The sequence below is a fragment of the Ictalurus punctatus genome, chromosome 11 (genome assembly GCF_001660625.3).
Source record: "Ictalurus punctatus breed USDA103 chromosome 11, Coco_2.0, whole genome shotgun sequence".
Taxonomy (NCBI): Eukaryota; Metazoa; Chordata; class Actinopteri; order Siluriformes; family Ictaluridae; genus Ictalurus; species Ictalurus punctatus.
This window is the reverse complement of record NC_030426.2, coordinates 11,651,267-11,723,355: the sequence shown is the minus strand read 5'-3', so window position 1 is coordinate 11,723,355 and position 72,089 is coordinate 11,651,267. Positions and strand designations below refer to the sequence as shown.

General features: G+C 37.8%; 3 protein-coding genes across 7 annotated transcripts in view; 1 reads left to right on the top strand and 2 right to left on the bottom strand.

Moving 5' to 3' along the window:
- The window catches only part of vstm2l (V-set and transmembrane domain containing 2 like), a 15,970-nt gene extending 10,914 nt beyond the window's left edge, over positions 1-5,056 (top strand). Inside the window, exon 4 of the mRNA XM_017479234.3 lies at positions 3,617-5,056. Coding sequence (XP_017334723.1) covers positions 3,617-4,192 — 576 coding nt within the window. The 3' untranslated portion in view covers positions 4,193-5,056. The remainder of the gene's footprint in view (positions 1-3,616) is intronic.
- A 6,896-nt stretch (positions 5,057-11,952) lies between these two features.
- On the bottom strand, positions 11,953-25,132 carry tgm2b (transglutaminase 2b). 2 transcript variants are annotated; one of them, XM_017479922.3, is made up of 13 exons: positions 24,981-25,132; positions 22,050-22,229; positions 19,549-19,767; positions 19,199-19,317; positions 18,087-18,215; positions 17,790-17,970; positions 17,364-17,499; positions 16,414-16,517; positions 16,010-16,249; positions 15,610-15,885; positions 15,250-15,410; positions 14,290-14,426; positions 11,953-12,992 (listed from the first exon to the last, which is right to left on the bottom strand). In XM_017479922.3, the coding sequence occupies exons 1-13, from the start codon at positions 24,982-24,984 to the stop codon at positions 12,842-12,844; spliced, it is 2,037 nt and encodes a 678-aa protein (XP_017335411.1). In that variant the 5' UTR covers positions 24,985-25,132; the 3' UTR covers positions 11,953-12,841. The 2 variants fall into 2 exon arrangements, with proteins under 2 accessions (XP_017335411.1, XP_053539685.1); XM_053683710.1 differs by lacking the exons at positions 22,050-22,229; positions 24,981-25,132 and having other exon boundaries at positions 19,549-19,777.
- A 10,126-nt stretch (positions 25,133-35,258) lies between these two features.
- quo (quattro) lies at positions 35,259-68,859 on the bottom strand. Of its 4 annotated transcripts, none has more exons than XM_053683587.1 (23): positions 68,603-68,859; positions 54,709-54,906; positions 52,311-54,234; positions 48,780-48,956; positions 47,788-47,911; positions 45,478-45,571; positions 44,648-44,734; positions 44,318-44,434; positions 43,140-43,238; positions 42,890-43,038; positions 42,511-42,649; positions 42,246-42,368; positions 41,755-41,949; positions 40,615-41,627; positions 39,937-40,186; positions 39,695-39,784; positions 38,691-38,921; positions 37,939-38,109; positions 37,590-37,767; positions 36,660-36,776; positions 36,245-36,508; positions 35,890-36,104; positions 35,259-35,811 (listed from the first exon to the last, which is right to left on the bottom strand). In XM_053683587.1, the coding sequence occupies exons 1-23, from the start codon at positions 68,603-68,605 to the stop codon at positions 35,776-35,778; spliced, it is 5,994 nt and encodes a 1,997-aa protein (XP_053539562.1). In that variant the 5' UTR covers positions 68,606-68,859; the 3' UTR covers positions 35,259-35,775. The 4 variants fall into 4 exon arrangements, with proteins under 4 accessions (XP_053539562.1, XP_053539561.1, XP_017335407.2 ...); XM_053683586.1 differs by having other exon boundaries at positions 35,259-35,789; positions 38,691-38,918; positions 68,603-68,858; XM_017479918.3 differs by having other exon boundaries at positions 35,259-35,789; positions 68,603-68,857.
- Positions 68,860-72,089: the final 3,230 nt, after the last annotated feature.

The following is a 72,089-nucleotide window of genomic DNA, read 5'->3' as shown; positions in this document are numbered from 1 at the left end:
TCTATGTTATACAAGAGTACTCTAGTATTATTTAGTAAAATAAATAAAATAAACAACACATGTAAAGTGATACTCTAACCCATATGTTAAACATATAAGGGAAATCCTATAGTTCTATTTAAACACTATTTTTAAAACCTATAAAAACTTTTTATGTAGTGGTTTTGTGAAAAACACTATTAAGAATGATAAATTTACAATAATAAACTTGCACGTAATTGTAAAAGTGCACCCACAGTTAATCCTCCCCTGAAGAGAATAGCAGCAAGGAGCCCCTTCTTGTAATGTCTAATAAAGTTTTAACAATGCTTCATACACTTGTAAGGGATCTTGGTTGACTCTTTGATTTGCATCAAGCTCATCATTTCAAGCTCATTTTAATTCTTAAGTATATGCATGTGAACTGTGTAATTCAGACCACAGGTTTTCAACAGGGTTCAAATTTGGTTACTGAGGTAGACATTGGCAAACCCTGAATTTGTGTTCCATTTCACTATTGATTTTGATGTGTTTGAGGTTGTTCATTTTTTCCATCTACTGCCAAATCTTAGCCTCCTGGCAAAAGCAACCAGGTTTTGGGAAAAAATATCCTGCTATTTACAGAATTTGTGATGCAATCAGAAACAGTCCAAAAACAGTCCAAATGCATCAGGGATGTATCACCATATTTTGCACTTGGGTTCTTGGGACCTTTCCTTCTATGGAGACCCCACTTCATCAGATTTCAGCATTTTTATATTAATTTGTCCAACCTTTCAAAACATCTCATTGTTGTGGATGTTGGCTATATGCTTACATATAGAAAATGCAGAAATCTGACATGTCTCAGTGAATCAGATGAAGCGATATGCACCCATCCGACAGTTCAAAAAACTAAATGTAAAGAAAACTGCTGGCCCTGACTCAGGGAACCATCTTGTCCTCCATTTTTTTTACAGACATGTTCAGTTGGTCACAAGAGCTGAATACTGTTCCACCATGCTTCAAGACATCATCTCAGCTCCCCAAAAATCAAAGATAACTGGCCTTAATGATTACAGACCAGTAGCCTACTTTGTTTGTCTGGATTTACTGCAATTTGCCTACAGAAGCAACAGATCTGTACACGATGCAGTTAATATCAGGCTTCACTTTGTATTAAAACACTTAGACTCTCCAAAGACATATGCCAAGATCGTCTTTGTAGATTTCTCCCCGGCCTTCAGTAACACCGTCCCTGAGCTCTTACAAGAGAAACTCGTCACTCTGCAAGTACCTGGCTCCATCTGAATATGGATCACAAAGTTCCTTTCTAACAGGAAGCAGTTTGTGAGAATCTGCGAGAACATTTCTGAACCTCAGTCACTCAGCACTAGAACACCATAAGGTCTTATATTCGCTCTACACAAATGACTGTGTTTCTGGTGATGCATCTATGAATTTGACCAAATTTACAGATAACATTACTGTGATTGGTCTCATTACCAACGGTGATGAGACAGTACCACTAGGAGGTTAATCAACTAGCCTTCTGGTGTAGCCAGCTACACTCAACGTCAAGCTCAACACTCTTAAAACCACAGAGGTGCACATCTACTTCAGGAAACACACATCTTCCCCCTCCCCATTCATCCTTAATAATTCTTCACTGAACACTGTCACTTCGTTCAAGTTTCTGGGAGCTACAATCACATGAGATCTCAAATGGAACATGCATGCATCATCCATCAACAAGAAAGCTCCGCAAAGGATGCATTTCTTATGGCAGTTGGCCATAGTTACATCTACCCCCAGTCTAGAATGGTGCAATTCTATACTGCCAATAGAAAGCATCCTTACATCTGCCATCACTTACTGGTTTGGTGCCGCCTCTTCGAGAGAAAAGAGGAAGCTGCAGTGCACTATAAAGACTGCTGAGAAAATCAACGGCAGCAGTCTGTCCACACTTGAGGACCTGTGCATTACTAGGACAAAGACGCGAGCAGGAAAAATCATCAATGACACCTTCCACCCTGCTAATTACCTATTCCAAAAACTACCATCTGGAAAGCAGATCTTTCCACTTGCAATTTCTGTTATTAACTACAGTTCTGACCTGCCATTATCAAGCAATTATGCACTAAAACTTTACTTGCATCAAACTACTACTACTACTACTACTAATAATAATAATAATAATAATAATAATAATAATAATAATAATAATAAAATAGTAATAATAAATATACTAATAATAATAATAAAATAAAATAGTCATATTTATTATTTATTACATATATTATTTATTAATTTTGTAATTACTGTATATTATGACTATTATTTCTTATGTCACAAATGTTCCACTCAGTTTAATGCATTCTGAACTGCATCCAACTGCTATTTCTACCTCCACTGTAATGTAAATTACAACTGAACCTACCATTTCTGATTAAGGTGTAATATTTGTATATTAAGATGGTAATTGTGTTTTGCTGTGTGTGTTGAATGTATTGTGTTGTGACCAAACACCAAGAAAAATTCCTAATACATGTAAATGTATATGGCAAAAATTATTCTGATGTTCAGCCCAACTCCTTTGTTGTTGAAAGCTCTTTAGTTTTCCCAATTGTAATGAACAAGAAAGGGTATGGTCAAAGGCAATAATTAAATTCCTGGTGACTGACTGAATTTTTTATTTATTTTTTAATTTTATTTTTATTTTTATTTTTTTAAAGTAGCATGTCAGTATATTTATTTTGAATATTCTTTAGGAGTCCCAGTATCCTATTTACACTATATGGCCAAAAGTTTGTGGCCACTTGACCATCACACCCATATGTGGGCCTTCCCCAAAATTTTGTATAGGATTGCTTGTTTGCTGTAGTATTACAGTTTCCAGTACAGTATTACTGGAACTAAGGCCCAAACATGTTCCAGCATGACAGTGCTCCTGTGCACAAATTGAGCTCTATGAAGACATGGTTTGCCAAGTTTGTAGTGGAATAACTCAAGTGGCCTGAACAGAGATCTGACTTCAACCCCTCCGAGCACCTTTGGGATGAACTGGAACGCCGACTGCACCCCAGGCCTCCTCACCTGGCATCAGTGCCTGGCCTCCCTAATGCTCTTATGGCTGAATGTGCACAAATTCACAGAGCCACACTCAAATCTAGTGGAAATCTTTCCCAGAAGAGTGGAGGATATTATAATGGCAAAGGGGGACTACATCTGATGTGGGATATTCAACACTCACATATGGGTGTGATGGTCAGGTTTCCAAAAACATTTGGCCGTACATTTGTAGTGTATACACCACATATATTTTTGATAAAGTATATTTTGTTAGAAGGAATGTAAATAGATTCTTTAACTGTTGGAATGGAAAATTTAAAATATATATATACAAATACCTTTGCCCAATTTGTTGAGGGGTGCCAATGACTACATAGGCTGTATCTTAACAGTGACAGCTGACCAACTCTAAAGTGGAAACTAAATTAACATAATTCATTTGTTCTTTGTTTTTAGGTTTTAACCACCCTGTTTTGTCTACTTTTGATTTTAAAAACCTCATTTTAAATTTAGATGGGTTTAAGGATAAATTATTTTAAAAGCCTCTTTCAAGGTTTTAATAGTCTTTGTTTATATTTCTGTAAAGGTGGTGAAAGTGGCTGGCAGCAACATCTCTCACCGGCTTCGCCTGTCAAACGTTAAACCTTCAGACGAAGGCATGTATGAGTGTAGAGTGATCGACTTCAGCAACAACCGCATACAACACCACAGAGTGCGAGCTTACTTGCAGGTAAAACCACCAGGCCCTGACTCACAGCTCCACCAAGAGGAAATCCTGCACAGTGAAGAGAAGAATCTTCACCATGGAAAACATCATTTGCACAAGGAGGACCGTCAGGTCAGAGCGAGAGATAAGCACAACAGAGACCAAGAGCTGCAACATGGAGACTATATGCTTCGTCAGATTGATCATCACAAGAGTCATCATAGGCTTCAGGCAAATGAAGGAGGGAAGAAGGACTCATCTACTCTACATCACGGAGATCATATCCTAAGGGAGCATCAACATCACCATGAAGGGAAAAACCATCAGGTGAACAAACACATACAGGCAAGCAAGAAGAGGGAAACAAAAAGTCACCAATCAGATGTGAAAGGGCATAAAGAACATGCTGCAGAATTACATTCCCATGACTGTTCTACCAATGACTGTGTGCTGTAGAGCAGTGCAGAGAAAAACAGGCATACAAAAAGAGAAAATATGAAAAAGACTTTTCTATTTGTTGCGAGAGACTGAGCAACTAGGTAGAACAGGATGAAGGGAAAGTCAGTGAAAGGTGTGCATGTAAAAGAATCATCATAAGAATGTTCATTAATTTCAAAGAGAAATGTTGGAGTCTATTTTGTACCAAAGTGTTAAACCAGCAGAAATTATCTGCAAGAAAAACATTAACTATTAAAATACAAACAATAAGAATACAATAAGACTAAATCACTGAAATAAGATTAATTTAATTACAGTGTTTCAAAAGTTTTTTCATGGGGGGTTGTAGAAGAAGGAAAAAGGTTTAAGTACTTCTTAGCAGACTAGAATTTACTAGAGTGATCTGGCAAAATATTTAAAAAGCACCAATTAATCATTAATCATCAATTATCAGTTACTTTTGCAGTAGCCTATATAGAAAAAAGACATAAGTATATGCTTTTGAATTCTTTATTCTGACTGGTCAGAAGGTGTTCAGGAATAACACACTACAGATTATTATGTGAAAATAATACACGCCGGGGTGGTGTGATACAAGTGGATTACTGAAGTGAATTATTTTCATATATTAAACCACTGAGTGTGTGTGTGTGTGTGTGTGTGTGTGTGTGTGTGTGTATCCACGTATAACACAGCAGTTTGCCAGCAATTACTAATTTATTTTATTAATTAATTTAAGGTATTAACAAACAGTGTAATTTATTAATGAACAACACATTGCAATTTTTAATGGCTTATAGTTAGATTAATGTTGTGGAACGTCCATGAGACAAATTAGTTCCTCAACCCATTGTTCATGTTAGAGCTGGAATTATTGTGCTGTGAAGTTTTTATATATATATATATATATATATATATATATATATATATATATATATATATATATATATATATATATATATATATATATATATATATATATATATATAAAACTAATGCATGCCTTCTGACCAATCAGTTTCAAGAATTCAACCATGCTTTGGTATCATTTTTTATCAGCAGTTACAGCAGATCACTGTCTTGTGTTTCACAGCATTAAATTTAACTATGAACAGTTAAAGAGCATTACATGTCATTCATTAGTGCATTAAAAAGTATCATTTAAATTGTTCGAGTTGTAGTAAAATACGTGTAAAAATTTGTAAAAAGTTAGTAAAAATTTGTAATAAAACACGTGCTTATATGGGACGTTTCACGCCTGACTGTATCGCACCCCCCAGCGCGAAACTTATCTTCCTAAAACAGCGTGCTGTGTTGTGTTTTTTTCCATTTGAACTATACACCGAGCTAAAAATTACCATAGAAATGATTATTATTATTAATTACCACATATATGTGCATCCGTAGACAAGGCAATAGCTAAGAAAATAGAAGTTAATTTACATATATTCATTTAGCAGACGCTTTTATCCAAAGCGACTTACAAATGAGGAACAGTTAACAGTGCTTATACATTCACTGAGCACTTGTACACCTAATCATTCATGCAATTATTTAATCAGCCAATCATGTGGCAGCAGTTCTGTGCATAAAATCATGCCGGTACAGCCCAGCAGCTTCGGGTAATGTTCACATCAACCATCAGAATGGGAGAAACCTTGGTATGATTGTTGGTGCCACACGGGCACTGAAACTGCTGAAAAAACTGCTGAAAAAAACATCAGGTGAGTGACAGAGAGGTCAGAGGGAAATGGCCAGGATAAAGTAGCTCAAATAATCACTTTAAAACTGTGGTGAGCAGAAAAGCATCTCAGAACACATAAAAACATCAAACCTTGAGCTACAACAGTGGAAGATCAGGTTCCACTCCTGACAGCCAAGAACACAAATCTCAGGCTACAGAGGATCACCAAAACTTGACAATTAAAGATTGGAAAAAGACCAGGTGAATTTTTTTTTTCTAGTCTTCAACTATCCTCTTTTAGTGAGTCTCGTAGTCACGGATTCCTGTTCTTGGTTGACAGGAACTCTTAATCTGTATCTGCCTGATTGTATAGAGTACATTGTGCTACTGCCATATGATTGGCTGATTAGATAATTACATTAATCAGTAGGTGTACGGGTGTTCCTAATAAAGTGTCCGGTGAGTGTATAACCATATTACACTAACTGTTAGCTAAAATTGGTGTTTTAGTTTATAGTGGCTAGCTATCTGGAGCACCAAATGGTTGGTGAGGTATCTTTTGCTGAAAATATTGGTAAATATTGGTTGAAATGTTGTAATAAGAAAACAGGTTGTAATAACAATTTGATTTCATCAAATTAGTTGATTTATATTTTTATTGTTCTATATACACACTTGGGCTTCATCTGATCAGTTCAAATCACTGAACGGTGCATAGATATGAGTCAGTGATCTTATTATTTGTATTTGCCACATCTAAAGAGGAATAAATCTCATACTTTTGTTCGATACTTTTGGTACATAATCTAACAGAACTAGACACACTGTATCAATGTGTACTGCATATTACTTAACAATATCTCAGTTTATTTACATTGCCAAGGTTTTGTTTCTCAGTGCATTTTCTTCAAACATGCCTGTTTTTGTCATGTTAGCCTAGCTGATTTGTCCATGGGCTGCATTCTGCTGGTAGACATTTTTATTTATTTATTTATTTTTTTCCTGTACCTCTCTGCTGTGCTTCCTGTTCAGAATGCTCACAATTCAGACTGTGCACAATTCATACAGTATAGTTTTGGATATTTTTGAATGGCTGTTTATGCCTTGAAATTCAACCAAATTTCCAAACTAGGTTTTACCTTTTTTGTGTCAATGTTTGCTGCTTTCATGTTGTATGAAAGAAAAATGAATTCTTTGCTATGTGTCTTAAGTTGAATTTGTTCTGCCTTGATGTTTTGTATTACATGAACATACAAACTTAGTACATTTCGAAATACCTTAATACCTTTGTGTGTTAATGTAGAAGGACAAAAAAGTATAATATTAAACAAGTCATTTAAAACTTACAAAGAATCTTTGCAAAGATGATTTGTACAGTACAAATGTTGTACAGTACTACCCTTGAAAACCATCAAAAGTGTGTGTGTGTGTGTGTGTGTGTGTGTGTGTGTGTGTGTGTGTGTGTGTGTGCATGATTGCAATCTAAAGCTTGAGCTTCAGTGCCTCCTTCGGTTAAGCTAGAATAATGCTTTTAGTCTTACATGAAGGAATAGCTAACATGAGGGAAATTTAGTTTAATTGTAGGATTCAGTTAGTATTCCTGCTGTTAATTAACACTCCCTATTATATTTCAATGAGTTATTTGCTGTATTAATTACAATGATTCATTTCCAAAAAATAAATTTCTTCATTTGCATATGCTCCATTGGCTCACCCTTGTATCCAAAGCAGCTTACATGTAAGACGGGGTAAAATTGAGCAGTTGAGGGTTAAAGATCTTGCTCAAGGACTCCAGAGTAGCAGCTTGGCAATTCTAGGATTTGAACTCACAACCTACTGATCATAAGTGGAAAAAAACTGAAATTAAAATAACTATAATCAAATATGCACATTTCACAATGTATTATACTGCACTATAATAATTACATTATTGAAACAATGTAATAATGACATTATTGTCTTTAAGGCATATTTTTAGAGAAGAGAATTTTCCAGAATAGTTTAATTGCTCTGCTATGTATTTGTTATTGGACGTCATTTGTGTCATTTCATTGTGTCATTGTCCTTATGCTTATGTCACTTCCTGTCACATAAATCCCTTGGATATGTGTACTTCCCTTAATATTCCTGTAGATGTCACATGTTACCTTTTCCTGTTTCATTTCATTCTAATGATCTCTTTTTAACTCCCTGTTCTCCCTTGGTAATCTTGGGATGTCGTTTGTAAAATAAAATGTGTAAGAAAACTGGTCATATTTTATTACAAAAAAACTAATTTAGCAAGATTTACATAAAATAAGCATTATTGCATTTTTTTTCTTGCAATTTTATTTTATTCAAAATACGGTGCTCGAATAGTGCACAACACAACGAAATTGAACCCTTTGATGCATAGTGGTCACTACAGTGGACAGCTATTCAAAAGCCATGTTCTGGCTATTGCAAGGATTTCAATAGAATAACTGTATAACAGACTAGAGTGGACACTAATTCTTCGTTTGAACGCATGCAGTCCACTGGAGTGGACACGTCAATAATTTTTTGAAAAATGTATGCAAAAGTAAAATGAAGGTAAAAGTATTATTTATTCCTAAAGAAGGGTAAAAACACAGAGGGAAAAAAAAAATCCTTGATCAGGATTTCACAATTCAAGCATGAAAAGGTTAAAAAGCTGCCCCCTAGTGGTCGGAAGTATTTCCGTTGTATCGTTAACTTGTGTTTGCTTTTGAAATCTTGTTTTGTGTTGTGCGCTACTGGACCACCATACTTAAAAATAATATTAAAATAATTTTATTTAAATGTTTTATCTAAATCTTCAATTTAAATCTAAATGTAGATGTTAAATATACATATAAATGTTTAATATAACTTACACAGAGAATCTCTCTTTTTATATATATATAAATATATAGGTCTTATGACCTTCCCCTAGAAAGTCTTGTGTCCAATTTGTAAATGAAGCATGTTCCCATTTTAAATGGTACTTTTTCTGAATGTGTAAGAACTCTTCAGCAGACACCTATAACTTACACCATTTAAATATGAAGTGATACAGATTTCAATTTCCCTTAGTCATTCAACAACATTGGGTAGATTAGCTAATAAAATAAATGAAGTGAGACAAAAGTGTGTTGAATTTCATACATAAAGTAATGCCTATAAAAATAGCTACATTTCTGAAAATATCCACTGTTTGGGCAATTTAATGCATTTAAAAAAGATTAGCTGTAATGAACTTGCCTGGAAGTGGATGCAAGTGTATTTTGCCCCACCTACAGGAAGCTTATTAAAGAGGCAAAATTTGTTCAAGGATCAAGATTTGGTTGGAGATTTGCAGAAGATTGTATAGTAGCAAAAGTAAAGCTTTTTTTTTTTTTTTTTTTTTTTTTTTTTCATTTTTGCAACAAACACTCAAGTTGGATTTGTTGTAAAAAGAAGGACGGTTATAAAGAAAGAAGCTAATCTCCACTGTAAAGTGCAGGTGATCTGTGATGTTATGGGTCTGTTTTTCCTCAAAGGGCCCTTGAAACCCTGTTAGGATACATGGCAACACATGACTTCATGGCTTTTTATTACCCAGAGAGTGGGGCCAATTTTGTATTCTTGAACTCCAGGCCAAGATGCTACATTAGGGTTGTGGTTGAACCTCTAGAAGGACAATAATCCAAACCATAAATCCAAATCCAGACAAAAAAAATCCAGTCCAGTCCCCTGTCCTAAACCTCAGTGAAATCTTGTGGGGTGAGCTGAAGAAGAGTCTACTGTCCCCTGGAGCATTTGGAGTCTCAGATTTCTTGATCTGTATTCTCCAATCTCATCAAGCATTATAGGAATTACTCTTATGTTGGCAAAAAAGACAAGTACTAAATCCAACGGTGCTAATAATTGTGATGTGGTTTTGTTAAAGTTTGTGATTAAGCTAATTAACTGCAAAACATTTTACACAAATCTCTAGCAAGGGTGCCAATAATTCTGGAGCTGACGGTACGTACTTTTCATGAGGCAAATATAGCATGCTACATACTGCTTAATTAAACATTATTGGCAAATACAATAAAGAAATTAAATGTTTTTCGTACCCATATAGTCAGATATCAGTCCCTTTGTCTATTTTTCCAGGTTTCAAAAGCAGCAGCTGAAATTCCAACGAGCTTAAGCTTCTTCACCTCATGATAAGGCAGACAAAAAGGTTCAAGCTAAATGCAGCTAAAAGAATGAACACTTGATCAGACTTGCACAGTTGTTTTTTGTTGTTTTTTTTGTTGTTGTTTTTTTTGCATTACTGAGGTTTAAATATGGTTCCGTCTCTGACATCCAACCAGCTTATCCAAAGATCCCTTTGTCCTGCATGGTTTATTGCAAATCTGACAGCTTTAAAATGGCAAAAGGAGAAGAAGAATCTTGAAAGCTATGAGAAATAATGGATTATCCTTCCATTTAAACTAGCTTCCTACACAGTGAGAACTACAAACCAAAGCAGCTTAAGACTTAAAAACAACTTTTTTGAAACCATTGCTTTCGCTATTGCAGAATTTGTCACCATCCTTTGCAGAAAGCTTTCACCCCTAATTTACATTAAAATCTACAATGGATTACGTTTGCCTGTAAATACCCAAAACATGTGTAGACCTACCTGTTTAGGTCCATCAACATGGAAGGCCCAATATGCACTGAGAAAGCCAACTTTTTAATTTTATTTCCCTTTCAGTTAGATTATAAAATTAGTCTCTGTTGCTCTATGGGCTGTTTCCGTGGACACAATCTACCACTAGGCAAAGTTGCCCATAAGACTTTACTAAAAGTAAGTCTTATCACTACTTAGTTTTTAGGAACAACAAAAATGTTGTACCAACAGATAATATTTTGTCTTATCATTGAACTGTTATGACATTTCCAATCATTTCTCCAATAGCTAATAAGTAAATTCAACAAGTAAGGGTGGACTGACAAAGTTTTAAGAAAGTATACTTAAGTGAAAATATAGCTAATGTTTCAAAATCTTGTTTGATTAGAAGTGGAAAGATCCATCAAAATAATGTACTCAAGTGAAAGTAAACAAGTTGCTACTTCTAATTGTACTCAAAAATTATGAACTAAGTGGTATTTAACGGATAAAATTAACTTAGTCATGTTTCCATATAAACACGAACTTTTTTTTGTTTTTTTTGTTTTAAAACAACTATGCCAGTTTGCTCAAAAACATCACTGAATCTGTGTTGGGTTGCAAAATTTACCATTAGCTAGAATTTGAGTTGCTGTATTATGTTAGCTGCTGGAATCAATGGTAGTCTTACCTGGCATTAGCAAAGAAAACCTGGCTAACTTAGTTAAATATGGGCAGTTAATGTTAGCAAATTTGCCAAACTTACCTCAACATACTTTTTCAAATTAAATGGGGTTCATACCTTTTAGGGGGGCAAATGAGATGCCTCATTTTAAACAAGTCTTTGCTTTCTCCAGCATACTGAAACATTTTACTGAGGTAGTGTCAGGAATGCTCATGCTCAAGTTTCACACTGTAGTCCAGTGGCTTATCCATCTTTAAATGCACATGCTAACTATAGCACTAACTACATTGTGGAGCATGAGAAAGACATGCACCGTAACAACTGCCATACTTATTCAGGTTTGTTTTTTTTCAACTTGATTGGATGCTACAGTACATTGAAATGCTCAGATGCTAAACCCATTCAAATAATGTGTAGCATGCAGTCACTGACAAGAGAAGAACAGACCTTAAAAATTTTGTAATGAAGGCCTAAATAAAAATGTAGGGAATAAAAAGTATTTTTTTCCCCATGGAAATGTTATTAAGTAAGTGTATTTAATTAAGAGTTCTAAAATTTCAGTAATACTCAAGTAATTGTATAAATACACCAAAATAATTATAGAAATGAAGTTCAATTACTCTAGTATTTTCCACCCTTGTCAACAAGTATTTTGAGAAAATCTGTTTGTTTAGTCTGGAGAACACCCGATGAATGATAGGCAGAGGTATGCTTGTGTCTTCATGGTGTACTGTTTGAAAAATAATTTATGCAATGTATGTAATTAAATTTAAGGTGAAAAGCAATAAACTGTAATTAAAAGCACATTTCTCAGTGATAGAAGACTTTAATGGAGAGTACCTGCTTCACAGAAAAATGCATGCATTAAACAGTACTATAAAAGGTGCACACTATCTGAGGTCTAAGCATCTTTATTTAAAAATTTGCATATACTGTTTATACCATATAAATTTTATATATACTAACCCTAACCTTATTATCTTTTATATATACTGTTCGACTGTCATTTTGCCACTGGGCTTCCTTATATAAACCTACCCACTTTCACAGTCAGGAACAATGAGAGCTTCAAGCATAATGCTGAATCTAAAGCTGTAGAATAAGGCATTTAGGTATATGATGTTTATATAATGCAACATGTTTATATAATCATTGCAGTGTAGACTAATGAAAAAGATTCTATAAAAGATATATAGGCCATATGTGTTAGCCAAGTAGGACACAAAAAGACATATGGGGAATCTGGAGAATTTTCTCAGCCTTCACTGTTCAACCTGCTTTATACTCCAAAGTATGTAGATAAGGCACTTGTGTAAGAATAATTAAGAAACAAAAAGCCTTGCTTAAATATTAACCATTCATAGCAGTGACAGAGATTTGTGTCAGGCACAAGGACTGATTTATAACAGTAAACTGCAACAACAACATTTTTAAAGACTTCCAAAACATCCATTATTTCCCCAAGTATTTAAAATTCTGCAAATTATGTAATTCAAATTAAAACAGGAGGTGATTTAAATGCTGGTTAAAATGAAAATGTATCTTAGCTTGATACAGCTGATGAAATGCTTTTGGTGCAAACTTTTTTTTCCAAACACAAAGTGCCCAGAAATGACACATTTGGCTTGTAACATTCTTGATCTACAATGTGTGCCATTTTCATTTGGTTTTGGTTGTTGGAGTGATCAAATGCCTTTATTTGCCAATAATAACATTCCTGAACCCTTTTACGGGACCAAGTTTGTCGCTGTTAAAATCCACCAGCAGTTTGCGCAAGCCATAATGGGTAGGTGTGAAGTAGATTTTGATCTTGGCTTCTTGTCCAGGTTCAATACTGGTTGAAACACTGAAAAATAAATAAATAAATTTAAGAACTAATTAGACATCACACTCAAGTCCCATCACAACTGATTACACCATCAATTTAAATGCTATTGAAATGTTAACTGCTATTGAGCAGTTAAGGAATAATATACTCTAAGGAAGCAGAGTAATATCCTAGAAAAGATATTCCAGTGCATCCAATGCATTTTATCAGCTGTTGAGGCAAAGTGTTTCTTAAGCTGTAGGACGTGAAACTAGTAGATATTCAGCAAACAAAAAAAAAAATAAAGCATAACATTTAAATATATACCAGGGGTGTCCAATCTTATCTGGAAAATGCCAGTGTGGGTGCAGGTTTTCATTCCAACCAAGCAGAAGCCACACTTGAGTCTATTGAAAGCCAAACTCAATCGATTAAACATGTGGAATCAAGTGTGACTCCTGCACCCACACTGGCCTTTTGCAGATAAGATTGGAAACCCTTATATTCAGTATATTCTCTGATTGAAACTATAACTGTTAGATATTGTGCAGTTTTGTATAAGTGAACAGTTATATGACACTGTTTACCAAACAGAACCTTCAACAATCTAGGGTTAATTTCCTGCCCAGAGATAAACATCTGCCATCAAGTGTTTGATGTACCAGGAGACCAGCATGTGGCCAACATGCATCACATTATAAGATCTTTAGTTCTTTGTACTGCAGCAGTTTCTTGATCCACTCACTAAGCATTTATATTTCTGTACTTTACAGTATCATGAGTCTTGTAGTATGTAGCAAGTCATTTTGGATTGTAGGCTACTCTGCACATCATTTTTCTTAGCAAATGTCAGCTGCATACATTTTCTTGTCTATTATTTAGTCCCACATCATCCATCACTGAACTAGATTAACAGATTAACAGTAAATCAAATATTTGTAAGATTACTGAACAAATGTGGCTGGGCCAGATTTTAATATTGGCAAGCAAACCTTAAACTAGTATGGTCTAAGGGAAAAATCTGTGCTGTCTGCTTTGTCTGCAGCCAGCCATGCTTTATTAAAACCAAGTGTTTTGTGGTAAAACTAGCCTAATTATTTTAGTGTAATATATATTCAGAGTGTTTAAGTGATTTTGCATGCTTTTACATACCACTTTATCTGAGTAGTTATTTCTAGTCTGGTTATGGAAAAAATACACAAGGCTTCATATTTTATAAACCACTGGGTTATTGTGTTGCATGTTTTAATACCTCAAATTGCAGCTCATGTGTGAAATTATCCATGCACATACACAAAGTCATTAATGTAGACAATGTCTGCTTAATGTTACACACCTCTCAGTAATGGTCTTGCCTCCAGTGAGATTGGCTCCCTCAATGCTGAAGCAGCATGCACTTAAAGGCTCTGGCAGAGTGTTCCGCACAGTGAGTTCTGCAGCCAGCTTACGGTTCTCTTTGGGTTCTCCCAGGATCTAAGGCACATCATCATACACATAATATGACAAGTGTTTAGTATGAGTTATTGTAATTTACTAGTTATATACCACAGGGCTGTTGAATTCTTAAATCTGATTACTGTTATTCAAACCACACGTTTAAATTATTATTATTATTATTATTATTATTATTATTATTATTATTATTATTATTACTACTACTACTACTACTACTACTATTATATTATAATTTTTCTAAAATATTTTTATAATATATTATAATATGATTATTTGAAATACATTTTTGTTTCTTTAGTAACAGTTAATTCACATTGACATGGACTGCGCTACATAATCTAAGTCAAGTAACAAACATTTAATATAATGTTATTATTTAATAAAGAAAAAAACCTTATGTTTGATTTGTTGAGGATTTTTATAAGGAGATGTTTATTTATCATCGGCATTATGTGGCAGCTCAATCATAAAATTGCTGTGTTGTTTTAAGGAGAATAATACAGGATCTTACAACTAAATAGTGGTCATGCTGTTAGATTTATATATATGTGTCACATGTTGTATAATCTTGCACTTATACCTAGTAACATTCCTATAAAGGCTTGTATTCTGATTTTTGCATTGTGGTAGTATTTTAGGTAGAGTTTTATTCCTCTTATACAACAGCAATTTGTCAGCGATTACAATCTTTTATTTATTACTGAGTGACACATTATACTTTTGAACAATTTGTGGTTAGATTTAATGTTGGGCTATCTTTTGTGTTACAGCAGATGTAAACAGTTGTAGCCAGCCTCTTGTTTTTCTTTCATGAGAAGCTGTCATGGTAGCATGCCTGTACCTTTATCCCGATCTCTGGGTTTTCAAGGACAATAGTGCGCATAGCCAGAATGCCTTCTCTGGTGCTGTAGTCTATCAGTAGAGCACCCAGGCGGATCAAGTTGTCCTGGGTTATTGCATTGCAGTATTTACTGTAGTTCAGCCTCAGTTGGACCTTCCGCTCTAGAAAACACACATATACACATATACACACGTCAATTGCGTACAGTGACAAACCATCACCTCCATACCACATACAAGTACATACGTCATCTAGACAAATGCAACACTTTCCTTTGTGCAGGTGCACACAGACACATACACACACACACACACACACACACACACACACACACACACACACACACACACAAACACATACCTCCTCCAGGTTGTAACTCAACATTGAGCAGGTCTTTGAAGCCACATTCCTGCCCAATAGTTCCATCATAAGACATGGCACGGGAAGCGAACACCAGACGACACTTCTTTAACACTGATGTCTGGTTGGTAACCAAGGCAAAGACATCAAAGTCACAGCCCTTCCTCAAATCTGTACCGATCTTAATGGTGACATGGAGGCCGGAGTTGTTTGGCTCTTTCAAAAGTTTGCTTTGATGATTGGCTTTTTTAAATGCCTCTCGTTCCTCAGCAGTGCCTGTGTCAGAAATTTAAGTAATTCTGGGGTTTAATGTTGGTGTTCACTTTCCTACCTGATTGTGCAATTTGTGGTAGAAGTGTGAGTGATGCGCACCAGGGGATGGGGTGGATATATACATTACCTTCTGGGTACTTGTAAAGGTGTGTAATGTCCTCTCGCTTGTCACTTCCAACACTCTTAGTGCTGATTTTCTGGCCAACCTCAGTAGTACTGATGATCTTTCTTGTGCTGCCGTCTTTGTACTTTAAGAAGGTCTCCACATCTGCATTTACCTCCGAGAACACAAACGGAGCATCATACTTAAAAAGGAGTTCTCCTTCCTTTATGGATTTCACTGAGACTGGTCCACAGCAGAACACCCCTAATGGAGTGGGAAGGAAATGGATGGGATTTTACTCCATTTGTTACAATGCAATGTATTGAATTTTTAAATCTTATAATATATATAATAATATAGTCTGCTTAATATATTGTGTATATAATATGGTCTATAAAATAGATATGAAATGAAAATAGTGTCCATACCCTCGCTCTTCTCCTGGGGTGTAGGGTCACTGGCCTGCCAGCCATCAAAGCCTGCTTTCAGATCAGGACGAGCCATCCAGCTCTCCAGCCAACAATGATAGTTCCTACAAGAAAAAAAACTCATTGTATTCAAAAACACCCACTTTACATTTACATTTACTCATTTAGCAGAGCCATTTGTCCAGAGCAAGTTATAATCCAAAAGTATTACCTTAAACATCTTTACACTTTACATATTACTGTGTGTACTAGACTGTTTTACAGTTACAGTAAAATTGTAAACTTGACCAGAGTCTTGTACACTGAAAGTCATGTCAGATGTAACTGACCTCATTCATGAGCAAATTTGGTTTGAATAAATGCAAAAGACACTGTTTTTAATACATAAACATTTATAAACACAGCACAAATAGAATGATCTGTTCATTAAATATACCGCCCTTTTCTATAAATAGCTGCTTAGTCACTGCTGCCCAAAAGTCTAAGCTTCTTTAATAGGTAGGCTTGTGAGTAATTCAAGGGAAGGACACAGGTTTATTCATATGAATAGGACTATTCTCAAGCAGACACATTTGCATTTATGGATGTCAGCAGATGAATAATCCTAAAGCCTACACAAATAATTCATCTTTGACAATAGGGGAGAAAATTGAGAAAATTCTAAATTCAGCTGATTACTTATACCAAGCACTCAGCACACACTGCCCCCATACCAGTTACATAACAATTACACTGGCTCCAGTTTCAAAGCAAATCAAGTTTAAACTTCAAGCTATTTCATGGCACTCCCATACTTATACTGATGAGAACAACAACAACAACAATAATACATAAATTAACAATAAATGTAAAAAAAAAAAAAAAACCAACAACACATACATATGTATTACAATGCTGACATAAATGATGTGGGGTTGACTAATACAGAAGCAGAAGTGATCTATTATTACCAGATCATGTCTCTTGTGGTGTTCAGCAGCTTGCCATTTTCATCCACATAGCGTTCAATCACCAGGTTGCTGTTGGTGTCATGGGCTGAGAGGTAGTTAGTCACCACTCTGCAGGGGATACCCAATGCTCGAGACACTGAGGACAAATGCCCAAGATACTTGTCTTATTAATTCATGCAGACAAGTGAAATCAATTACCAATGCTTTTCATGTACTATAATTGACACCTTTTTAATTATTCTCCCATAACAGCTATGCTGTAATGCACATTGTAATGCCAAATTGAATGAAGTCAGTCCATTCTAAGGCTTATCTAACAGCAATATATATATATATATATATATATATATATATATATATATATATATATATATATATATATATATATATATATATATGGGAGAAAAAATCTTCTTTTTTTTTCACCAGTGCAGGCAACTGCAGCAAACACCCAGCACTGGCCGTAGCGGACAGGCAGGCAAGAAGTGGAGTTCCAAGTCTTGAGAATCTCCACGCTCCCTCTCCATGACATAGGACTGATTCCACCGTCAAACGTTTGCTTCCAGCAGCCTTCCAATACCCCATTATCTCGGTCATTACTGTTCACCTGCGAGTGTGTATTTGTGTGTGAGTGTGGATAAATATAGACATTGCAGAATGTCTTCAAAAGTTATTGATTAGTACATAGCATAAGGCGCAAAGTTGTAGAATTGTAATTCTCACCATAGCACTTAGCACTCGAGAGACATAAATAGGGTTTCTGCGACCAGAACAATCTTTCCCAGGGTTCCTCTGGTATTTCGGGTTCACATCCAGAATTCTTAGACACACATCCAGAATGCCTTCTTCAAACTAAGAATTACAGAAAAAATATAGCCAGTATTATTACCTACTTAGGAAGGGTTGTTACAGCAATAGCAATGTTACAACTGTGCCAACATTCATCGTCTGATCTGTTTGCTTACTAAACATTTTATAAATCCCATGAGGTTTCCATCATGCAAACATTTGTTTTTTTCACATTAACACTAATTGTATCATGCAAGCCCTGACCATAACTCAGGCCTTGTATGGAGTTGCAGATTGCTACATACTGTATACAGGCAGCTGATAAATTAAAGGAAAAACAGGTGGCTGATCAGTACCTATGGGATATTTTGAACCAATATATTAGACAGTGAACTCCATTATTATCAATCAAACACCAGGGAATATCTTTTGCAAGAATGCAGTTCATCCCTCCAGTACATGTCTAGAGAATTATATAATTTGCAAAGATATGGTGGCTTGTGGTGGTCCAACACCTTCCTAAGACTGTTTATACTGTCTTTTCCTTCCATTTGTATGTACCATACAAACGCACATGTGTGCTTTGTATTACACTGGCCATACGTTCTAACCTCAGTTTCATGTACTGTTTCTTGATTAATTCATTTTAAAGCAGTAACTACTTTATTATGTTGAAGGTCACTCGCGCACACGCACACGCAAACGCACACGCACACACACAAGCATTTTTTTGGAGGTGGGAGGAAACATGCACCAATGAAAGCAGACATGGTGAGAACATGAGAAATATGTGGGCTCAAGATCAAAGCTCGGCCCCTGGAGCGGTGATACAGCACTGCCTTACTATTAATTATTCTTATCAGTGTTGGCGCCCCTAAAAAGTTCCTGTACCATTATGTGCTTTCTCTGTAGTCTCTAAATCATCTGTCTTTTTAAGGAAGTAGAGTGAGAGTTATTTTTGGATTATGTCCAACATTTGGGGTATATGTAGAAGGAGGTGATAGATATTAATGTGTGTGCATATGGGTGTGGGTGTATTTCAGCACCTGGCCAAAGTACCATGCTGAAGGGATGAGATATTTGGCATCACCCCTGTAGATGATCCCATCCTGAGCCAAAACATATTCTTCCAAGTTCTCCTCATTGTTCATGTACACCGCATCTCCTGTTCAGCAAATAACCCAAACACACCATCTTTTATGAGCCTGGTGGAAACATCAGCTAGCTTTAATAGACACTGAACATATAATATACTGTATGTTATTATGTGTGCTTAGGGGTTTGTGTGTGGCCTGCTGATATATAATATAAATTGATGCTGCTTTTGTGTCGTGTTTGTACAGAAGAATAACAAATTCAAGGCTTAGGGTTGTGTCTGTGCTAGACTTTTACTCACGGGGGCACCAGGGGTTGAACAACAGTATGAATTTAAACTGAATCCTGCCATCCAGAGTCACAGTGTAGTGGCCGATTGGTGCATCAGGGGCAGAACAGATGGACAAGGCGACAATGTCCCCAGGGGGACTGGTTACTGCAGCGCTCCACTGTGTATCATCAATATCATCACTCAGACCAAAAACAGCCTTGGTACCATACTGCTCCACAGGTTCTGGCCCTTTAGACATTCATACAAAGAAATGCAGAATCATTGATATGAAGATCAACACTATCAAGGACTCACAAAACTAACAAAAAATAAACCAGTATATTCAGAATTGCAAATCATTGCCAGATTCTGTACCTAATCACTAATGATTTTGAAGGAATCTTCTACTAAAAATAGAACAAAAGCAGTGCTAAGCCAGGGCAGATTTTCTTTAAAAATCCAAAATGTCCCTATAATTCCTATAAGTAGGAGTGTGTGCTATACTAAATGCATAGAAACAAGACACTGAGAGTCTCTGGGAACGCAGGATGTGTGACCCACGCCTTAGAAGAAAGTCTATTGAAAACACACACACACACACACACACACACACACACACACACACACACACACACACACACACAGTGTAATGTCTGTAACTGGGAAATGTTCCAAGAGATTGTTCCTTTTAAGTGTTGGAGCAGGAGAGGATCGCAGTTTCTTTTGTATATACATATAGGATATTCTTTTCATATAATGTCATGATGCTGTTCTAGCTTGTGAGGTTGTTGTGAAGTGAGATTTAATAGTTCTATGTAAATCAGTGAAATATACAAATTCAGCTGCTTTAATCAGGATTAGGACAAAAGTTTAGCTAGAGAACGTCATCTTTCATGGCTGCTCATGATTTTATGATCATGAGCAGCCATGAAAGATGACGTTCTCTAGCTAAACCCAAGAAACCAAACATCGAGTCAGGTGTGAGCAATCCTAGAATAACTAAGAGATTTAAGCATAACAGTCAATCCCACTGCATACATCATACTGGTGGCAGAGTATAAAAACCATATATTTCGCATTGATCTACAGGAAATATGCCTTCACCATGTATGTTGTTCTTCACTGATAATGCAGTTATCGCTGACCAGATGTTTTCCCATTGTTTCCTGTGTTGCAGCCGTTGAGTGTCTTCATTACTCCACAGAAGTTACTGGAGGTTTCTGTTATAACTGTTATACTGTTATAACCTCTTAGTCAATCTGATTAATATGAATTTCATTGCCTCTCTGTATTCTTCTAGTCTAGTTTAGTCTATATAAATAAATAATTTTAATTGCATCTGACTCATTTGTAATCTATACTCACTGTAGCAAAGGGAAACAAAATACCCTAACATTAGGAGGAGAAAATGTTCCCAACACTTTCACCACTTTTACCCACCTATTTCCTCTTATTAGGGAAATCTCCCTCCATGAACTGTGACATGTTTGCACCCTTTTGTAAAGCAAATGCAGGCTATCTAAATTATACAGAAACTAATTATACAGAAAATTATAATAAATTTATAACAAGCACTCTTGGCCATTCAACTTCACAACTTCACAGAACCCACATTTTAAATTTCTGAAGTAGGAAAACTTCCTCTCTTTTTTTAACAATAAAGCCCTGGGGTGCACATTTCCAATCCTGGAAGGCTGGAGTTCAGCATAGTTTTTTTTTTTTTATTTCCCTGCTACTGGAGATTCACTGATGAATTGGTTGAACTGTCTTCAAGCAGAGACTCCAGGACTGGAGTTGGTCACCTCTGGTTAATATATTACATACACAGTAAAAGGTAGTATAATAGGTTACACCAGGACTGTCATTATGTCCACAAAGGGCAAAAGTGGCTGCAGGTTTTCATTCCAACCAAGCAGAAAGCAGTTGATTTCCCTTTTAAGTTGTTTGAAGACTGAGAACAAATGAGTAAAGTGGGATCAGGTCGGGGTTTTGCTTGGTTTGAATGAAACTTTGTAGCCACACTGGTCTTCATGGATAAACTGGACGTCCAGAATTAATCTATTATATATTATAATATAGCTTATCTCAGACTATGAAAGTAATTAAAAAGTCACACACAGACACAAAATACATGCTTTTCTTTCTATGTGAATTTATAAATACTTCTTGCATGTGTAGACATATTCTCCTGTTAATTCTTCTGTTTCTGTTTTTTAGATTAGGTGTATTTTTTCCCTTCTATCTTCTGCCTGGTATCTTTAGGTCTATCTCACATTGTCACTGGCAACACTTGAATCATTTATACAAAGTTGAGCTTGGGGAATAAAGCCAAAGATTGTGTTTGTACATTAGTTTTATACAGTGGCCTTATTTAGTCTCTATTCAGTATTTGATTTAAACAAGGTAACATGTCATGTCAGTGCTTAAAACAAACAGTCTCCAATCCAATCTCCCTACAGTAGTAATAAGTAACAAACAACCCACATGACAAAATCCCACTCACTGGTCTAGCATCATTTAGGAAATAGTACCTGTCTCTGCTGTGATGTGGAGCTGATGGACTCCAGGCTCGTAGGAGCCAGAGCGAAGGTTGAGCTTGATGGTGAATGGCTGTCCTCTCCTCACTATCAGGCGATCGGTGCCATTCAGCTCTGTGCGGTGGGTTGTGTTATTGAACTCACATTCAAGGTCCCAAGTGCCAATGTCAAGAGCTGAAGAGTTGGCGATGAACAAGGAAGAATTAATGAAAAGTGAAGATGGGGGTGAGGGTGGGGGCAGTCTGGTGGCCAGAAATATGAACTTACTAATCTACTGCAATAAAACAAATCTTAAAATCCTTGTTCACTAAATCCGCAATATATGAAGAACATGTATTATACTCGACAAATGTACAAACCAGATTGTGAGCTTGCTGTTCGGATAGTGTGCTGTTCATTTTCAACACTTCATAGATTCAGTTTCTTGACCTGTGCTTGAATCATATCTCACATAGTTTAACAGCATATGTAATGACAATAGAGTTTTAGTGCAGAGAGAACTGATAGAAGAAGTATTGGGTAGTATGTTAATTCTGCCATTCCTTCTCAAAGGAACAGAGAAGTGAAAAGACAATTGAGTCACAGAAGACTTTCCCTTTCCTGCTTCCTGATATCCAGTTTTGTTCCAATGACTGTAGAGGGGAAAATATATGAACTCAAGGTCAGGCAAAAAAAAAAGGGATGGCTGTGTCTTCATTAAAACACTTGTTCTTTAATTGAATATATTTGTTTTTAGTTGAAAATTCATTTATAACAAGTGTTTCATTGTTTATTTTAGAAAATATCTGCAGCAGTCTATCAATCAACCTCATTATGTGTGTTTTTAAGAAAGTAGTATGCACACAGACATTCCAAGAATATTTAAGCCCATTAAATATCCTGTGTACACTCTGTCTTCTACCATTAGGTTATAAAGCAGTAAAATTGCCTTATTAGGATTCACATCTGTATGTCTTTAAACCAATCAGGCCTGGCTGAAAGTACAAACACATTGTGTTGTTCGATGTTTTCTGCCAATGAAAAGTCATATTCATTAAATATCGGTATAGATTAGCACATTACCAATGTGTGCATGTCAGTTGTCGCTCATCATCCTATAGGTTACAGGAATAGACAAACACAGAAATGCTAGCCTGAAAAACATTGTGTCAGTGTGGACAAATCTGAGGTAAAACAGAGGTGTATTCATGTGTCATCTAGCCTACGGCAACACATTCATGCGTGCACACACACACACACACACACACACACACACACACACACACACACACAGAGAGAGAGAGAGAGACAGACAGACAGACAGACAGACAGACGTCAAGTGATTTCGTGAATGAATGTGATATTCAGGGGTCTATTAGGATAATGATTTTTTTAATTCCTATGAGGGGGGAAAACAAAGTTACCTCTAAAGACCATCATTTTCTGCTTTTGGAAAAGTTTTTACAAACAAGCATTGCTGTAGTTTTCCATTTGTATGTAGGTATGAGTAGAGAATGGGACTCTGGTCATACATTTTACTCCCACCACCAAGGTCATGAGTGCTTTTTTTAACCATGGGCAACACAATAATATCTAATTATGACACATTAAAAAAGAGTCAGTTGCATAACTTAATTTAGCCATATGGTGGATATATGAATTAACATACTGAAGCTCTTTGCTTTAGTCTACATGTTGAAAACAGCTTGCATTGTGAAGCTAAAGGCACTGGGTGATGCAACAGAGGGGCGTTTCTGGTCCTTAGTACACCAAATTGAGCCCATGAAGTCCTTGGTAAATTAGTTGTATAATGTGTGTTAAAAGAGGTTAAATGCTAAACTCTGTAGTATTGTGGCTTATCGGCACTGTAGCATAACACCCCTGAAAAAAAGCCTGTTGACTTGTACAATCTGCTGTTTAACATGCTGTGTCATAATTTAGGGTGAAAGCTTACTAGTCAGTCCTCCCAAATTGCTTTCATTGGCTTTTCAGATGGTTTTCTGCAGGGATCAAATCCTGCTATAGGACTTTTCATTCATTCTTTGTATGGAAAAAATCATGAATCTATGTTCAACAGAGGTAAACATATTTTACATTTAACCATAAAGTCTATAATATCCAACATTGGTGCTTTCATTTAGTTACTTGCAGTCATGGCCACCCCATTAATTTGAATGTTGTGCAATCACTCCCTGACTTTAACATCACTTGAAAGCACATGCTGCCAACAAAGTTACACAGTTCTTGATACAGGAGGTGAGGTTTATTACTTACAGTGTCATATTTTTATTACTAAAATCATATGTTTCATATGATTATAACTAAAACAAAATGCAAGAACTCCAAATCACAGATTTGTGTGTGTGTGTGTGTGTATATATATATATATATATATATATATATATATATATATATATATATATATATATATATACATACAGTTTAAGGTTGGCAAATAGCCTACATCTTACACGTTACTCCTACTGCAGCGTTCATTTATAGCAGAACTATGCGCATAAGGCATGGTGCGCTCTGCTCAAAGCAGTGTTTGGATGTTCCTATTAAAAGCTCCAGGTTCTCCTGGGAACTATCAGCGGAGGAAATTCCTTTGCAGCAGAGGCTAAAACATGGTTGTGCAGAGCCTGAATGCGAATTTCCCTGCGCAAAGACGCTCGATAGATAATTACCAGGTTAATTGGAGTCTTATGCAGGAAAATGACTAAATTGTGCTGGACTCAGGCATTCCAGCGGCATGGAGCACGCTTGCTCTAAAACTGATGTTCATAGAACCTTTAAACATAGGTTTGAGGTGAAATTAATAATAAAAATGAATTTAAGCTTAACATGAATGTATTCTAATTGCAAACGAGCAGAGTCTAATTAGTTATGCCATATTCTGTACAAAAATAAATTGTTGCCTTCCAAAAGACTCAAAAGTAAACTCACCCATGTTTGCGTGTCTGCGGTGTGAATGTGCGGGATGAGTCTGAGCCTCTCTCTCACTGCTGCACTGTGCGCTGTTTATGCCCGAGGTGCAGGGCGGCACTTATAAAGTGAGTCCTGCAACGTCACTAAAACTCCTAATGTGTGTGTGTGTGGGGGGGTGTGTGTGTGTGTGTTGGGAGGTGAATTCTTAGCTGCAGGCCATATATTTAGGACAGTGCATTTCATATATACATTCTATTCTATTTTATTCTACAAGGTGTCCCAAAAGTCTCCATACATACACCGGGGACTGTGTTGGCCAGCATCATGTTGGTTGTACCTTCGTCAGTGCATGTTCGTGGACGTACATGAATCGGTTGGTCCGCAACACGTCCAGTCTTTTGGAATTTGTTAATAAGTTTGGCAACAATGCAGTGTGTGATGTGTTTGCCATGCTTCCTGTTAAAGTACATCGCAACCTTACAACAGCTTCATGATCCAGCCGTGAGAATGATTTCAATACGTTCTTTTGTCAAAGGACTTCTTAAAGGCTATCTGAAAAAAATTAATATAATACAAACTAAGGAGAATAATTTTGGACGACATTTTGCTAAAAAAAAAAAATAAAAAAAAAAAGTGTTAATTTCCTCTATGTCTGGAGACTGTATTCTGTTTTATTATATTTTATTCCTTTAACTGAACACAATACGGTTAGAAAAGCAAAAGGGTTCTCTGCTACCTAAAGGTGATCTATTTGGAGCACTTTCTGATAGGGAAACGCTCATTTGGGGTTCTGAGTGCTCTCAACTGAGGGTTGGAAGAATCATTACAGTTTCCCTCAGGGGGACAACCAAAGAATCCTTAAGGGTTTTATGATTAAACTTTTTTCCCCCCTAACAGTGCTAATGTCAGATTCTAATATATGTGCTAAATAAATAATAAGCGTAGGACCATCCTTATCTTCAGAACAGCTGCAGTTCTTGTAATCGTCTAGTACAAGTCATATCCTGTGTGTAAATTCTGGGCCATTTATCACATGGAAATCTATCCAGGAAATTTCAGTGTAATGATTAGGTGTTTGTGCTATTTGGTCCAGTTACTTACAGATGAATATGTGTATTCCTCAGAACTCCAGAAGACCACACTGAAGTAATTACTGAAGAATGATGTTTAGGGGGAAAAAAACACTCGTGGATTTTTTTTTTTTTTTTTTTAGCAGTTTATGCATAGTCTTTAAGCCTTTCATTCATAGTGGTCACTACAGTGGACAGCTATTCAAAAGCCATTTTCTGGCTATTGCAAGGATTTCAATAGAATAACTGCATAACAGTCTAGAGTGGACACTAATTCTTCGTTTGAACGCATGCAGTCCACTGGAGTGGACGCTTCAATAAATTTTTGAAAAATGAATGTAAAAGAAAAATGAAGGTAAAAGTATTATTTATTCCTAAAGAATAAATTTTTTTTTTTATGTCTAAAGAAGAGTAAAAACACAGAGAAAAAAATCCTTGATCAGGATTTCATAATTCATGCATGAAAGGGTTAACATCTTGGAACAAAGTACCATCCTGATTTATATTATCACGAGTACACAAAGCTTTGTGATCTGAATGAATACTTTGTCTTCTTACAAATGATATAGAAACAGATATTGTTACGCCACGGTGAACTCGCGGCCGCAATACTCAGATGGCGGCGCCACTTACAAACATGGCGGACAGGGACTACACTTCCCAGCCATGCCCGCGCTCAAGTTCACCTGAGTATTGATCACCAACACCTGTGCGGCTGATAAGTTTTCAAAGGTCTCATTAACCTTCGCACCCTAGATTTCCCTGGTACTTGGACTTTACTGCCTGTTATTCATGTTTATGATTCCTTGCCTTATCCCAGTTGGACTGTTCGCCTGTATTAGTCTGTTTTCTGCTATTCCTCTCACGTCGCATCTGCACACGCTGCCTTGCCCGTCCACTCTTGTCTCCAGCAGGTATCATTACAGATTACTTCGCCCATTGTGGAGGCAGCGGACACCCCAGCGTGGGAACGCAGGTTTTATGAACAGAATTGCGCAATCATGACGCAGCGGGACCAGATCTCGCAATCAGTCAAGCAAGTTTCACGTCTGAATGCTGCCACGTTTCCTTCCGCTACAGCTATACATCCACTTCAGACCGCCCCAGCGTTTTTCCAGCCCGCGCCGCCTGCGCACATTCCGCTCACGCCGGCAGCGCATCAACCACCGCTGCCTACACCAGAGAGATACGCTGGGGAACCGGAGTGCTGTAAGGGCTTCTTATTACAGTGCAACTTCTTTGAGAGTCACCCGGACATGTCTGAGGCCCGTAAGCTGACTCATTTCATGGAGTTGCTCACCGGACGCGCTCTGGCATGGGCTACGGTGGAATGGGAGCGAGGAGGCGGTGTCAGACCCTCGCTCGCGGATATCCTCTCATGTTTCCAGCAAGCTTTTGACCATTCCCCCGATGGGTGGGAGACCGGACAGGAGCTCCTGCGGATCAAACAGGGCTCACGGGACGCGGTGGATTACTCCCTGGAGTTTTGCACCGTCGCTGCCCGAAGCGGTTGGAATGACCCAGCGCTCATTGGTGCGAGAAGTAGCCTGTCGGGGCAAACAGATGTTACTCGATGAGCTCATAGACCTAGCTCTCCGGCTGGACTATCTCCGCCGTACTCACCTCTACACGCTGGGTCATCCACTCCCTACAGAGCCGGTCCTGCCAGCCAAACCCATGCAGGTGGGTCGTGCCTGGACTCGTGAGGAGGAGAGAGACTCCGGTGCGATTCGTGGTGCTTCTATTGTGGTGAGGACACCCACATCATTCATTAGTGCCCCCACAAGAAGCCTCAAGCGACTGAAGGGAGTAAGGACAGCCAACCCCTGCGTTGTCGGGTGAGTCTAACCCAGTCTTATTCTATTCAGACATTTGAGTTACCTATATCACTAGTACACTCAGGCTATTCTTTTGTTCTTTCAACGCTAGTTAAAGAATTTTATAGATGAAGGGATTGGCAGGAGCTCGGCCTCCCTGTACGTCCCCTGCTCCGACCTCGAGAACTGCAATCCATAGACGGGTCCCCTATCGGTGGAGGAGAGATTTCCCACAGCACGTGGCCCGTTAACATCCAAGTCAGCGTCCTCCACCATGAAACCATTGTGTTATACCTTTCTGTTTCCACCAGACATCCCGTCATTTTCAGCCTACCCTAGCTAGCACTGCACAACCCCCAAATCTCTTGGGCGGACCAACAATTTACCCGCTGGTCCCCGTATTGCGTACACAATTGTCTGAGGGGCCCTACGGTCCCTGTAGCCACGACGACGGTAGAGAGCCCCCGTCCCATGTCCAGGTTAAAGTCCCCCCTGAACATAGTGAGCTCCAGGAGGTGTTCAGTAAGGAGGGAGCCAGCAACCTTCCACCTCACCGACCCTACGACTGTGCCATCGACATCCTACCCCAGGCCAGTCCACCTCAGGGCCGCGTGTACCTGCTCTCTCAAGCTGAACAGCGGCCATGGAGGAATACATCCAGGAGGCTCTCCAGCAGGGGTACATTCGAAAAGTGCAAGCGGTCATGGAATGGCCCACTCCTTGAACCATTAGGAAGTTGCAACATTTTCTTGGCTTTGCAAACTTTTATCAACAATTTATCCGGGATTTCAGTAAGGTGGCGCAACCCCTGACATCCCTCCTGAGAGGTAAACCTTGGCGGCTCCTCTGGACCCCAAGGGCCTCTAGAGAAACTTAAGCGGGCCTTCACCACAGCCCCCATCCTAAGGCACCCAGATCCCTCCAAGCCGTTTGTCGTAGAGGTCTCCGCATCAGAGGCAGGAGTGGGGGCCATCCTGTCTCAGATTCGGAGACAAACCAAAGTTGCACCTGTTGCTTCCGAGAAAAGAATGCTGTCACCTGCTGAACGCAACTACGACGTAGGGAACCGAGAACTCCTGGCCATTAAGTTAGCCCTAGAAGAGTGGCGACACTGGCTGGAGGGAGCCACACATCCCTTTATTATTTGCACCGACCACAAGAATTTAGAGTGTCTGAGAACCGCCAAACGTCTCACGTCCCGCCAGGCCTGCTGGTCTTTGTTCTTCTCCTGATTCCAGTTTACTCTGTCCTATCGGCCCGGAACAAAGAACACAAAAGCCGACACCCTGTCTCGCATACACTCCCCGGAGGGGCGGGAAGACCAGGAAGGGTATATCTTGCCCCCGTCCAGTATCGTAGGGGCCCTGGAATGGTCCCTAGATCGAGCCTTAGACCGTGTTCCCAGGTCACGTATCCCAGCAAACTGTCCTACCGGTAGACAGTTCGTTCCGAAGAAGTACCTTCAGGAACTCATCATCTGGGCCCACACAACACTAGCAACGGGTCATCCGGGGGCCCGTCGCACTTACTACCTGTTAGCAGCGAAGTATTGGTGGCCCCATATGCCCAGAGAGGTACAACGCATTGTATCCTCATACTCTACGTGCGCTCGGTCCAAAGCTCTACCTGCCGGGAGGTTGGTACTGCTACCCACACCTGACCGCCCGTAGTCCCACCTGGCCCTGGACTTCATGACAGACCTACCCGAGTCACAGGGGAATACTGTGATACTAGTAATCGTTGATCGGTTCTTGAAGTCCCTGTGCCTTATTCCACTAGAGGCCATTCCCTCCGCCTTCACCACAGCTGAACGCCTATTCCAACATGTTTCGATACTTCGGCATCCCAGGGGAGATCGTTAGTGATAGGATCCCCAATTCACATCATGCGTCTGGGCCAGTTTTATGGAGAAGCTGGGGGTCACCGTTAACCTCACGTCAGGGTACCACCCCTGGGCTAACGGCCAGGCAGAACGGGCAAACCAGGAGGTCATACGGTTCCTCTGAACCTTCTGTGCCACCAATCCTGCAGACTGGAGCCACTTCTTGCCATGTGCGGAATATGTGCAGAATTCGCTATGGCATTCCGCCACCCAGTTAACCCCATTTCAGTGTGTCTTGGGCTACCAGCCACCATTATTCCCCTGGAATGCCTCCCCCACTGACTCACCTGCAGTAGATGAGTGGTTCCGCCAGAGTGAGCAGGTTTGGGAACGCACCCACCAACGGCTAGTGCAGGCCTACCGCATCGCCAAATGAAAGGCAGACCGGTGCCGGAGAGATCATCCCAATTATCAACCAGGGGATAGTGTGGCTGTCCACCAGAGATTTAAAGTCACACCTCCCGAGCAAGAAACTCCAGCCTAAGTACATTGGCCTCTTCCGAGTCATGAAGCAAATCAATGAGGTGACATACCACCTGGACATACCGAAGCACAGTCGCATCGCCCCGCCGTTCCATGCCGTCCTGCCCTTCCGTACTTGTCTCCAGCAGGTATCGTTACAGATATAGACATAGAAAATTGTTGAAAGATGCACTGGGTTTAGATAAATCACGGCCATGACATGGTTCAAATCTACCAGCATGCAAGTTTGGTGTGTTTAGCAAGTGTAAATGACCACTTGTAGATAGATGTAAGTAAGCTTTAACTTTCTAGTCTGACCTACCCCCCCAACCCCCACCTCAACCACAACCCTACTCACCCACCCCACACTTGACACACTCTCTAGTGTTATTCAAAGTCTGGGAATTTTCAGGCATGTCTGTTCTGGTTTATTATTTTTCCGAGTTAAATGTCATTGACATTTAACATTCTTCTCCATGGATGAGAAATGGTTCAACAATTTTTGGGTTCTCAGAAAGTGCAAAATGTTTACTGTACTTGCTTTCCCGATATTTAACTTTGATTGCCCTTACCCTGCTCCCTCCCCCTCCCCCCTTTACACACATCTGAATGAAACTTAATAAAAGAATACAGCAATACAAGAATTTGTTTCTACATTTGTTTCTACATTACACCTGTGCTTGCTTCTCTGCACTTACTCGTTAAGTCCTGTTTTGATTTTAAATTTTTGCTTTTTGTTTTTAAAGCCTTGCATGGACTTGTTCCTCAGTATATCTGTGATCTTCTCACCCCATACACTGCTGCAAAATCCCTTCGATCTTCCAGTCAATTACTACTCTCAGTTACTCGTTCATGTTTTAAGGCTAAAGGTGACCGGGCTTTCTCGGTGGCTGCTCCTAGTCTTTAGAATAGTCTTCCTCTCCACATTAGATCGTCCCCTGTCGTTTAAATCCTCTTTGAAGACTTATTTAATGATAATGAGTCTTTATTGATCACATATACATGTGCACAGTGAAATTCTTTTCTTTGCATACCCCAGCATGTTAGGAAGTTGGTCAGAGCGCAGGGTCAGCTATGATGCAGCGTCCCCTGGATCAGAGAGGGGCCTTGCTCAAGGGCCCAACAGTAGCAGCTTGGCAGTGCTGGTGCTTGAACCCCCGACCTTCTGATCAGTAACCCAAGCCTTAACCACCAAGCCACCACTGAATTTGTATTCTTTGTTTTGATTGAGGGTGTAAATTTTTCATTTGTCCTTTTTTGTTTTTTGTCTAGTCTTTTAATTTGTTTTGTTTTATATTTCTTGTACAGCACTTTGGTTTCAACATCTGTTGTTTTAAATGTGCTTTATAAATCAATAAACTAAACTAATATTATGTTATGTTTGATATATATTTTTATTCATATCCAAGGTCGTTTCATTGTAAATATAACATTAAGATATGGAAACATGTCACAGTGTGCTTCTGTTCAGTGAGTGTGTGTGTGTGTGTGTGTGTGTGTGTGTGTGTGTGTGTTTTTGTATATAATGCAGGTTATTGGAAGGAGGTGTGGAGCCCTTTAGGAAAGTTTTGCTTGTATAATGAACATGAAATTATACAAGCGAAATGAAACAGATTGCAAGTGCCACTTCCAAGTGTAATAAACCTTACATTCAATTAAAACTATACCCTCTGACATTATCATTATATCATATTAAGGAACGGTCAATGTGAAATAGTACCAGTGCATCAAACATAATCTAACCATAACTATACAGTGTCTAACTTGGCTGTGTCAAATCTCTGAATCAGCTGTTTGCTTTAGCCCCTACAATATGTGTATAGTTGCATGCAGGCTACATGCTAATTTTGCACATTAGTTACATTACATGGGTAGAGTGCAAGCAGACATTTTGTCATGCTAAATACAGGCCTTCTGTTTCTCTTGATGCCTTTTCTTTTCTAGTTTGTAAATTGGCTATAGCATTGTCTGTAGAAACCACTATTACCAAAGCATCCTGAACCTTCTGAAATATCTGTTTAATCAGTGCATTTTTGCGACCACAGCACACTCCCTAGTGTGTTGATGTCCAGCAACTGTTGTGCATTATAGATAGAGAACTTATTTTCAGTACATTTGATTACAGGCCAGTTGTATTGGAGGCTACATGCATGCAGCACACCATATTAGAGTCTTCTTAGTGCTCATATTTCAACAGGTTCACTTTTAGATGTATAGCAAAGATGGTTGAATTAGCACATACATTTAAAAAGAGTGAGACAATACATTTATAGGTACAGCTAGTCTGCAGGGAATGATAACTGGAAATTCTTATGAATGTGGAATTGGCACTTAAAAATAATATCCCTATGTATGTATATAAAGTGAAGTAATATATAAAGTAAATCACGCACATTTCCACAGAATAAAGCAGTTTATTAAAAAAGGCTGTTATTTTCATTGCTGTTGTAGTGGACCACTGCAGTAGATATTATGGGTGTGGAATATGTTGGTAGACTAGTTTAGAAAATGTTATACATGACATTTCATACTGATCCTTCTGCAGGAAGATAATAAAAAGAAGAATCATTTTGCAGTGAAATGTGTACATTTGAAACTAACATTTGCACTGCAGTTTGGTCGCGTCCAACAAGAAACTGACTGATTGGCCTGCTTTCTCATGTGTCCTAGACAAGTTTTAATTTGATCTCTCTATATAGGTGTCCTGCGATGTTGCTTGTACAGAATGTGAGTTTAATTGTATGTTTTGGAAAAATGTGTGGAGCCTTTATTATCAACATTTATATGGTGTTAACTCCTGTTAAACAGGGATACAAAAAAAATCTCTATTATACAGGGATTGGTTTTGAAAGTACCTGCTTTACCGTACCTTGTTACCACATGAATTGTAAGTCTAATTGTGCTTATAGAGAAGAGGATGTGGTTATTAGATCTACATTCCCTGCCCGATTTGAGCCGTGCATGTGCGGTGCAAATTGGGCAGGGGATGCGGATCAGGTAACTGTGGAACTTGCGATATCATCAGAAATTGCCTGAAAAACTTTACAGTTGAATTCTGGTATAATTACTGGTTTGGTGGAGTATTTTAAAATTAAAAAATTAAAAACACGTTTGACAATATAGGATGATCAAACACTTTATGTTAGCTATAGACCCCTGAGTAAGACACGGCACGCTGATATCAGCTGTGCCCCATAGATGCAGAATAAAATGAGAGTCTATATTGATTCTTAAGAGCACAGCTAGAATTTATTTTCTAAAATGTTGCATTGTGCTGTTGGGTGTCAGAATCAGAAAAGTGTTCATGAACATCTTTGTTTTTACTGTATACTGTAGAATCAGACACCTTTCCAAACCAAAAGAAGACAGTTGTGGTTACAGGCAATTACAAAGGATAATTGGTTTGAGGAGCTCATTAAAAGTCTTTGCAGTCCCCATTTCATCTGGTTTAAGTAGCTAACTATGATATTAGTGATATCAGACCTTGGCATGCTAACAAAGAATTAAACAGACTTGAATTACTAGTTATCTGCCTAATTGATAGTTTTTACAAACTTGAGTAGCTCACATAAAATCATAAAATCTGCTGCGTCTATGGTCCTTGATATTATGATCAGGAAACATTTATGTCTTGCATGTGTCCACACATTGCAAAGTTGTACTCATCAAGAGACTTATATGCCTTCAATTTCTCTCTATAAATGTCTCCCTATACAAAGTTGCATTTACCAAAACTTTAAGCAAGGCATCATCCCAGTCCATATAATTGAAAGAACAATGAATAGAGCCCTTTACCGGGAGATTCTTGAGGAGAATCTGCTGCCATCCACCAGGATGATGAAGATGAGACATGGGTGGACCTTCCAGCAGGACAACGATCCAAAGCATACAGCAAAGGACACTCTCAATTGCTTTCACAGAAAAAAAATCAAGGCATTAGAATGGCCCAGTCAGTCATCTGACTTGAATCCAATTGAACAAGATTTAAAGAAAACATGTTCAGAAGAATGGGCCAAAATCACACCTGAATACTGCGGCCCATTAATTTCTTCATACAGGAAGCGTCTTGAAGCTGTCATTACAAACAAAGTCTACTCCACTAAGTATTAAATAAATTTCAGCTAACGTGTTCAATACTTTTTTTCCTGTGTCATTTCACTTTATTACAAATAACTTTATTTATGGACTTTAATGTTGTGAATTCTTTATATTGAGTTAGTACTTATGTCTGGTGAAAATTTCATGTGAATAGCCTCATTGGAAATATATTTACTGAAAAAAAACGTTGATACATCCAATACTTATTTCCTCCACTGTATAAGTTTACCTCACATTTCATGTGTTCTGCATGGAAATCAGTAATTACTCCTTCAGTTATGCTGATATGATTGACAAGTCAAGAGTATGTGTAAATACTGTATACGCACATCCTCACAGACAAGAAGAATTAGATTAATCACATTCTGTGTAGAAACATGTATATGTACTATTTATGCACAAAACTAAGCATGGTACAGTATGCATGGTGGATAAATGAGGCCCCAGGGCCAACCTTACACTGTTTACCATTGTTCTCTGATAATTAATGAAACATTTCATACTGGAAGGAGCAAATCACACTTTTCAAGTAGTGCTTTTTTGTGTTTTTTCTTTTTGCAACATAAATATGTGAACCATTCTGATAGTTATGTATTCTGAATTTGTGCGACAGGGATAACTGAGCTTATCTGCCAACCAGATGCAAATACATGATTATACACATGGATTCACCTGTAGTGTTGGAGCTTTAACATATGTAAAAGGTATGAACCACTTTAGATACCAGAACTTTTGCTTTTCACCATTTCTCTCTGAATATATTAGAATATAATAGTTTTTGGCTTGGTCTACACGTTATAAACCATCATGAAGTCAGTTTGGGTTTGCTTGTTAAACTCTCAACTTTGCTTCATAACCTGCTTTTGATATTTTCAGTATAATGTGTACCTTTACTGCTGGAATCATGTCAAGAATGGAAACAAAAGTTCATCTTTCTTACAGTTCCAATAGAGTGTGACCCTCCAGGTTGTAAGTGATGATTTTTAATTTTGGTTTGCGTTCAGACATATACAGTGCCTTTGCCAAGTACATCTACAAAAATTATAAGTATTTTTTACTCCCTTTTGCAATACTGCATATACACATTTAACGGGAAACAGGAAATCATCATTCAGCTCATACATAAAAGGAAAAACAAAATACATACAGTAATCACAACAACTGTCACATTGGATAAGCTTACAATTTGGATAACAAATAGAGTACAAAATTATGTACTGCAAACAAGTGAGAAGAAACTGCTAGTTTAAAAAAAAAAAAAAATTAAACAATAATAAATAGTATGTTGTTCAGCTTTGCAATCACACTCTCCAGGATAAAACTATCTGTGGTGACTGAGAGCATCCTCCTGTAATTTTGAGAGAACAAGCACCAGCATGTACTTTTACAAAGTTTACAAGTTGATATGGTAGTTCTACGTAGTCCATAATGCTCCATGGTTAAAATAATATTCTATTCAAACTTCAGTTGATTTTCCCATGTGACTATTCCCTTGAACCTGCATTGTGAATGAAAAAAAACTGAATAATTTCCATGAACAATAAATATAGACTCTAGAACATATAGAATATAGTTTGTTTTTTTAAACAAAAACTCACCTTGAGTGGTTGATCCCTCTTTTGGTTTTGTGGTTTAGAAGGTTTGTCTTTGTTTTGCTGGTGGTCCTCTATTTTGTGGGGGCATGCTTTCCCCAGACCAGTGTCAGACACCTCTAAGGAGTGCACCTCATGTTCTCCTGCAATCACCGACTGGAAACTGTAGCCAGAACTGCTGAAGCCACTTACACTCTCGCCTGAAGATTCTGAACTGTCCACTGGAACAGATTTATAAAAATTACCTACGTTTGTTCAGTGTACAGGTGTTCTGACACAAGTAAGATTGCTTTTATGCCTTTTAGGATAAATCATGATAGAAAGTGGCCACAGAGCATATATAGTTTTATTAATGCCTTACCAAGCTGATTTTGCCTGACGTTTTCCTGGTCTAAGTCATGCTCTCCTGGACTAGAGAATCTTCCAGGGTCAGACACAGAAACAATTCTTCTACTAAGGCCAATGTGGCAACCAACAGGTGAGACAGATCCTCTCCCCGAGGAAGAGGATGAAGATGAGTGGCTGCAAGACGACACGTAGCTGGTTGAACCAGTAGAATTCGGCCTCTGGACAGGAAATCCTTGTTCGGTGTCTGGTATCCCAGAAAAAACAGGTGCTTTACAGTCTGAGAACATTAAATAAATCCAGAAACAGAAATACAACCACAATATGTTATTTGGATTTGTTAACATAGTGTGTACTGTAAGTAGTCCTTCAACTTATCATCCATTATGTCAATATTATTGTTAATACATAAGGGATATGCTGCTTTTCACCTCGTCCTGTTAGAGCACAGTTAATGGCACGGTCACAGATGGCAGCTTCACTGGGCTTAATGTCCATAAAAGGCTTGCATCCAATTCCCATGAAGACTCTCTCTTGCATACGAATCTCTGAGCAAAGCATCCCATGAAAAATCCATTAAGTAGCTATACAGTAAGTTAATGTATCTAAATAGGAAATATCCTCACATTTTTTTGTTGAAAATGGAGCAACTAATTTTCCAAGAGATAATGCTCCTTTTAACATTTTGTACTGCTGAAACTTTTGAGTTTCTGGGATATCCTACCTTTAAAATTCAATAATAGCATGAAATAGCTAAGTGTTGGAGATGTACTTTTGTTGTGCCCATTTCTGCCAAATGTATATTATTATGCCTGTTATGGTCTATGAGAGGCAAAGACCGTTTTTTTTTTTTATCTCAAGAATTCATTTATTCCTTCATAGTAACCGCTTTTTCTTGGTCAGGGTCAGATCCAGACTCTATCCCGTCAACACCAGGCACAAGGAAGGAAAATACGCTAAATGGGACGCCAGTCCACTGCAGGGCCCAGTAAACACACACATTCACACACTCAGCTAAACCTAAAGCAATTCAGAGTAGCCAGCCCACATTCTGGCATGTTTTTAGGAGATCGGAGGAAACCAGAGACCCCAGAGGATACTCACATGGATGCAGAGAAGATATCAGAAACTCCACACAGGCAGTAACCTGAGTTCAGGATTAAACCAGGGACCCTAGAGCTATAAGGTGACAATGCTACCCACTGTTTTTTTTAAATATCAAATAACAGAATATACTTACATTGCTCCAAGTGGTTATATCCTAATGTAAACCAAATGCTACTCTATTCTAATGCACAATGTAATTAGTGAGACACAGGGACAAATTATTTGTCAAAATTAGAAAAACCTTGTCTACTGACCCCTGTTGTGTATAGCCTGCTCCCACAAAATCCTCTCCAGGTCTTTGGTCCAGTCTTCCTTCACTTCATAACTTCTTGCCTGTAGTGTGTATGTGTCTTGTGACTTCCTCCTTCGAAACCAGATTTCAAAGCACAGCCCACTATCACCACAGTTATGTGTCATCCCAATGTCAGAAGTCTACAACAGGGAGCGGATACAGAAAAAAAGAAGCCGATATATAGAGAAAAATAGTGAAAAGGTCATGTAGTTGCATTTGGACAGATATTTGTATCTTGCTTCAGTGTGTGACAAACGTTGAGTGATATTTAAAAAATCTACATAGGGATGTAATGTATATAGGGTGATTACCTTGAATGACTGTTTGTAGATATATATGTCATTCCCAACCTCTGTCTTCTTGGTCTTGCTAAAAAGGATAAGATCTTGGAAAAGGAAAATATGTCTGTAATATTTCTTCTTCCTAAAGGAAACCAGGAACTCGTCTTGGCGAATCAGCTGCCCTTGTTCCTTAAGATTCACCTGCACAGATACCGTCCATAAGTCGAAAATATATTCAGGATAGTACAGAACATTTTCAACTCTGTCTTAGTAGTAATAAAAATATCCTTTAACACCTAACACACAGCTAAAAGTCCATCACAGTACAGCAAACACAACACCATACAAAAACCAGATGTATTATTAATGCATCTTGTGTTGTCATATGTTTACTGTACAGAGTAAAATTAATGTTATGGAAAAGGGTGTACTTTTAGAAGACTTATTTATTCAGTGCAGCTTAGACCACAACATTCTTACTCGAGATCAATCAGAAGTGATGTGTTGTACTGCGACTTGATTTTTTAAATTATTACAAAATAATCAACCACCAATCCCATAATAGCATTTTTGTTCCAAATTCCAAATATTAATAAGTAAATATTATATCTCAAGGTTTCATTATTTCCCATAATTTTACCACATCATACTTTAAAAGAGGAACATTCTTTAAAAAGTAGAAAGTCGCAACACAAATTTATCTGTAACGCAGTGCCAACTTCTAATCCATTTAAATTTGACCCCCTAAAGATGAACTATTCTTTCCAATCCACCACACTCACATCACATTCCTGGATGTCATCCATAGCAAGGAGGTTGTTGCCATGACGAAGCTGGAACTGGATGACCTCTAATGCAGCTTGTAACTCGGCTCGCTCAGGAGCTTTCTGTGACGTTGCGTCACACTCCTGGATCATGTCTTGCAGAAGCAGACTGTATTTACTGATGCGCTGCACTGGCTTTAGCAGGTATGACGACAGGTCCATTTTATCTCCAAGCAGCTGCTGTTTCTGCTGCAGAAGTAAAAAAGTGTGTATAACACAGTGTGTATGGATTTACATAGTAAAGGAACAGATGGGGAAATCAACAAATTAAGGCATTTCTTCTACTTAGACATTATGTTGATGGCTTATTAGATATAACTTATGAAGCACAGAAAACCGTTCAAGATCATATTTTATGCTATTGCTATTTTATCAAGAACATGTTTCCAAATACAGATGTGGCAAATTAAGGAAAAAACAAGATAACATTTTACTAAGGCGTTAGGCTATCATTAGTTGCCATAAGAGGTCCGATGTACCATGTCAGAGATTCTACAAGTTTCTGGAACAATGCTGGAGGTATGAACAGTATCCTTGCAAAAGATGTTTCCACCCTTGGAGTTTTAATGAAGTTCAGAAATAGTGTAGTCGAATACCCCACTCAAAAATCTCATACATGTTTGGGTCTAGATCTGGTGACTGTAAAGGCCATAGCATACTATTTACACTGTTTACATTAGACCATTTTCCTTGTGTTCTGTGGATTGAGTATTATCATCCTGGAAGAGACCATGCCCATCAGAATAGAAATTTTCATCATAATATAAATGTGGTCATTCAGAAAAACTTTATATATTAATTTTTTATATTTATATTGATTTGGAGTGGCACTTCCCTCTAAGGGGACAAGTGGACGCAAACTAGATGAGCAAAATGCTCCTACAATATAAGAGAGCCACCAGTTTTTACATGTGTCTTTTATGGGTATCATTTCCTTTTTAGAGCACCTTCGTACCTCTTACCTTAAAGAACTCTTTGCCATGGTTGATCAGCAGGTGGTCTGAGCGAGGTTTATTTTTGCTGTAGAGAGCATAGAGACCAAAACTCTCTTTCTGGATTTGGGAAAGATGTGGGTAAGTCTCACAGTGCAGAGAGACAGACACAAATAACATAATGATGGCTTGGGAGGACACCACTGTGAATGCTGAAAGTAATATTAAGGACTCTGTGTTTTAAGTGGATCATATGCAAAGAACTTACTTACATGTCGTAGAAAACATCGTCCTACACGAAAAGGGTGTCTTAAGCAAAGTTCTAGCTCTTTGAGAAAGTGGTGCTGATGGAACTCTCTGAGTTTTTCAAGGTTTCCAAATATGCTTCCTCTTTGTCCCCTCAGATCTTGTGGTACATCTTGGCGCTCAAGTTCTGGGAAGTAGTGCTCCATAACATAGCCCAGTGCTTTCACATATTCTCTTTCTGTCTGCAACAACTCTTCCATGATGTGCTGCAATTTACTGCCCAGCCAACACAGCAACATGAAGAGTCAAACATTTTCACAATTTAAAGTCATTCATTGCATTATTTTTTTGGGGTCAGAGTTACATTAAAAGTAATGGTTTCAAAGTGACTGGTACTCTATAGCAGTATTATTCTAGTCATGGAGTACCTCTGCTGTGTCATGTTGTTATGATGTCTCAAATACCCAAACTTGAAAAAACAAGCCCCAATTCCCATAATGTGCGGCCATTTGAAACATGCTCTACATTTAATCAACAACATATGTTTGCTAATGAACAATATAAAGATGCATACCAGTACTTGACATCATCACTTATAATAAATGAGAACAGAACAGATTGTATATTGAAAACAAATGGGAGCTTGCTTCAAGTGTGTGCAGATGTTGCTCTTGCACGTTGGATTTTTTCTCTTGATTACTCACAGTAAATTACTGCTGTTTTCCAGTTCTGAGGAAGCATTGCAGTCTGAGGTATCCTTTAGTCCATCTGGAGTTGTAGTGTCTCTAGAGGAGTAGCCTGAATTTCTATCATCCAGGTGGATCCTGCTGCTTTTCTCCTCTTTCATCCAGCCCTGTCTTGGGCTGGACACACTAGAACAGAAGCTCTCTTGCCGAGATATTTGAGAATCCTGGTCATCCAGAGTGACAACTGGCTTATCTTCACTATCCATTTGGATCCATTCAGGTTTCATATTGGAAAAGTCTGAGCAGAAGCTGCCTTGATGACATGCAACACATTCTCTGTCAGCTAGCAACATATTGGGTTTGCTGGTAGATGTTTTTTGACACACAGATAATGGAGGCCCAGTTAACATAGGATCAAAGCTTCTTATGCAAGAGCCCTCACTATGGGATCGGCCTAACGCTCGAGTCTTCTCACCCCTGCCAACAAGGTCAACGTTCCTGAGATCAGTCTCACTATGGTTTTCACGTGGAAACTTTACTAAGTTCGCAGTTACGATGCTTGCAAAGACTGAATCTTTGTGTATATTTACGGATTTACCCCTAGCATGACTCTCTTGAATCTGTGTCTGTCTATGAGCTTCACTCTGCTGAGACTGGGCCTTAACATTACCCGAGGATAAGCTGGTTAGGCAGGAAGTAGGAGTTTGCAAAGAGAGTTCCTCATTCTTCAACATTATTTCATCTCTCTGTACAAATCTTTGTAGCTTTTGCTTTCTATCAAACTCTAGCAGCTTCTCCTCCAGCGTCTTCTTGACCTCCTGGCACGCCGAACAAGCCTCACTCCACACACGGATCACTCTGTGATGTTTCTCAGTCATAGTGGTATTCTTCTCCTCCACGAAGCGCTCAAGTGAAAAGGATTTAAATCTCTCTTGAAAAGATTTCAGCTTGCTTATGTTGACTGTTTCTGGGTAGCAGCCCATCTCTATGTGTTCCAGATAATGACTGCATTCTTTGGTAAGAGTAAAGGCCTGGCAAATAAAGATGAATTTGAGTTTATTTCATAAACTTGTGTTTCTTTATGGCTTTATAATTCAGTATAGAGCAAATGAATAAATCACCTCTCAGGGTGTTAAGTAATCATAGGTTTGTGCTAACCTGCTCACAGAAATTAAACAGACGTTTAAATGCCTCCAGGTCAGATTTATGTTGTTCAGCTTGCAACACAAAAGCTGCCACGTTGGTTTTGAATGTTGTCATGTGAATATGGAAAATATCCGTCTCAGGATAACATGTTCCCTGGATCTTTCTCTCCACATCTTTCATCAATGACATTGCTTTCTCTTTTCTCTCCTTTGAAAAATGAGGGAAAAAGCATTTTCTTAGATACAGGCAAAATGCCAAACCAAATAAATTTCCACTTAAATCTAATCTAATACCATAAAGTCATTTTTCAAAATTTGAACAGACAGTTCATTTTTCTTGCAGAAAACATTCATTTAGAGCCATAATTCACATTAAATGATACATTCAGTTAGAAAATTTAACGCTTAGTAATCCTGTGTATGCCAAGTCCCTACATGGTTTATGTTACCTTAGGTGTGTGCATTTGCATTCATGTATAAAGGAACAGATCTTTTTTATTCTACCTTTGCCTGAGTGAGGACAGCACAAATGTCTGCATGTCTTTGCTCCAGTATCTCCCTGGTTTCTTCTGCTGGGTCAAGGTCCCTCTGCCATCTCCTAGCCTCCTCTTCACACCACTCTCTACTCTGTGAATTACATTAATTCTAGTTGAGAAAACAGATTCGTCCTTTGTCCACATTGTTTGAAGTAGGTAACATAAAGAAAATGTACAGAGCCTATGTCATATGTTACATAAGAGAATTAAGCTCTACAGTGTTGTTGTCTCACTGTGTTAAATTGTTCCTCTGTTTCCCTCAGTAGGAGCACATGATCTAGATGCTGCAGTGATTGGTTGGACCTCATAACCAGAGTGTGGACTCCTTCTTCCACCTTGTTATACAGACACATTACAGCCTTCATTGAGTCCCTGTAAAAGAGAGAGAAAGCGAGAGAGAGAGATAGATAGAGAGAGAGAGATAGATAGAGAGAGAGAGAGAGAGAGAGAGAGAGAGAGAGAGAAAGCACATTGTAATTTATCGCACTAGCATTGCGCGTACCATCATTTGTAAAAAAAAAAAAATACAATAAAAAATAAATAAAATAATAATAATAATAATAATAATAATTTAAAAAATAAAAGTACTTCAATAAGATGACAATAGCTTACCTGTAGTCTTCAGAATGAGCAAATCTATATTCTTCCTTCCGCATTCTGGCTAGTATAGAACCACCGTCCCTCTGAAGCGTGACCATATGTCTATCTTCAAGTACTTGCTTCATGGCGCTCTTCTGTTCTTGGATACACATCCTTACATCCTGTGGCATGGAGTTGATTAGATAAATCTTATTATAGAGTACATTTAGCCTAGGATATTATGCTATAGATTTGAAGAAAATAGCCCAGTATCCATTGGTACCTCTGCCATGTCAGTTTTCTTGTTACTGTCCAATTTTCTTATAGCACTCTGTAATAACAAGGCTGCTCCCTGAAGGTCCATCTCAAAGAGGAACAGTTTCTGTTGTACACACACACACACACACACACACACACACACACACACACACACACACACACAGTGACTCCTGATACTGGTGCCTCCAATGAAAATAACAAGAACAGCTAAATAAAAGCAGCAGGACTGATAGAAGCACTTGCATTATTTGTGTACATCGCAGTGAGTCAATGTTATTAAGCTGCTATTACCCAGTGCTCATTTATTAAACTCATGCCTTTCCACTTTTGCTTCACAACTGCACTGAAGTCCTACTTAGGGACACAGTTTTGGAGCCATATTCAGAGTTGGTGAATTCAAAATTTACTTCAATATTTCTGCAGGGGAAATTCCTTGTACTTAATTTGACTTTCTGGATGGGCCATTTGCATCATTAAAATGACCTGTGTGCAGTTCATGCCTCGAGGTTGGCAGAATGTTCTTGAGTAGAGGTGTCTGAGATAGAGTTTTTCTAGACTACAACCTGACTGAAGGAGAAGCACATTTTTTTTCTTTGCTGCCAAATGCAATAAAGAGACAATAAAAAATAAATGAATAACCAATAGTTTAATGTGGCCTAAAGATAATAAATCAAGTTCATGCAGTAGCATTGTACTTGCTGAAAGCATCCTGCTTTCAATGAACTATTTTGATTTATCGAATTAATAAAATAATGCCAGTTTTTAATAATTTTATGTATGATGCTGTAAAGAAAATGTACCCACAGTTTGAAGGATAAGCTGACCAGTATCTCATAAACTACACTTACAACTTGCTCTAAGTAAATTAAATCTATAATAAAATCCAGTCCTTAAGATAAGAAATGTCTCTGATTAAGCTGCTGTCTCTTCTGAACGGTTAGCTTTCTGTGGAACTGTGATCAATTTCTGTGGAATGAATGCATACACTCACTATTACTGGAAAGATGCATGGATTCATATTTCAGTGATATGCCTTAATTCTTTGAAAAATAAAACAAACACTGCCCAAACATGATTCAACAGCTCACACAGAAGTCTAAAATAATCCAGCTGCTTTTACCTGTAAAGAATGCCTTACGATATTTCTTACTTGGTACAACATTTCTTTCTTGCTTTTCTTACTTGGTAGAATTGTAGCCAGTCATTGTGATTGTAAAGGAAAGATCCTCCAAGTTCACTGGTAAGCTGCTGTCCATCAACACTCTTATGAAGAACTTTTACTGAAGTAATAATATCCATCTGAATGGTGTCAGCACAGAAAGAGAGAGAATGTTTAAAATGAACCATGAGTTAAGCACAGTTGGGACACAGAGTTGAGTGTGTGTGTGTTTGTTGTGGTATATATATCAGATACTAATATTTACCACTTAGTTAAAGGAGTAGTTCAGCAAAAATCTACATAGTTTACTGTAACATACTAAAAGTTTACTGTACCATTCAAACTATTCTTACCTGTAATCCTGGTGGTCTGTCTGCTCGAGGACTTTGGTCTTTTTCCACCAACAACAAGACACTGTGCATAACACGAGGGACCTGCTCCTAAAAGTCAACAGGTCAGGTCAACAGGTGAGTTCAATTCCATTTTATTCGTAGAACAATTTTAACAAAAGACATTATCACAAAGCAGGTTTACATAAATATAGATTTAATTCTGTAATTAATAAGCCAGAGGAGACAGTGGCAAGAAATATCTCTCTGAGATGACATGAACAAGAAATCAGGAAAGGAACCACTGTCAAAATTGAGCCCATTCTCTTCTGGGGGACACCCAATAGTGGGGTTATAAAATGTTGAAAGGATGTTCAGTATGACTATCATAGTCTTTACTATTACAGAAGCAGTTCTCACACTACAGAACACTACAGCAGCAGTTTTGAGCTCTATTAGAGATAGGCCGGAGGCAGAGTACAGGGAGCTGGTTAAAAGCTAAAATTAAAAGCTGCAATTCTGCTTTTAATTTTAGTGTTATTCTTTATGCTGCTGTAACATAACAATTTCCCTTGCAGGATCAATAAATTCTGTCTGACTATCTATCTATCTATCTATCTATCTATCTATCTATCCATCTATCTATCTATCTTATCTATGTAGCTTAGGTTCAAGTTTACAGTATAAACTGATGTCACAAAACTGGAAATTGAGAAAGAAATTGAGAAAGTTTATTTATTTATTTCCATTAGGTTTTTTTTTTAAAGTAGGATTTACATGGTTGTCTCATTCTCTATCTTTGGGATATACAAATAACTTGATCATTATGAGCAGTGTGAAGATACTGAACTCACCTGGACCATTAGCAAAGCCTTATAGAGCACGGAGGAAATCGGACCATTCCGGCTGTTAATTATGACTGTTAATCCCAGATCTCTCACTTGTTTCCTACAATGGGTTACACAGAAATTTAGTAAACCACAGAGAAGTCACTTTTAAAATAATTATGATTAAGTTACTTGTGCTGTTACAGCTATGCTTGAGCTTCCTATTGCTATATAAATCTGCAATTGTGAAGAAAAACTGAACCCCACAAAATTATCTTGAATTTTTTTGCATGATAAATAATAATATTAAATAATCATAATAATCACTGATGGAAAACGGTGTGAATTTCAAGGATACTAAATGAAAAAGCATGTGCTAAGGTGTTGGTTTGTCTGTCTTACAAAAAAATCTGCTCTTCACAACAGTACAATGTGACCCAATTAAACGATTTTTAGAGAACCACATTAGGCTGAAAAGCTTTAAGTTTGCTATAAATGTGTCTCTCCATTCATTCCATAGTCAGGCAGCAATTACAAATAGAAATAGAAGACTTTTAGCTCGAGTCAAATGGATTTTAATGTCATTACTCCATATAACTTCGGGACTATAAGACGCAATACAATACATTACCTTGCATGCATGTGTCCATGTGGACTGGACAACAGCATAATATTTGGATGGATTATTACAGCATAGCTGAGAAAGAGTTGAACATGAATATTAAAAAAGTACAAAAAATTGTCTGCTGGGCCCTTAACTCTCAAATAGTCACTGTATGAATCAGAAAAATGTCAGGAGTTCTGAATAAAGACGTCTGCCAAATGCCGTAAATGTAGTTTTCTGAATGCCTCAGCGAAAGAACTGTTACAGAATATGTTACTTTCACTTAATGAATGTATTTATGTATGTGGCCATCTCTGCCATTATTGACATCCTCTTTTGGTATGAAGAAATGCTTGCGCAGTATGCAGTTGCGAGAAACATATGCACATGCCAACCCAAGACTTGCATGTCATAAACATTACTCCGGCAGTGGCATCTCAGAGATTAAGGCTCTGAGATACTGATCAGAAGATCATGAGTTCAAACCACAGCACAGTCAAGCTGCCTTTGAGCAAGGCCCTTAACCATTTCTGATCTCTGATCTTATTACTGACCCTGTACTCTGACCATAGTTTCCTAACATGCTCAGATATTTCACTGTACTGTACATGTATATGTGACAAAAAAAAGCTTCCTTCTTCATGCTCATGCAGACTGAAGAAATGCTTGCAGTAAATGCATATGCAGATTAAAGAAATGCCTGTGATACAGTACATGCTCATGCATACTGAAGCTTTTAGAGACTTTATGTATAAAACAAAATTGACCATCTCAATTTTCTTTCTTTTAGAATTATTTTATTCCATTTTGAATTAAATTACACTTAAAAAGTATTTAGCATGTTAATCTAACATTTTAACTACTAGGAGTTTCCATGATAACAGCAACTTTTTCAGTCTGGATGAGCATTTCTTCTGTCCTCCTACACATGTACAGCAACCATTTCCTCAGTCCATGTGACTATGTATTACAAACATTTTTTCAGTTCTCATGAGCATGTCCTGAACTGCATATTGCACAAGCATATCTTCATGCTGTAAGAGAATGCCATCAATGGCAGTAATGACTCCTTATTTTTATGAGCCTACAATGAGTAGGAAAACACTCAACAAGAGGGGTGTTTATGAGAGGTCAGCACTGCTACCTGCTCCTATTGATAGGAAATAAATTGTTTTCGAATACTAATTTAAATGCAATCAAACCAGAAATTTTGAAAATAAAATAGCTTGAGGAGTATTCAGCTGTTCCTTTGAATGAACCCTCAAACTGAGTGGTTCCCTGTTGATAGCAAGTAGGTTAATAAAGGGTGAAAAATAAATTGTAAATAAGTGGCGATTTAAACTGGACATGGCCCAACATCAGTTTGCAATCTAAAACTCAGAAGAGATTAGACATGTTAAATCCAGGTCATTTAACTTAATGGTGTAGTTTGCGTTAACTATTTATTTAGCGCTGCCTGATCCTGCCATCTAGTGGTCAAGATATGATGTTACAGTTGCATGCAAAGCGTATGTTCACTACAAGACCATGGAACTCTCTGCCTCAAATTAATTAAACCAATTGGCCACACTAAAACCTATACTACATCTTCTCCCTTGTTATAAATTGTAAAATACAGTTGATGTGTTTTAAAATAATAAGTTGTAAAACACAGACACACATGCATAGTTGGTTCTAAAACCCAACATGTCTATGATTGTGGCAGTGCACTGTACTTTGGACAGATGTGGTACCTCGGAATGGAGTGAAGATAAAGGACCAGTTTGCAGAGTACCAAAGGAGAGAGCATAGGGGATGCCCAGCCATTCTTTCCCCCATGGACTTCAAGCACAGCTCTGCCAGCTCTGTCGCGACTGCCTATGGGAGGCACAGGAAAGACAATTTTACTCAGAGAAACAGTAATATTATGTGTGTGTGTGCATTTTTTGGGAAAATTAGTTTTGTTTTTTTAAACAACACTAAGAACAACAATAAAAAGCAGAAAGCTTTTAGATTTTCTCTAACACTCTTCCCTCATTTACAGGCTGGGATGTGCTCCACTGGCTCAAACTCCATGTGTCTATATAGGTTTATTGCTAGTATGTAGTGGGGTATCTTTATGGTTTTTGTATGATATAATCAGTTAAAAGCACATCCTGCTTTCAACGGCTGTTTGTCCAAGAAAGTCCTCAGTCCTGAACCAAAAGTCGTTGGGGTGGAGTCAAACCTGTTCCAGCTCCTCCTACCTAGGTGGAGTTTCAGTAAATGTCAGCCTGAACTAGTGTTGTTGATAGGTGTGTTGTACCACCTTACAGAAAGTTAGTGGGTCCACCCCCTGGACTACTGGTTTCAGCAAGGACTATCTATAAACGATAAGTTGCCACTGAAAGCAGGATATACTTTTGTCAGGATTTATCAGTGTAATCCAGTGTAATTCTGCACATAAATATATAAGGGAACTCCTCAGCACATCAAAGCACATCACAACCTATTAGTAGAGGCATAAGTGTAAATAAAATCTAAAAGCTTCATAATTATTTTTATTTTTTTTTAAAAAAAGGGATTTACATGAGTCGTTTTTCTTTATTTAAGTTAGGTTTCAAAGATATTGAATGGCCTTTACAAAGCAAACTAAAAAATTGCAGTCTATTGATGTTTCATCAATATTTAGTCTGTGGATAAATACATATTTTTAAATAAATTAATAGCTTGTATGAATTAAATATAGATGCTCAGAACAGGTCACCTGGCAGACAGATGATGCCCAGTTGGAGAACATTCTTGATGGTGGGGTCATGTGAAAGGGCAGTAAGCTGACTTCCATGTTCAGGAGAGAGGCTTTGTAACTGGGCTGAAGCGCTGTGGAGCACTGCACCATTCTGAAGTGCAGTAAACTGTTCAACTGACCCAGTAGCAGAAATGTCTTAAAGTGCAAAAGAAAATTAAGCATTAACTTTTTTTATAGCGGGGAATTCAATCTATAATCAAATGTCCTTATGTCCTATTACTATATATCAGCATGGCATAGGTTTATGTTTGATGACCTAACCCAGTCAACCCTATAACGTAAACTGAATCTTTCTATGTCCTTATAGAACAGTCAGTTACTAAAGCCATATTCAAACTAGATTAGTTTCACATGGAGAGGGGATAATTAAATTATTAGCAGTTTATCTCTGTGATATAGTTTCATCTGATTCTGCCATGTCAGTATTTTATGAAACATTTTAGAAAAAAAATATCTTTTGTGATGGCCATAAGGTACTACCTTGGTCTCATCCGACCATAGCACATTTTGGCACATGGTTTGGGGTGATTTAGGTAGATTTGGATATTGTTGTTGTTTTTTTCTTGTGAGAAAAAAAACATCTATATCAGAGCCTAAAGAGATCAGAACCTGCTTAGGGAGTGTAGGTGGAACCTGTCGTATTTAAAACTCTCAAATCTAATGTCTGGTGTTCCCTTTGTTATTGGGGTGTTTTGGCGTCATCATACCAAGATCTAAAGAGTTCTGTAAGGCCTTCAGAAAAAAAGGTTGTGGATGCCTATAAGTCTGGCAAGGGATTAAAAAAGATCTCCAAATTATTTGAAATACATAATTCCACTGTAAAGAAAATCATCTACAAGTGGTGTAGATTTCAAATGACTGCCAGTTTGTCCAGGACTGGCCATTCCAGCAAATTCAGCCCAAGAGCAGATCGTTTGATGCAAAAAGAAGTCTCTAAGCACCCCAAATTTTCATCACAGGATCTGCTAGTAATTCTGTCAACTGTTGGTGTCAAAGTACATGCTTCTACAATTAAAAAAAAGAACATTAAAGCAAGAATACAGTTTGCCAGTGAGCATATAGGCAAAGACAGAGGCTTTTGGAATAATGTGCTCTGGACAGACGAATCAAATATTGAGACACAGTAACAACAGATATGTTTGGCACAGACCAAAGACAGCTTTTCAGGAGAAGCATATCAACTGTGAAACACGGTGGTGGAAATGTTTGGGGTTGCTTTGTTGCCTCAGGGACTGGGCAGCTTGAATTTGTTGATTCAACGATGAGTTCTGCATATCAAAGAGTGCTTGAAGATAATTGAATTGGAAGTGGACCTTTCAATAGGATAATGATCCTAAGCACACTAGCAAATCAACTAAGGAATGGCTCAAAAAGAAGAAATAAAGGATTATGGAATGGCCAAGTCAAAGTCTGGATTTGAATCCCATTGAAGTGTTGTGGGGGAATTTGACACAGGCACTACATACAAGAAAACCCTCAAACATCTTGCAACTGAAAGAATATTTAATGGAAGAGTGGCCTAAAATTCCAGCAAACCGATGTCAGAGACTGGTGGACACTTATGCAAAATGCCTACATGAAGCTATTTCTGCTAAAGTGGAAAATACTAGCTTCTGAGGCTAAGGGTATACTTACTTTTTCCACAGAAGAATATCACATCTATTGATGATTCTGTTGAATAAATAATTGAAAAAGTTGTTTTTCCTTGTGGTTTTGTTCAAGTATATCAGCTTCATTAATAGGCATTGTTTCCAAGATGATCAAATGTTGCTTGTCCAAATATGTCAAAAAAGTCAACAATTTCCAAGGGGTGTACTTATTTTTTCACATGAATTTATAGATATTTATTAGAGATTGTTGTCAAATGCAGGGAGTGACCAGTATTTGTCAAGATATTCCTGCACCTCCTTTAATGCTGCCATAGGTCTCTTGGCAGCCTTGTTGATAATTTTTTTTCTAGTTCTTTTGCTAGTTTTCGAGGGACATCCTGTTCTTGGTAATACCAAATATATCAAAGTCAGAATGCGCAAACTGGCAGTGAGGAATGTGACTGTGGTTCTCAACTTTTTGTTGATGGTCTTCACTGTGTTCCTGATCAAAACCTTTCCACAATAAGATCACGTACATGCTTTGTAAGCTCATTGTAGATCATGGCTTCAGCATGGAGATGTCAAGAAGATGTCAAGAAAATCCTGATCTTTATTTGGAGTTCATAAGAATAATTGATTATAGGTGTATGATAATTACTTTTGAACAAAAGCTTGAATGTTCATTTTAATCATGGTCACATGCCCCAATATATACATATGTGAAACCATTTATTGTAATTTTTTCTCTCTCTATAACAGTTCTATTTGTTTCCCACTTGAATTCTGTTGGTTTATCTTGGTTTAATTTTTTACAACCAAAACCTGACTTTTATCAGGGGTGGGTAGACTTTTTATATCCACTGCATATCCCATTTGAGTAGACATGTTTGTAAATATTCCATTATATTTGGTGGGAAAAGATTTTGTGGGCTTTTTCCCAAAACTCAAGCATTAGCCAAGTTTAAAATGTAGAACACTAAAATATAGATTACATTTAAAAGGACAGATATATTTCAAAAAATCCCATCTAGACAGTACTTTACTTATTAATTTCCAAACTGTGGTTATGGCCATTCAGCTACACTATGTGGTGCAGTTGGGCTCTCTCTTTCTCGCTCTCTCTCTCTCTCTGATTAACACACACTGTTAACTACAACTGAGTCTTTCTTTTCTTCACTTTAAAAAAGACATCAAACAGCCCTCTCCTGCAGAGAAGAGGGAGGGAGTAGTTATTTCTGGCCGTCATAATGGAATTTTGTCCAGCATAAATGGCTTTATTCTGCTGAAGTGGGGGATGAGATGGAGGCGAGGAGAATTCCATACTGGAATGTTGTACAAACTATGACCTCTGACACTTGGCCCCATGTCATTATGTACTCTTTTTGGATGACCTTTTGTCAGGACAAACTGTCAGGACAGCACATTCCACTCTTTGTGAAGGAGATAAGTTAATGTCATCTGTTGATCAGACCACTTGTAAGGGACTAGTTTTGTTATAAGCATGTAACATGACATTGTGCTGACCCTCTCGCCGGATGTCAACCAGACATACACACAGCTAGAGCATAGTCTACAAAGCAGATGTGTTTTCACTTCAAACAATCGCTCATATCAATCATGCTTGCACATGTTTATGTATAATGTCGAAAGCTGTATAATACAGACAAGTTACATATTAGACAGAGAGGCATCTACGATCAAATCATCCCATTTAAAAACAAAAGTAAGGTTTAGATAAAACATTACACATTTGTTTCAAATTAAATCTACAGGAATATGATAGGAATGTCTATTCTCTAATTGTAAACAATACTGGGTGAGGAAACCCATCAGAGCCAATAACAACTTTATATTAGGATATAACTTTGTAGTATGTAATGAATTCTTTGTTGTTTCATACCATTTTTTGCTGCTTTCCGTCTGTCTAGTTTTGGGGACACAAGTCCAAAGGTGCATTTCTTGCTTCTTTGAACCTGAACTCCAGGAACCATGGGAATGATTTCTGGACAGACATCACTGCGACTCCTGCTGGCTGGTCTATCCTCCTGTGAACACTCCCTGGCTGGCTCTGATACTGAGGAAGCAGAGCGGGCTTTAGGCCTGCTTTTCCCCAAACCTTTCAATGCTGGTACAGGGTTTTCACCACATTGCTTTTCACACTTAGGCCTTTGTTCCAATTGACTGTTCTGTTCTTCAAGCAAGTTCTGTGGGTGAGGAAATAGACAAGGTAGGTTGTAGGTTGCAGGTTGTTGAATTGATTTATGAGGAGGTGCAAGGCCATACCCACACTGATCTATTTGAATTCCCTTGCCTGCACCTTGACATTTGTAGGCACCAGTCTCTTGTCTGTGACTTCTATGGTCTGGCAAAGCCCTTAGTCCCATTTTTGGCAAGTGTTGCATTTTGTGATGCTTATGCACACTGGTCCACATCTGATGGGGTTCCTGCTCAATCAAGCACTGTTGCCTGTTGAGATTAACTGCTCCAGTATCTTCTAGTACAATTTTCTGAAGATTGTCTGGAGGTGTTTCAGTAAGCAAGTGTGTTGGCTGTTCAACTGTGTTGAGACTTGGCAGTGCTGTGTTCTGGGAAAGATGTATTGTTTTCATATTTGAGCTACGTTTTTGAACTAAGTTCTGATCTTGCTCAACTGAATCCGTACAGGACTGTATTAGGTTTTGCCCAAGTTGGATTGAATCCTGCACTGGTGAACTGCTCAAAGACTCAGTCCCAAGGTCAACCCCTTGTGCCTCATATCCTGGTTCTGCTTCTCCTAAGCCTGGCCATGTTTCATCCAGGGGCATTATTGGGTTTGCCTTCTCAAAATTTACTGGGTTTTTAATAGCTGCTAGGTAAGATTGACGATGCCTACCCTTGGATTCAGAATCCTTCTGTGGATCTTCAGAAAACTGATTATTTCTTGAAGATGGAACACAGTGTTCATCCATCAATCCTGAGGCTTGAACACATGGGGCACTGTCTCCTTTTGAAAGAGGGGAATGAGGTCTGAAAGACACTGGAACTTGAGGCATAACAGCTATTTTATAGCTTAAAGCATCCTTATCTTTGGCAAAATCCAAAAGATCTACATACTCCCCCTCCAGCTCTCGACTGGGCCTGCTGTCCCACATATTTGGAGAAACCCAACCAACAGGTTTGCCTACAGGATTACTCACAGGTTTCCCTTGATCCATCTTAACAAATTTGTTGCCACTTTTCACTAATCGATGTGAAACTGCAACGCCATTTTTAGCTGGAAGGATCATGGTTTCTGGTTCAAGAGTTGTTTTAGGAAAAGACATGTTTACAGGAAACTGTGAGTTGGACTCTACTTCAGTATTATGTTGCCGTATTAAACCCGCAGCTGTGCATGATGCTTTAGATTCAACCTTAGCTTTTGGCCTATTCAGAAATTCAGGGTTGATTACTTCTGCCCAAGGTACCTTCACAATCCCTTGATCAGAAGAAAGCACATATTGATGTAGCTGATTACTATGACGACCCTCATTGATTTCCTTTAACCAAGCTTCAGTGAAAATGCAAGGGTAGGATGTCTCTGGGATGGGAGTCTCCTCCACGGCAGGGCCTTTTTGTGCTCTAAAACCTGCTAGTAAGAGCAGATCCTCCTGTGCCAAAAGATCCTCTTGCACAAGGAGGTTCTTGAGGACTATACGGGCTGACTGTTCCCCAAACGGTTCCACTTGTAAGTAGAAGTCTCCAGGACGTAACAGTAAGGGGTTAATGGGGGCTAGCTGGATCACCACACGGTCTCTCAAACAGAGAGGCCAACCTTCACACCGGAACAAAACATCAGAGTACTCAGCCTAGAGAGAGGAATAGGGGAATGGAAAATTATTATTGAAAACATTTACTAACGTCCTAATAACTTTTATGGATTCTAGGTAAATATTTTTGAGTCTGTTCAGACTTTATTGTTCTATATTTTAAAAAAGAGGTTTTGTTGTGCACAGAAAAATACTGAACCTCATTCTAAGGAATTGCCTTAGAGGGCTTGGAAATGGAAATTTCTTGGATCTAAGCTAGAAAACACCCCAAGAAATAAAGTTAGTATAATGTCTTCAGTATTTCCTAGTGATCTTAAATTGAACCCTCTGTTTGCTGTAATGATAATACAGGAAATAATATGTTTCCCACACAAATACAGTAATCTTCAAGCATGTGTAGTGCTGAATGATCTGTCTAATGTTTACTTTTAATTTGAAAATTTCAGATGATGATGTAGAAGACTAGTAATTTAAATTACTTAACTATTTGTGTGATTAATGTGTTGTACTTACACAGGCAGCCTGTTGCACACTCTCTAGGATGTGCTTGGCTGGAATGAGGTAATCCAAAAAGCACTGCAGTGCATCTCCCTGGTAACGTGCCTCGATGGTACGGAAGAGCTGGCTCAGGACCGTTGGAGCAGTGGCCTCAAATGGGGGGTAAAGAGATGACAATGCACTCTGAATGGACCAGTCCAGAGAGGAGGAATTCTGAGAGAGAAGTCAGAGAGAGATTTTGGGACAGAGAAGATCAATAAAGGTTGCAATGTACTGGGAATGCACAAATGTAACACACTCTTTTTAACATGACATCTGGGAAACCACCCTTTGATTGCTTTGTTTTTTTTTATCAAAGATGACAAGAAGTGCTGGGATTGATTTTACTTCTGTTTAAGCTAGGAGTGCATTTTGGAATATAGTGTTTTCCAGTCACAGCTCATTTAAAATGATTAGCCACCCACATAAGAGAACAGATTAGAATAGAAAAAATATCTATAATAGATAAAACATTAAAAAAAAAAAAAAAAAAAAAATATTAAAACATGGTCTAAATCATCATGCACTTTTGTGGATGATTACACGCCACTTTGTGTGAGTTTACATGTGTGTGAATAAGGGGTATGTGGGTAATGTTTTACACTAAGGGGATTCACTTAACCCACCTTATTTAATGTTTTACGTGACAGTAACAAGTCATGAACTACACAATTAACACACTGTAAGTAATGATAACAAAGTAGTTGAGAAAATTTGTCAATAAATGTTACATAATAAATAAACATATGCAACTAAATGTTTATTCCATCAATAATGAACAGGGACTAAGGTCTAGTAAAGCTCCCTGCAAAACATGTGAACTATGACTTTAGCATTGTCATACCATATGTAATAATAAAGTAATGTCTAGTTTTGCCCTTCAGTTGAAAATTACAGATGATGTTGTAGTAGGTTGTTAGTTTAATGTAACCTATGCATGAATGAATACATCCACTGGCATTTATAGGCTGACTTAATAATTATGTTTATTCCGTAAATCCCTATATATTAGCATGTTGTTCATGTTGGTGTAATTGTTTGAACAACCTTAGGTTGCAATTTTAGGGAATTTATTGAATAAACCAACAAGAATAAAATCATTGATAATATGCATAATACTATTTAAATAGGAGACTAGTTCATATTGGTCATCATGTAATTAACTATAGACATGGATAGAAAAACACTGGTTATAGCAGGTATGGCTTCATATATGGCTTTACTTATGCCATTACCTACTCTTATGTTAATATTCAGCATAAATTGAGCTAGTCTGCCATTGTAAAGTGGGAAAGACTAAACACAATCTAGTGGAAGCAAACAGTTACAATTCTTCATACAGAATACTGCAGCCAGATGCTGTTGATTGCTATGCTTGAATAAGATATAATACTTCCTGTCTGGAACAGCAAAACAAACAAGCAAGCCCACAGAAAGAAGAACCACCGATGGCATTGCTCTCAGTGCTCTCAGTCATTCTCTTAACATTAGAGTAATCTTGGTGATTTAGGCTTCAATCTAGCCTAAGTTATTTCAATAAAACTCATATGAATACTTACAGTATAGTCACATGAACCACACATACTGTACACATACGTTAGTGATACAGTGCATATATTGTAGCCCGATTTCTGTACAATCCTACTATCAGACTGTTATTATAAGTGACTTCTCAGTTGATTCTTGGTCACACTGCATCATTAGAGTTAAGCAGTCTTGGGTCTATGAAGGTGGTAATTATATTTTTAGTTGCTGTTGTCTTTTTACATAAGGACCAAAAATGTGTCAAAGTAAATTGTGGACACTCAAAATCATTCTATATGTCAAAAACAATTGCTTGGTATATTAAAGCAAGGTAGTCTACTACAACAACATGAAAATTATAAAAAAAATATATATAAAGTTCACACATGGGGTAGGTGATATGGCAAAAAAAAAAATAATACAGTCAATACTTACACAATACTTGCACGATATGCAACGTATACTGTGATATATAATTTTGCTGAGACTAGCATGGGCAACTATAGTTTCAGAGCTTTTGATTATTTGTACCCTAACCCCAACCCTAACCCAAGAAAAGACAATAGTTGGTACAAAAATAGTTTTTAATGTACAATCAGTTAATTTTTACACTAACAAATTAGCTTTAAAAGCACTGATACCTGACGATAATGACACTATTTAGAAAAGTATATCATGATGTTATCATAATATCGATATCATATTGTCATATTACCCAGTCCTAGTTCACATTACAGCTAAAATATATAAAGAGCGTATATTGTATGTCTCGGAGATATTGCTATTATTAAGTGAAGCAATAATTATACAGTACCAGAATAATGGAAAGGAAACTGCTCGTAACCAGAAAGCATACCACATCACCTGTGAAGCAAGGTGGAGACCTGGGTATACAGTGTACTGCTAATAGTATAGCAATATACTGCTACAGTATATTGCTAATTAAGCATATATGTGCTTAATATATAAAACATAAATGTGCCTGGGAAGCAGCAGGATACTCTATTGTGTACAAATCTCTAGAGAATTGCATGAAAATTGAAACAAAAACATCCATCCATCCATCCATCCATCCATTTTCGACAGTATACCGCTTATCATAAACAGTGTCACGGGGGACCCTTGAGCCTATCCCTAGGAACTTGGTGCACAAGGCGGGGGACACCCTGGATGGGGTGCCAATCATACACACATTCACACACCATGGACAATTTAGAAATGCCAATTGGTCTACACTGCATGTCATTGGACTAAGGGTTGAAACCGAAGTACAAAGAGGCAACATGGGGAGAACAAGCAATCTCTGTGTACACAGGGCCGAGGTGGTATTCAAACTACATTATCTCTCATTTTAATAATGTCTCAGTTAAAACAATAAACAATAAAGTTGTCTATAAACAAAAGTAACATTCCATTACAAGCATTGTTCCTGAAATAGCTATGAGTTTTAGATGCGAGTCAGGGCCTGTGATATGATCTTACACTATGGACATGGGCATATTTGAAACACACACCATCAAACTGCATCTTTTTACTTGTATATCTAACACAAACAAACATTTTTACCTGTGACAAAGAGCTTCATTTCTGTTCTTTCTCACCATGTGACCAAAGAGTCATCATTCTATGGTTGATTATGTCAGAGCATCTATACAGGCTAGTGAAGCAAAAGGTGTTTGACAACAAGAAAAAAAATGTCTGGACGCATTACTCTTTAACTCAACTTCAAATTCAATTAAATGCACTGAAATACTGAAAATAGCATAACTAAAGCAATGTTGTATAACTGCTACTATAGAATGGGGGGGGGGGGGGGGTTTATATAATGTATTGTATTACATGTATTTATGAAGAAAGCAACTTCATTTCTTAGGAAATTTCTGTCTGGTACAAGCAACTGCATTAAGTGTGTTCCTAAACCTCCTAACATTCAAGCAGTATTTCATGACATCAGTGTGAAATAACACTAGCTGCCATTTTGTGGGTTACTTGCCACAATTGAAAACAGGGAGATGATGAAGAGCTAAAGTTTCCCCCCTACAAAGGCTCCATCCACAGCCAAGACGTGAGTGTAAGGTGTATTCTATTAGTCATACTGTAATCCAGAGAGCAGTGCCTGTGAGGTCGTGCCCTCACCTCAGAGGAATGCTTGTGCTGGAATTTTTCCTAAGCTTTGTTTCTAGCCATAATGTATTTATTTGATAGAGAGTCATTGAGCTGTGCTGATGTGGAATTCACTGACTTTGTTAAAGACTGTAATACACTGCAGCTGTAGACCATGAGATGTGATCTTTTGTTTGCCTTTTCATCAAGATCTGGGCTTTTTCTTCTTCTTCCAGAACTTCAATGTAACAACATGGTCTTAAACTTGTTATTATAAACATGTTCTTATAATCAAACATTGAAGGTATGTTTAAGTCTGGAGACAGAAGCAAGTTGTTATTATGTTCAACTCAAGAACTTTTAATCTGACACCCAAAAGGGTAGACTGACAACTGAAATCTCTGTAGGATTGATAGCAATTTTAAATATTATATCCTTAGATGCAATATAAAATGTTAGCTTGTAGACCTTTTTTTTTTTTTTTTTTTTTTTGCATGAATAGTTTCCAGTTGATTTCTTTGGCTTGCATGTCTAGTTCAGGGTGGTCTTTTTTGTTCTATGTAGGCTCCAGGATCCTTTGGCTGACCCCCTCCTCTCTCTCTTCCTGATTAACACACTGTTAACTAGAACTAAGTCTTTTCTCTCCCTTAGTAAACATGTAAACATTCTTTGTTTCTGTCTTGCCAACATGCCTCTCCTTAGGCCTGGAATATACTTCTGCATTTGTTTATCCGTATATAAGTGAGGGCATTCTTTATGTGTTGTCATGAATTTTACGTATTGTCTACAATTATACTTGCATATAATGGGAACATTTCACTGCAAAATGAATGGAGAATAAGCACTGGATGTGATAACGCTGAGGATCACTACTTACTTCTGGGTTCTTCGGGTGCAGTTTAGCTTTTTTCAGATTTCACCGACAGAAAAAAAACAACTAAAAAACTAGCCCTGCTATCTCACAAAATAATATGAATATATAATAAGCCCCTACTGTTTGCATAGTTCATTTTATTTCAACCTTCATCTAATATTTACTATTACACATTAGCTAGCTAACAAACATGAGCTGAAACAATATTTAATAATTCTATATAGCCTAAATATAGCTATGTGAAAACATGCCCATGAATGGAGCTGCAGCTTTACACACTTCTCTCGCTACCTCACTGCGCATCAGCACCTTCCAGATGCTTTGTGCTCATGATATTTGACCAGTGTTATGTTTGCAGTCAGATAAATGATTATATTATCAGTATTACTCTGAAACTCTTGATACAACCCAAAGAACAAAGGTGAAGGGTACTGTGGACAGCCAAATCAATCATAATGCATTTGCATTAAGGCTGGATGGTGCACAGTACCATAGATACACACAACACGCTGTTAGTATTCAGTAGTTGTAGATGCCATGGCTGGTTTACACATCGGCTTTGAAGCACGTTTATGTATTTGCATCAAGAGTTTATGGGAAAGTGTAGCTTACCTTAGCCTACCCGTGAGCATCTGCACACTATGCTTACCCATAAATGTTTACCCCATCATTGTATTGTGACACAAATTTGCACTTTAAACATACTTTAACATTAATATTAACCATGTGGCTACTCATTGATGGGGAACACTGACAGGCTGAAATGAACAAGAGAAAGTACTCTCATAAACATTTTTTTTTCTTTGACAAATTTCCACGTATGGTACATTATTATGGCCAAAAGTATGTGGACACCTAACCATCACAATCATACAGCATGTGCTTGTTCAACATCCCATTCCAGAGTCTGTCCCCCACTTTGCTGCAATAGTAATCTCATCTGGGAAAGCTTTATGCTATGTGGGGATTTGCTCATTCAGCCATAAGAGCACTGGTGATGTCAGGCACTGATGTCAGGTGAGGAGGCCTGAGGTGACATTCCAGTTCATCCCAAAGGTGTTCAGTTTAGTTGAGGTCAGGACTGTGCAGGCCACTCGAGTTCTTCCACACCACCTTGTCAAACCATCTTCATGCACCTCACTTTGTGCACAGGGGCATTCTCATGCTGGAACATGTTAGTTCCAGTGACGGGAAATTGAAATGCTACAGCATACAAAGACATCTTATACAATTGTGTGCTTCCAATTTTGTGGCAACAGTTTGGGGAAGAACCACATACGGGTGTAATGAACAGTGGTAGCTCAGTGGTTAAGACACTGGATTACTGATTGGAAGGTCATGAGATCAAATGCCAAACTGTCACTGTTGAGCCGTTGAGCAAGACCTTTAACCCTCACCTGTATGAATTAGATACAGGTAAGTTGAATTAGATAAAGGTAAGTTGCTCTGGATAAGGGAATCTGCAAAATTCTGTAAATGTAATATGGGTGTAATGGTCAGGTATCCACATACTTTTGGCCATAAAGTGTATTTAGTGACTGTATGATGTTCTTTACAGAAGCGCTGCGCTTTTCTAGGCACTCTTTAAAGCTATTATTATATCAATCTTCATTAAACATTTTATGTAAATAGATTTAATTTATATTTTTCCCTCAGCACTATAAATCAGGACTTGTGTAGTACTGAACCAGTATTTCTGCACTGGTCAATTTTAGTTTGATCAAATAAATGCACTAAAGATATTATATTCATGCAATATGATCTAAATAATGATGAATTAAAATAACCAATAGCTAATCCGTTTACTTGGCAAGGAACAATAAAGGTACACCTAAAACCCCTGAACCTAAATGTGAACTTTACAAAACACCTTACTACTGCAAAAGTATAAGAAAAAAACCCTGATCTGAGTAGCAAGCTAAAATTTCCACATGCTTCATATTCCGATAGACCTTAATCCAACATGTGTTCATTCTTCAGCTGAAAAAGTTTTGTACATTCAGCTGTCAAATTTCAAAAGACCCCCTCATTCTCTTTTCTCAGCAGGTATCTTCCTTCTATTCTCCTTTCTTCCTGTCCCTCCCCTCTTACTTCAAGGGGACACTGTTGTCTTTGTCTTGGCGTCACTCTTATTTAATTCCTAACAGAGGGTCCTGTGGCATAATGTTCCTCATTCACACAGCTTGGGTACTTTTTTTTTTTTAGATGTTTATACTGCAACCCAACAAAAAGTATGTACCCAACTAATATCAGAGCATAAGCTGTCTGCATACCCATCCACACATTTGTTTAACCATCTTCCCATCTGACCAACTTGAAATTTTCAAATTAGCTTCCAACCCTTTTGCCATCGTCAAATTTGCCTTCTGCTGTTTGACATGCAGCATTTCTCTTCTACTATTTCTGATAGCTATGTTTGGAAGATAATACATTAGCTATGGCATTTGGACGACTCTTGCCAAAGACTTAGCAGGTTATTAAAACAAAAAAAAAGTATTATTAAAATGGCATGTTTGACTTTCCATCAAAGCTGGATATGAGGAAAAGAAAATGTAGAAGGCCCAACAATCGCACTGAGCTGTACTGTTTGCCCAACAGACCATTTGTAATGAAAATGAAAAACTCAGCACCTGCTCTGGTGTGAGCAGAGCTGGAGCATTTTTTTTGCAGAATTTGCAAGACTTTACCACTGCTTTAACATGCAAACTCCAAGCCTCAATCATGGCTCCACCTTTATGCAGTCTACATTCTGCACCAAACAGTAGGAAAGTAGATGGAAAACAGAATTCTTGTGAAATGCGCTACGGAGTCAAAATACCAAAAAGTGCAACTGATGTAGAAATAACAGAGCACTGTTCTGTCAGATGTCAGGGGCTCAACATCTGGCTGGAGGTACAGCTAATCAGTCTGCTCTCTGTGTGACTCTGCCAGTCCTTCCCAGGGTCAAAAAACACACAGAAATTGATTTGTAACACATGTTGCATATTGTCATTTCTCTCCAGTTGTTGCTGAGAAAAAAAAAATCCTGACTAGGCCACAAAATGGGTCAGTAAACAACATTCTACAAGTACCAAGTGTTCTAACTCATGAACTGGTTAGCTCGGGGATAGAAGTCACACTGTCACAATGCCACAATGTTAGTTTAGTCACTTCTCCACAAATAGGATGAATGGTTCTGAGCACGAATAATAAACACAAGCTAGGAGGACAGTTTTAATGTGCATTGGCAAATATTCTCTGGACGTGAGCCGGAGTGATGAACACCTGTCTAACACAAAATCTTCCATCAGCGTTCAACTGCTTTGAGATCTGTTAACTTTGAAGGCTATAGCATATGATTTATCATTTTTATCCTCTTCAAACCATTCCGTGAGCCCTCATGTCCTGACGATGGGGACATTATTATTCTAGAAGAGACCACTCCCATCAAGATAACCCAGAAATATGCTACCCAAAAAAGACAATAATTGATCACTTAACTATGACCATATTCATAATTGACCACAAAATCAAATCTTATTTTAAACTATGAACCATATTTATCTGAATGTTAATCTGTTGCCTTGCCCTCATTGTCTTGTCTTGCCTGTCAAGATGGCCAGCCTGGGTCCCAATTACTTGAAATTAAAATATTTAATCTCAAGATGTTACAACAGATACTGATTAATAAACATCCACAAGATAAAAATCCTTATACAAACCTCTTTTTCAGACCGTGAGCATTACTCTAAAAATTCAGATTATACATTAATCATAACCATAGATCACACAGAAATAATAATCAAACCGTGACGAACACAAATTAATTTGATGAATCAAAAGAAAGATTAGGTATTAGGTTACATACAGGGATTGTTTTGTATTTTTTTGCTGATACACTGCATCACTTTGTGTCATCATATAGTTTTTCTTTCATATGGTATTTTCCAGTCCTGACTTGGAAGCTGTGGTGACAGAAAAAAGGCTTTCTCTTTATTTCCTTTTATCAACAACCCCTTTAACTTTTCTGCACTTAATGCTTCTAAGTTGGGACTGCACCAACTCTATTAGCATGACAAAACAAACCCCTTGCCAGAATGTCTCCTCCTAGCTTGGGCCCTCAGGCAGAAACACATTAGCTTTATCAGGTGAATCTGCCCAGTCTCTCATTAGTGAAGGAATGAATGAGAAAATTACTGTTTATTTTTGCTATGCTTAGCAGACTTGCTAGCAGAGTGGGTGCTTGTATCCAGGACAGCTAATTTAAATACCAATTCAGCATCCTTCGATCACTCCAGTAAGTGTTTCCTTTGAATGCTTTGCTTCAGGGGATTTAAGGATACTGAATGTCTTGATGTATTTGATGTCTTGCTTGTCCTGATTGATTTGCAGCCTTTCGCTTTATGGCTGTGTATTTAGCAATATGTGTAAAACATATGTTTGTTTAAGCTTATATTAGTATTTTTGAGGGTTGGATGAATCCATAGAGGCCACACCAAAACAGTGTGAGTTGTTTGTGTGTGTGAAGAAGGGTTGGCTAGAAGCTGTTACTTTCCACTGACTGTTGCTGCCAAACAGACATGCTGGCTTCTGCAGGCAAAAACAAGTGTACAAAGGCCTGCCCCTCAGCAGCTAGGAAGAAGACCATAACACTTTATTTTTTGGGAATCACAGCCATAAAACTCAAAATATTAGGAAATATTTGCCTGTTAGGCTTATGTTTAGAGGTAACCACAGCAGCCAAATCAGTCTTTGACAGAAATGCTATTATAGAAATTCATTCAGTTTAGAGCTGCAACAACTAATCGATAAAAATCGATAATAATCGATCATGAAAATCGTTGTCAACGAATCTCATTATCAATTAATTGGACTGCACGCGGCAGGGGGGAGATTTACTTATTACGTTACTTCTCTTCCAAAAACACGCTTCGGAGAGTAAATACTAAAGTTGTGTCCCAAATGAAGTACTGTACACTTACATTATGCACTATATCACTAGCGGGTTGTTTTTTTTTTTTTTTACTAACCGGAAGTATAAGCCACAGAATTTTAAAAGACAGTGAGCATTAGCTTCAATAAATTTAGAAGCACTGAATTCAGGAATAAATACTCTCACTAGAAACGTTAACAGGAACACCTATATACCTGCTCATTAGCCAATCATGTGGCAGCAGCACAATATATGCAATCATGGGCTGCGTCTGAAATTGTGTACTGTGACAGTATGTACACCATTTGATGCAGTACCTACTGCAAGACCGTTGAAACAGTATGCACGTGTGTGTAGTATGAATACAATCCCGGACATACTACATCTGCCATGGTGGCATTGTCATGTGACCTTTGACATCATCATAAACACAAAAATCTTAAAGAGACCACCAGATTAAAGCAACCACACTATCAGCAAAATGCACATCAGGAAATTAACTCAATTAGTACTTTAATGTAGGCAGTGTTAACACGCCTACATGGAGATCACAAAAAAGTTTCAAACGCTGTAACAACTGATTTCTTGTTTAAACCTTCAACAAGTTAGCAACTTGTTCAGGTATTGTTCAACAAATCCTGTTTAACCAAGGTTTAATGCTTATAAAGAGCCGACCTGCTGTCTTCCGCGTTTTGTTTTTCTGAGCTCGTCCGCACCAGTACTATTGCATTATGGGATTCTTGACTCACCTGGTGTCCATCGGTTGCACACTGAGAATTCGGACATACCCCTCTGGCGTACTGCTTTTCGCCTACTGTATAGTAAGGTAATATGCAATTTTGGACGCAGCCATGCAGATACAGGTCAAGAATTTCAGTAAATAGCTGCATTCAAAATCAGGTACTGAGACAGTACCTACTGCATTTGATTCAGTACCTACTACTTGGCTGTTGATACACTCGGTACTGATAAGTGTATAGCATGAATACAATCTGGACATACTACATCCGCCACGTTGGATTTATCATGTGGTCTACAATTTAAAAAGAGCTGATGCACTGCCTCCTACCATTTTTTTTATTTTGACAGCTCTTCTGTGCCAGTCCCATTGCCTTATGGGATAGCACAGTGTCTATTGCTTCTATACTGCAGAATCTCCGTGGAAGCAGTAGGTCTTCTGGGTATTTATTAGTTTTATTAATACTGAGAATTCAAACATCCTACTCCTTTGGCGTACTGTCTTAATTAATTAATTAGTAAATTTTTGGATGCAGCCAATGTTTACACCAAACACCAAGATTTTTGTTTGTTTGTTTTCAGCACCATTCTGTGTAAACTCTAGAGACTGTTTCTGAAAATCCCAGGAGATTAGCAGTTTCTGAAATACTTAAACCCATCTGGTACCAAAAAACATGCCGGATCAGATTGGGAGTGTCACTGTACAAGTATTTCCTAGTCTCTCTAGAAATTTCACGCTCATGTTCTGGCTGGATCAAAAATTTCCAGACTTGTTCTGAAGCCAAGGTGTGTGGACATTGGACAATGTTTTGTTTTGACATGTTGTTTGGACATCTGTTTTGGACATTGTCATTTTGCAAGGTGATTCTTCACCCAAAGACAAGCTTTTTTTCAATAATATCTCTATGCTTGAATACATAAGCGGTGGGGCTTTATGCTTGTATTTCCTCATTTGTAAGTTGCTTTGGATGAAAGTGTCTGCTAAATGAATCAATGTAAATGTATAGAGACAGAGGTGTGCCTTTTTAAAACTATGTCTAATCAGCTTAATTAACCACAGTTAAAGGTTAATCTAGAAACATCTCAGTGATGATCAATGGAACCAATGTTAGCTAAATTTCAAGTGTACTAGCAAAGGTGATATTGGATGCATTGATACTGATTTCAGGTATCTGTCTGATACCATGCTAATTTATTCTATTATTTTATACTAGTAAAAAAAATATTGCTCTGATACCAACATCTGATATCATGTGACACTTTGGGAGGTAAGTCTTTGATGCTCTAATAAACAGATGGCATAAAATGACAGTTGAAGTGGAATAAAACCTGCTCTTCTCCATTGTAACCCTACTCAATATAAGGTAACTAACATAGCTAGTGAATGCACTTTATTTAAAATCAAATGCTAATGAGCCTAGTAGCCTAAGTGTCCGACCATGATCATGCACTTTTCATGGTCACTATGTAAAATGGAAAAACATAAACAGAGCTAAATGTAATGTTCCATGACGCATGTGATTGCTTAAACCTAAATTGGTTACTTATTTCAGCAACACTATAGGCATTGGCAAATACCCAAACATGGACTTGTATTCATACTTGTGATATTTCAGGAAAACAAAATTATAAATCCATTCTAGAGTAAACATGTAACGTAACAAAAAAAAATGTGAAGAAGTTCCTCTCCAACACCATGCCTAATTTGACCAAGTATTGTAGCTCTGTCAGGGAGACAAAATTGTTCTTCCTGACAAAATCTCGCTATACACTGTGTGAATGTTATTAAGAACCGGTTGAATACAGAATTTGATGCATGAAACAATGTTGAAAAGTAGACTGGATTGGTTGTTACCTCTATTTAGTGATCAGCTTTTGATTTACTGTCATGGATACTGCAAATCAAATGCTGGTCACCACATACAGTAAAGGTAACCCAGCTCCTCACAATTTTGGGCCAGTTTTCGGCACCAAAATAATATCATTTAAATAGTGAGATAGGTTTAGGATGGAAAGTTATGTTTTCTATCCATGTTACACTTGCAATGTCTAGACTGGACACACTACTAAGCACTATGGTAAAGCTAAACGGTTTGGTTACACATTTTCTGTGGGTACATGGAGTAAACATAATGTGAGCATATCTAGCAATAATAAACAGCTCCCTCTCATATTCTCACCCACATATTATGAGGAAGACAATGAATCATTATGAAAACTAAATGATGGCTCACTGCATTCCCAGAGAAACCAGCCCCACTTAGGTTCTGTAATTACATTGGCGGAAGGACATGCATGCTTCAATTGAATTACTGCAGAAAGAGTTGAAGAATAGAAAATGATGAAAACAGACAGTAAAACAAACCAGAATCATTGTGTAGATAAATATATCATGGTTCAGGATTGGTCCTTCGTACAGCTGTATATTGTTACAATTGTTGGAAAATGTGCAGAGGTACACTATTTTGGTCAGTATTTTGGAGTGCTGTAATAATTCAATAATTTGAAGGGTTGAGTGCTAGAAGAGGGAGGCTTTCTAAGTCTATCTTTAGTAGTAGTCAGAAAGTCAGAGAGCTATAAATGGAAGGTATTCTGGGAGGTTATAGTGATTCCCTCTAGTACGTACCTACAGACAGGAAAGCATATTTCTGTCTGCATCTGAAAATTTAGTAGGAAGCAAATGTACCCTCCTTAGAAGTAAACATTGATCTTCCAGTGTAGAATTACTATTTAAACTGATAATAGCTGTTCATCAACAGCCTACTATTTAAAACCCGACCTAACAACTTCTCTTAAGGAAATATACAAACATCTGATAGTAACACAGCCCAATACAAATGCATTATTTGGAATGAGCAGGCAATGTGTTCTAAACAAATAGGTATGAATACTATGTGCACGATTTGTTTGTTTAGTGTTTTTTAAATGGTTTACAGGGAAGCTGGTTTAGCTTAGAGGTGTGCATCAGGACTGGTATACCATGAGAAGCAATAACTGGGAGATATGAAACTCATCGAACAAAGACCACAATTAATATGAACGAACAGTGTTCCTTCATTCATCCTTAGTAACCACCTGGTCATGACTGCAGTGTTTTAAATTAGGCTACTAGTTTACTAGTTTATTTTATTTTTAAAAATCTTGCCTGTTTTGGTCATAACTTTGGCTTAAATCCAAATACAGATACAGATGTGAATAACTGAAGCGATAAACAGACGCATATATAGAATACACCATTGCATTACACTCTCTCTCTCTCACACATACACACACACACACACACACAAAGTTAATTATTTTGTGCAAAGAAAAGCCTTTAGTATATATACAAAAGAGAAAACTAAACTCTGTGTAGCTCAAGAGTTTGTGCATCGCGGTTCCCATTTCTGACTTCAGAGTAGTTTCAATATAAATTGGAGTCACCTAATAAAGAACACCGCTAACATTAAATCAAACATACTGTAATTTAGGCAAAACCTAAGGTGACAAGTTATTAACGCACGTTTGTGTCCTGCCAAGTCAGGTCTCACAATACTGCCCACTCCTGGATTACACATAGAAGTCTAATTCCTATTTAAAAACAGTAACATTATATAACAGTCTGATTCCTGTTCAATAGATTATCAACAAGCTTGTAAATCACAAGGTCTGTAGAGCAGCAAAATAGATCAGAACCATACAACGCAGACAAAACATAACAGCGGGACCAACGGTCATACCATTTTGGCGATTCTGTCCAGGTTATCCAGCTGTCATCTTTGTTTATCCATGCAGGAATTGGCTTTGTTTTGCAGACAGACTTATATCCATAGAGGACATATCTGCACTGCTGTCCAGTTTGGAGATAGTGCTGTGTTTTGCCTGAAGTAACTCACTGCCATTATACAGCTCAGCAGTAAAAAGTTGCTCTATACCAGAGAGCCTGTTGCTTGGTTTGGTACTCTTTCTTCCTGACTACATTTTCAGGGAGGGAGAGAGGGAGGGCAGGAGAGAGAGAGAGAGAGAGAGAGATGGAGGGAGGGGAAAAAGGAGAGGGGGAGGAGAAAGGCTTTCTCTAACAGAGGAAATCCCCCTTAAGGCTTTTCATACTTTTCCTCAGTGGCAGTTCTGGACTTCATATCAACCCCCCCCCCAACCAGCTATGGAGAACACACACACACACACACACACACACACACACACACAGACAGTTCTTTCATAGACAAAAAGACCACTAAAGACCCAATGAACTTTTTCATTTTCTCTATTCAGCTTCTCTTGCGCTCTCTCTCTCTCTTTCTCTCTCTCACACACACACACACACACACACACACACACACACACACATACAGAGGGAGAGAGAGAGAAGAGAGAGAAAGACAGAGAGAGGGAGGGAGGGAGAGAGTGACAGACAGAGAAAGAGTGGGCAAGAAGGAGTGCAGACCCCTTGGAATGTACGGTTACACCCTTCTTGAACACAAACACACAGACAGACACTATGGCTTGTGTGAGCGAATAATATTTATATGGTCTACAGTTTTAAGTGAAGATTAATACTGATGAATTCTTGGAGAAAGCACTCTGAGGAATGCCCATGGCCTACATACCAGCAAATAGGTTAAACTGGACTCTCTCACTCAGTTCATCAGCTTTTGTTCTGCTTGTCTTACTGTACTTTGGGATCTGTCTCTACTATCTCTCTCTCTCTCTCTGAATAGCAGGTTGTAACAGATGGAAATATTCAAATGTGAATGAACAGAGGTTTGGGCATGAATTGAAACAAAATGCCTGAAAAGCAGCACTTCCTGAACTTCTCTCTTTCAGGGTCTTGCTGTTTTTAAATGCTTTTCTTAATATTAGAAAATCAAAAATCTAGCTCTACTTTTAAAAGCACATAGACATATATTTTACTACCGTTTCAGAATAATATTTGCAGAAACACTTAGAAAGGATGAGATTTATATAAAAAAAATTTTTTTATAAAACATGCAAGAGAATACGCTCCTAAGAAAAGAAAGTCAGCAGACGCAAATTTTTATTTTAGCGTCCGTCTCATGTCCAGAAATGAAGAAGTCTGATCTGTTGATGCCAGATCAAAGAAGCATAATGCACAAGAAATGTATTCTAAAGCCCAATCTCATCAAAACCAGATGTGGACAGAGAGAGGAAGAGATAGAAAGTAAGACAGAGCATGCAGAGAAAAGGGCAGAGAGAACAACAAAGGCATAGAAAGAAAATTTCTAATAAGCTCTAATGAAACCTCTCTACTGGACGAGCAAGAGAGGACAAGAGAGCAGAAAGATTTGTGAAAGGAAAATAGGTGGATTGTCAGATCTTGTTAAAGTGTCCAGTGAGAAGGAGAGAGAGAGGGAGAAAAAAGAGAGAAACAGATGTGTGTGAACAATGCTATTGGCTGTGAGAACAGCTGGGTTTTTGCCTTTAACACAAGAATCTTCACAAAAGCCCTCGGGTCATCATCAACTGCTGAGCAGACTGTGAGTTTCCCCTACACTCTTTTAACTGAGCGCAACTCATTTACACAGAAACAAACATGCACATACACTCAGGGGTAAAAGGGGTGGTAGAATTTTTGCAGGTAAGAGAAGCATGGCAGATCTGTCAGAGTATGTATGAAAAACAATTGTGTTATTGATAGCACAGAATGAGTCAATGATGGAACGAAACAACGAAGTATGTGAAGTATATATTTTTTGTTTTCGCTCATGTAACTTTTAGGAATTAACCTTACAGCATATTTAATTTTAATATTTGGCCTGTCTAGGATCTTCAGTCCTAGTGATATGTACACCTATTTACTACTAATACTTACATATATCATTGTCATATATATATATATATATATATATATATAGAGAGAGAGAGAGAGAGAGAGAGATGCAATCTCACTCTTTTTTTGGTTGTTAAAATGGTCTGCAAATACAAAGTATATTTCTACACACAAATCAATAGCAGATACCCCAACTACCCCAAACATAACTATATTATAGATCGGCATCCATATTTACTCTGTCTATATTGTACTTTTCCATAAACCCACTGTTTATATAGCTTCACATAAATGCATTCGAGATGTGAACTCTGCATCATTCGAGTATTTAATTAGGTATTTAAGAAATTTGCTATGTTGTTGTTCACACACTAGTTATTTTCGGTTCAACAGCCAAATTTTATATGCATAGCACACACACATCACATTCCCTCAACCCGGAAGCCGCAAGAAAAATACAGCCCTGGGCCCTGCACACTACTTGAGACTGCCCTGTACACACTTACCCTAAAGCACACACAGCGCACACAGTATCCACATATAATCCTTTTCTATAAATGAACGTCATACTACACAGGTACTATATCAAATGTTTGCAAGTGTTTACAACCTAAATCTAATCCCAGTAATTTAAAGTAATCTAAATCCCAGTAATCCATAGAGATGCAATTTGTGTGTGAATATTTAAGGTGTGTGATTGGCTCTTCCCAGTTTCATACACTGGTTTCTGATTGGAAAACAAACCATTACACAGTGAGCTTAAAAGAGCAAGATAAAGTCAGTGAAGTTAAAAAAGGTTTATGTTATTACAATCTTGTTTGAAACAGTTAGCGACGAGTCAACAAGACTGGCCATTGGCAATTGGCAAAATTTGTCAAATTAACTTTTGTGAAAGTGCACAATTATTGTCCATAATTTGAAGGGGTTGGAAAATGTACAGAGAAATTATACTTAAGTTGAAAAGTGCCAGACTATCTAGCAAAAGATTACGAGACCAGTGTGTTACAGCTTACGAGACCAGTGTGTGATTAACTCCCATTCTACTTTTAGAAGCGCAGTGTAATAGTCATTTCGGCTGCTTAGCTTGGGGCATTTTTAGTTCTGAAACTACACCAATCTCTCATAACATTAAATCTGATTGGACCATAACATATTTTTTGTTGCAAATGGTTCCATTTCCCTACCTTTTAATAGTGAAATTCCTTAATTTGTTAAAGTGTTAAAGACATTGTTGCCACTTTGTTAGCAAAACCTCAGCAAAATTATATACATATCACGTATTTACATTTATATTTACAGCATATAGCAGACACCTATATCCAGAGAGACTTACAGAAGTGCTTTGTAGTCTCCATCAAAAACATTTAACCATTATAATACTTGACATTCTCTTCAAGACACTATATGCATGACAGTATGTCTTCAAATATAATGATATG

What these genes read in the sequence shown, in the direction of transcription:
- tgm2b (XM_017479922.3), bottom strand. An exon ending in CTCGAGTGCTAAGTGCTATG is followed by an intron (nt 17,971 to 18,086) that starts GTGAGAATTACA and finishes ACACACTCGCAG; the next exon opens with GTGAACAGTAATGACCGAGA. An exon ending in ACCACAAGAGACATGATCTG is followed by an intron (nt 16,518 to 17,363) that starts GTAATAATAGAT and finishes TTTTTCTTGTAG; the next exon opens with GAACTATCATTGTTGGCTGG.
- quo (XM_017479918.3), bottom strand. An exon ending in AGAAAACTGACATGGCAGAG is followed by an intron (nt 43,039 to 43,139) that starts GTACCAATGGAT and finishes TCCATGCCACAG; the next exon opens with GATGTAAGGATGTGTATCCA. An exon ending in ATGACATCCAGGAATGTGAT is followed by an intron (nt 38,110 to 38,690) that starts GTGAGTGTGGTG and finishes GTATCTGTGCAG; the next exon opens with GTGAATCTTAAGGAACAAGG.